The following is a 70,045-nucleotide window of genomic DNA, read 5'->3' as shown; positions in this document are numbered from 1 at the left end:
CGACTTACGACGGGGACCTCAGGGACACGCTCTTGTGGCCTCAGGAAAGGCCAGTCCCCATGCGAGTTCCTCGGGGGCCTCTCGGGATTCCTCTCCCGTCGATGCCGGGGCCTAAGACCTTGTGTGGAGTCGGGGCAGGAACCTGAGGTTTCCTCTCCAGTGCTGACATGGATCTTAGGTTACTTCTGGAGTCTCCCCAGGGGAGTCAGTCCTCGTCTCGAATGCGGGAATGCACTTGCGCTTTCCTCCAGAGCGGTAGCAGCAGTGTCACGCAGTCCGCCGCGTGGATCAAAGGATCTATGGTTTTCCCTCGAGTCTTTCCCACGAGGCTTTCCCACGAGGCTTTCCCACAGGGCTGTCCCACGTGCACACGTGGTGGGAGTCGATCCTCGGCTTGAACGTCAAGGCAGTGCAGGGAAAACAGGTTCCTCTGGAATGGACTGACACATCTGGGGGACTCTTGGAATGGTGGCACGACCCTGGAGTTCCTCTCGCCTTTCCTGTGGAGAGCGCCTCCTCTTGAGATGCGACGGGAACGCCGGGAATTCTTTCCCTACGAAACAGGGAAAGGATCCCTCATCTCGAGCTAGGAGGCGGAAACGGGGCTCCCCTGGATGTGTGCGGGATCCACGTGCTTCCTCTCGAGTGGAGACGGGTATGTCGATGAACTTCTTGAGTTGCAGCAAGGGTGTGAAGGACCCTTTGGAAGTTCCAGTGGTTAGATGTGATTGGCCTCGAGAAGTCTCAGCGGAAATGGGCCTCATCTCGCCTGGAGGGCAAAACCTCCTGGATTGTCTCGAGTTGCGGCAGGTGCTCTCGACTTACGACGGGGACCTCAGGGACCCGCTCTGGTGGCCTCAGGAAAGGTCAGTCCCCATGCGAGTTCCTCGGGGGCCTCTCGGGATTCCTCTCCCGTCGATGCCGGGGCCTCAGACTTTGTGTGGAGTCGGGGCCGGAAACTGAGGATTCCTCTCCAGTGCTGACATGGATCTTGGGGTACTTCTGGAGTCTCCCCAGGGGAGTCAGTCCTCGTCTCGAATGCGGGCATGCACTTGCGCTTTCCTCCAGAGCGGTAGCAGCAGTGTCACGCAGTCCGCCGCGTGGATCAAAGGATCTATGGTTTTCCCTCGAGTCTTTCCCACGAGGCTTTCCCACGAGGCTTTCCCACAGGGCTGTCCCACGTGCACACGTGGTGGGAGTCGATCCTCGGCTTGAACGTCAAGGCAGTGCAGGGAAAACAGGTTCCTCTGGAATGGACTGACACATCTGGGGGACTCTTGGAATGGTGGCACGACCCTGGAGTTCCTCTCACCTTTCCTGTGGAGAGCGCCTCCTCTTGAGATGCGACGGGAACGCCGGGAATTCTTTCCCTACGAAACAGGGAAAGGATCCCTCATCTCGAGCTAGGAGGCGGAAACGGGGCTCCCCTGGATGTGTGCGGGACCCCACGTGCTTCCTCTCGAGTGGAGACGGGTATGTCGGGGAACTTCTTCAGTTGCAGCAAGGGTGTGAAGGACCCTTTGGAAGTTCCAGTGGTTAGACGTATTGGCCTCGAGAAGCCTCAGCGGAAATGGGCCTCGTCTCGCCTGAAGGGCAAAACCTCCTGGATTTTCTCGAGTTGCGGCAGGTGCTCTCGACTTACGACGGGGACCTCAGGGACCCGCTCTGGTGGCCTCAGGAACGGCCAGTCCCCATGCGAGTTCCTCGGGGGCCTCTCGGGATTCCTCTCCCGTCGATGCCGGGGCCTAAGACCTTGTGTGGAGTCGGGGCCTGAACCTGAGGATTCCTCTCCAGTGCTGACATGGATCTTGGGGTACTTCTGGAGTCTCCCCAGGGGAGTCAGTCCTCGTCTCGAATGCAGGCATGCACTTGCGCTTTCCTCCAGAGCGGTAGCAGCAGTGTCACGCAGTCCGCCGCGTGGATCAAAGGTTCTATGGTTTTCCCTCGAGTCTTTCCCACGAGGCTTTCCCACGAGGCTTTCCCACAGGGCTGTCCCACGTGCACACGTGGTGGGAGTCGATCCTCGGCTTGAACGTCAAGGCAGTGCAGGGAAAACAGGTTCCTCTGGAATGGACTGACACAACTGGGGGACTCTGGGAATGGTGGCACGACCCTGGAGTTCCTCTCACCTTTCCTGTGGAGAGCGCCTCCTCTTGAGATGCGACGGGAACGCCGGGAATTCTTTCCCTACGAAAGAGGGAAAGGATCCCTCATCTCGAGCTAGGAGGCGGAAACGGGGCTCCCCTGGATGTGTGCGGGACACCACGTTCTTCCTCTCGAGTGGAGACGGGTATGTCGGGGAACTTCTTGATTTGCAGCAAGGGTGTGAAGGACCCTTTGGAAGTTCCAGTGGTTAGATGTGATTGGCCTCGAAAAGCCTCAGCGGAAATGGGCCTCATCTCGCCTGGAGGGCAAAACCTCCTGGATTTTCTCGAGTTGCGGCAGGTGCTCTCGACTTACGACGGGGACCTCAGGGACCCGCTCTGGTGGCCTCAGGAAAGGCCAGTCCCCATGCGAGTTCCTCGGGGGCCTCTCGGGATTCCTCTCCCGTCGATGCCGGGGCCTAAGACCTTGTGTGGAGTCGGGGCCGGAAACTGAGGTTTCCTCTCCAGTGCTGACATGGATATTGGGGTACTTCTGGAGTCTCCCCAGGGGAGTCAGTCCTCGTCTCGAATGCGGGAATGCACTTGCGCTTTCCTCCATAGCGGTAGCAGCAGTGTCACGCAGTCCGCCGCGTGGATCAAAGGATCTATGGTTTTCCCTCGAGTCTTTCCCACGAGGCTTTCCCACGAGGCTTTCCCACAGGGCTGTCCCACGTGCACACGTGGTGGGAGTTGATCTTCGGCTTGAACGTCAAGGCAGTGCAGGGAAAACAGGTTCCTCTGGAATGGACTGACACATCTGGGGGACTCTTGGAATGGTAGCACTATACTGGAGTTCCTCTCGCCTTTCCTGTGGAGAGCGCCTCCTCTTGAGATGCGACGGGAACGCCGGGAATTCTTTCCCTACGAAACAGGGAAAGGATCCCTCATCTCGAGCTAGGAGGCGGAAACGGGGCTCCCCTGGATGTGTGCGGGACCCCACGTGCTTCCTCTCGAGTGGAGACGGGTATGTCGGGGAACTTCTTGAGTTGCAGCAAGGGTGTGAAGGACCCTTTGGAAGTTCCAGTGGTTAGATGTGATTGGCCTCGAGAAGCCTCAGCGGAAATGGGCCTCATCTCGCCTGGAGGGCAAAACCTCCTGGATTTTCTCGAGTTGCGGCAGGTGCTCTCGACTTACGACGGGGAGGTCAGGGACCCGCTCTGGTGGCCTGAGGAAAGGCCAGTCTCCATGCGAGTTCCTCGGGGGCCTCTCGGGATTCCTCTCCCGTCGATGCCGGGGCCTAAGACCTTGTGTGGAGTCGGGGCCGGAACCTGAGGATTCCTCTCCAGTGCTGACATGGATCTTGGGGTACTTCTGGAGTCTCCCCAGGGGAGTCAGTCCTCGTCTCGAATGCGGGCATGCACTTGCGCTTTCCTCCAGAGCGGTAGCAGCAGTGTCACGCAGTCCGCCGCGTGGATCAAAGGATCTAAGGTTTTCCCTCGAGTCTTTCCCACGAGGATTTCCCACGAGGCTTTCCCACAGGGCTGTCCCACGTGCACACGTGGTGGGAGTCGATCCTCGGCTTGAACGTCAAGACAGTGCAGGGAAAACAGGTTCCTCTGGAATGGACTGACACATCTGGGGGACTCTTGGAATGGTGGCACGACCCTGGAGTTCCTCTCGCCTTTCCTGTGGAGAGCGCCTCCTCTTGAGATGCGACGGGAACGCCGGGAATACTTTCCCTAAGAAACAGGGAAAGGATCCCTCATCTCGAGATAGGAGGCGGAAACGGGGCTCCCCTGGATGTGTGCGGGACAGCACGTGCTTCCTCTCGAGTGGAGACGGGCATGTCGGGGAACTTCTTGAGTTGCAGCAAGGGTGTGAAGGACCCTTTGGAAGTTCCACTGGTTAGATGTGATTGGCCTCGAGAAGCCTCAGCGGAAATGGGCCTCATCTCGCCTGGAGGGCAAAACCTCCTGGATTTTCTCGAGTTGCGGCAGGTGCTCTCGACTTACGATGGGGACCTCAGGGACCCGCTATGGTGGCCTCAGGAAAGGCCAGTCCCCATGCGAGTTCCTCGGGGTCCTCTCGGGATTCCTCTCCCGTCGATGCCGGGGCCTAAGACCTTGTGTGGAGTCGGGGCCGGAACCTGAGGATTCCTCTCCAGTGCTGACATGGATCTTGGGGTACTTCTGGAGTCTCCCCAGGGGAGTCAGTCCTCGTCTCGAATGCGGGCATGCACTTGCGCTTTCCTCCAGAGCGGTAGCAGCAGTGTCACGCAGTCCGCCGCGTGGATCAAAGGATCTATGGTTTTCCCTCGAGTCTTTCCCACGAGGCTTTCCCACGAGGCTTTCCCACAGGGCTGTCCCACGTGCACACGTGGTGGGAGTCGATCCTCGGCTTGAACGTCAAGGCAGTGCAGGGAAAACAGGTTCCTCTGGAATGGACTGACACATCTGGGGGACTCTTGGAATGGAGGCATGACCCTGGAGTTCACCTCGCCTTTCCTGTGGAGAGCGCCTCCTCTTGAGATGCGACGGGAATGCCGGGAAAACTTTCCCTACGAAACAGGGAAAGGATCCCTCATCTCGAGCTAGGAGGCGGAAACGGGGCTCCCCTGGATGTGTGCGGGACACCACGTGCTTCCTCTCGAGTGGAGACGGGTATGTCGGGGAACTTCTTGAGTTGCAGCAAGGGTGTGAAGGACCCTTTGTAAGTTCCAGTGGTTAGACGTGATTGGCCTCGAGAAGCCTCAGCGGAAATGGGCCTCATCTCGCATGGAGGGCAAAACCTCCTGGATTTTCTCGAGTTGCGGCAGGTGCTCTCGACTTACGACGGGGACCTCAGGGACCCGCTCTGGTGGCCTCAGGAAAGGCCAGTCCCCATGCGAGTTCCTCGGGGGCCTCTCGGGATTCCTCTCCCGTCGATGCCGGGGCCTAAGACCTTGTGTGGAGTCGGGGCCGGAACCTGAGGTTTCCTCTCCAGTGCTGACATGGATCTTGGGGTATTCTGGAGTCTCCCCAGGGGAGTCAGTCCTCGTCTCGAATGCGGGCATGCACTTGCGCTTTCCTCCAGAGCGGTAGCAGCAGTGTCACGCAGTCCGCCGCGTGGATCAAAGGATCTATGGTTTTCCCTCGAGTCTTTCCCACGAGGCTTTCCCACGAGGCTTTCCCACAGGGCTGTCCCACGTGCACACGTGGTGGGAGTCGATCCTCGGCTTGAACGTCAAGGCAGTGCAGGGAAAACAGGTTCCTCTGGAATGGACTGACACATCTGGGGGACTCTTGGAACGGTGGCACGACCCTGGAGTTCCTCTCGCCTTTCCTGTGGAGAGCGCCTCCTCTTGAGATGCGACGGGAACGCCGGGAATTCTTTCCCTACGAAACAGGGAAAGGATCCCTCATCTCGAGCTAGGAGGCGGAAACGGGGCTCCCCTGGATGTGTGCGGGACCCCACGTGCTTCCTCTCGAGTGGAGACGGGTATGTCGATGAACTTCTTGAGTTGCAGCAAGGGTGTGAAGGACCCTTTGGAAGTTCCAGTGGTTAGATGTGATTGGCCTCGAGAAGCCTCAGCGGAAATGGGCCTCATCTCGCCTGGAGGGCAAAACCTCCTGGATTTTCTCGAGTTGCGGCAGGTGCTCTCGACTTACGACGGGGACCTCAGGGACCCGCTCTGGTGGCCTGAGGAAAGGCCAGTCCCCATGCGAGTTCCTCGGGGGCCTCTCGGGATTCCTCTCCCGTCGATGCCGGGGCCTAAGACCTTGTGTGGAGTCGGGGCCGGAACCTGAGGATTCCTCTCCAGTGCTGACATGGATCTTGGGGTACTTCTGGAGTCTCCCCAGGGGAGTCAGTCCTCGTCTCGAATGCGGGCATGCACTTGCGCTTTCCTCCAGAGCGGTAGCAGCAGTGTCACGCAGTCCGCCGCGTGGATCAAAGGATCTATGGTTTTCCCTCGAGTCTTTCCCACGAGGCTTTCCCACGAGGCTTTCCCACAGGGCTGTCCCACGTGCACACGTGGTGGGAGTCGATCCTCGGCTTGAACGTCAAGGCAGTGCATTGAAAACAGGTTCCTCTGGAATGGACTGACACATCTGGGGGACTCTTGGGATGGTGTCATGACCCTGGAGTTCCTCTCGCCTTTCCTGAGGAGAGCGCCTCCTCTTGAGATGCGACGGGAACGCCGGGTATTCTTTCCCTACGAAACAGGGAAAGGATCCCTCATCTCGAGCTAGGAGGCGGAAACGGGGCTCCCCTGGATGTGTGCGCGACCCCACGTGCTTCCTCTGGAGTGGAGACGGGTATGTCGGGGAACTTCTTGAGTTGCAGCAATGGTGTGAAGGACCCTTTGGAAGTTTCAGTGGTTAGATGTGATTGGCCTCGAGAAGCCTCAGCGGAAATGGGCCTCATCTCGCCTGGAGGGCAAAACCTCCTGGATTTTCTCGAGTTGCGGCAGGTGCTCTCGACTTACGACGGGGACCTCAGGGACCCGCTCTGGTGGCCTCAGGAAAGGCCAGTCCCCATGCGAGTTCCTCGGGGGCCTCTCGGGATTCCTCTCCCGTCGATGGCGGGGCCTAAGACCTTGTGTGGAGTCGGGGCAGGAACCTGAGGATTCCTCTCCAGTGCTGACATGGATCTTGGGGTACTTCTGGAGTCTCCCCAGGGGAGTCAGTCCTCGTCTCGAATGCGGGCATGCACTTGCGCTTTCCTCCAGAGCGGTAGCAGCAGTGTCACGCAGTCCGCCGCGTGGATCAAAGGATCTATGGTTTTCCCTCGAGTCTTTCCCACGAGGCTTTCCCACGAGGCTTTCCCACAGGGCTGTCCCACGTGCACACGTGGTGGGAGTCGATCCTCGGCTTGAACGTCAAGGCAGTGCAGGGAAAACAGGTTCCTCTGGAATGGACTGACACATCTGGGGGACTCTTGGAATGGTGGCACGACCCTGGAGTTCCTCTCGCCTTTCCTGTGGAGAGCGCCTCCTCTTGAGATGCGACGGGAACGCCGGGAATTCTTTCCCTACGAAACAGGGAAAGGATCCCTCATCTCGAGCTAGGAGGCGGAAACGGGGCTCCCCTGGATGTGTGCGGGACACCACGTGCTTCCTCTCGAGTGGAGACGGGTATGTCGGGGAACTACTTGAGTTGCAGCAAGGGTGTGAAGGACCCTTTGGAAGTTCCAGTGGTTAGATGTGATTGGCCTCGAGAAGCCTCAGGGGAAATGGGCCTCATCTCGCCTGGAGGGCAAAACCTCCTGGATTTTCTCGAGTTGCGGCAGGTGCTCTCGACTTACGACGGGGACCTCAGGGACCCGCTCTGGTGGCCTGAGGAAAGGCCAGTCCCCATGCGAGTTCCTCGGGGGCCTCTCGGGATTCCTCTCCCGTCGATGCCGGGGCCTAAGACCTTGTGTGGAGTCGGGGCCGGAACCTGAGGATTCCTCTCCAGTGCTGACATGGATCTTGGGGTACTTCTGGAGTCTCCCCAGGGGAGTCAGTCCTCGTCTCGAATGCGGGCATGCACTTGCGCTTTCCTCCAGAGCGGTAGCAGCAGTGTCACGCAGTCCGCCGCGTGGATCAAAGGATCTATGGTTTTCCCTCGAGTCTTTCCCACGAGGCTTTCCCACGAGGCTTTCCCACAGGGCTGTCCCACGTGCACACGTGGTGGGAGTCGATCCTCGGCTTGAACGTCAAGGCAGTGCAGGGAAAACAGGTTCCTCTGGAATGGACTGACACATCTGGGGGACTCTTGGAATGGTGGCACGACCCTGGAGTTCCTCTCGCCTTTCCTGTGGAGAGCGCCTCCTCTTGAGATGCGACGGGAACGCCGGGAATTCTTTCCCTACGAAACCGGGAAAGGATCCCTCATCTCGAGATAGGAGGCGGAAACGGGGCTCCCCTGGATGTGTGCGGGACACCACGTGCCTCCTCTCGAGTGGAGACGGGCATTTCGGGGAACTTCTTGAGTTGCAGCAAGGGTGTGAAGGACCCTTTGGAAGTTCCAGTGGTTAGATGTGATTGACCTCGAGAAGGCTCAGCGGAAATGGGCCTCATCTCGCCTGGAGGGCAAAACCTCCTGGATTTTCTCGAGTTGCGGCAGGTGCTCTTGACTTACGACGGGGACCTCAGGGACCCGCTCTGGTGGCCTCAGGAAAGGCCAGTCCCCATGCGAGTTCCTCGGGGGCCTCTCGGGATTCCTCTCCCGTCGATGCCGGGGCCTAAGACCTTGTGTGGAGTCGGGGCCGGAACCTGAGGATTCCTCTCCAGTGCTGACATGGATCTTGGGGTACTTCTGGAGTCTCCCCAGGGGAGTCAGTCCTCGTCTCGGATGCGGGCATGCACTTGCGCTTTTCTCCAGAGCGGTAGAAGCAGTGTCACGCACTCCGCTGCGTAGAGCAAAGGATCTATGATTTTCCCTCGAGTCTTTCCCACGAGGCTTTCCCAGGAGGCTTTCCCACAGGGCTGTTCCACGTGCACAGGTGGTGGGATTCGATCCTCGGCTTGATCGCCAAGGCAGTGCAGGGAAAACAGGTTCCTCTGGAATGGACTGAGACATCTGGGGGACTCTTGCAATGGTGGCACTACCCTGGAGTTCCTCTCTCCTTTCCTGTGGAGAGCGCCTCCTCTTGAGATGCGACGGGAACGCCGGGAATTCTTTCCCTACGAAACAGGGAAATGATCCCTCATCTCGCGCTAGGAGGCGGAAACGGGTCTCCCCTGGATGTGTGCGGGACCCTCGTGCTTCCTCTCGAGTGGAGACGGGTATGTCGAGGAACTTCTTGAGTTGCAGCAAGGGTGTGAAGGACCCTTTGGAAGTTCCAGTGGTTAGATGTGATTAGCCTCGAGAAGCCTCAGCCAAAAAGGGCCTCATCTCGCCTGGAGGGCAAAACCTCCTGGATTTACTCGAGTTGTCGCAGGTGCTCACGACTTACGACGGGGACCTCAGGGACCCGCTCTGGTGGCCTCAGGAAAGGCCAGTCCCCATGCGAGTTCCTCGGGGGCCTCTCGGGATTCCTCTCCCGTCGATGCCGGGGCCTAAGACCTTGTGTGGAGTCGGGGCCGGAAACTGAGGATTCCTCTCCAGTGCTGACATGGATCTTGGGGTACTTCTGGAGTCTCCCCAGGGGAGTCAGTCCTCGTCTCGGATGCGGGCATGCACTTGCGCTTTCCTCCAGAGCGGTAGAAGCAGTGTCACGCAGTCCGCCGCGTGGAGCAAAGGATCTTTGGTTTTCCCTCGAGTCTTTCCCACCAGGCTTTCCCACGAGGGTTTCCCACAGGGCTGTCCCACGTGCACAGGTGGTGGGAGTCGATCCTCGGTTTGAACGTCAACGCAGTGCAGGGAAAACAGGTTCCTCTGGAATGGACTGACACATTTGGGGGACTCTTAGAATGGTGACACGACCCTGGAGTTCCTCTCGCCTTTCCTGTGGATAGCGCCTTCTCTTGAGATGGGTCGGGAACGCCGGGAATTCTTGCCCTAAGAAACAGAGAAAGGATCCCTCATCTCGAGCTAGGAGGCGGAAACGGGGCTCCCCTGGATGTGTGCGGGACCCTCGTGCTTTCGCTCGAGTGGAGACGGGTATGTCGGGGAACTTCTTGAGTTGCAGCAAGGGTGTGAAGGACCCTTTGGAAGTTCCAGTGGTTAGATCTGTTTAGCCTAGAGAAGCCTCAGCGGAAATGGGCCTCATCTCGCCTGGAGGGCAAAACCTCCTGGATTTTCTCGAGTTGCGGCAGGTGCTCTCGACTTACGACGGGGACCTCAGGGACCCGCTCTGGTGGCCTCAGGAAAGGCCAGTCCCCATGCGAGTTCCTCGGGGGCCTCTCGGGATTCCTCTCCCGTCGATGCCGGGGCCTAAGACCTTGTGTGGAGTCGGGGCCGGAACCTGAGGATTCCTCTCCAGTGCTGACATGGATCTTGGGGTACTTCTGGAGTCTCCCCAGGGGAGTCAGTCCTCGTCTCGAATGCGGGCATGCACTTGCGCTTTCCTCCAGAGCGGTAGCAGCAGTGTCACGCAGTCCGCCGCGTGGAGCAAAGGATCTATGGTTTTCCCTCTAGTCTTTCCCACGAGGCTTTCCCACGAGGCTTTCCCACAGGGCTGTCCCATGTGCACACGTGGTGGGAGTCGATCCTCGGCTTGAACGTCAAGGCAGTGCAGGGAAAACAGGTTCCTCTGGAATGGACTGACACATCTGGGGGTCTCTTGGAATGGTGGCATGACCCTGGAGTTCCTCTCGCCTTTCCTGTGGAGAGCGCCTCCTCTTGAGATGCGACGGCAACGCCGGGAATTCTTTCCCTACGAAACAGGGAAAGGATCCCTCATCTCGAGCTAGGAGGCGGAAATGGGGCTCACCTGGATGTGTGCGGGACCCCACGTGCTTCCTCTCGAGTGGAGACGGGTATGTCGCGGAACTGCTTGAGTTGCAGCAAGGGTGTGAAGGACCCTTTGGAAGTTCCAGTGGTTATATGTGATTGGCCTCGAGAAGCCTCAGCGGAAATGGGCCTCATCTCGCCTGGAGGGCAAAACCTCCTGGATTTTCTAGAGTTGCGGCAGATGCCATCGACTTACGACGGGGACCTCAGGGACCCGCTCTGGTGGCCTCAGGAAAGGCCAGTCCCCATGCGAGTTCCTCGGGGGCGTCTCGGGATTCCTCTCCCGTCGATGCCGGGGCCTAAGACCTTGTGTGGAGTCGGGGCCGGAACCTGAGGATTCCTCTCCAGTGCTGACATGGATCTTGGGGTACTTCTGGAGTCTCCCCAGGGGAGTCAGTCCTCGTCTCGAATGCGGGCATGCACTTGCGCTTTCCTCCAGAGCGGTAGCAGCAGTGTCACGCAGTCCGCCGCGTGGATCAAAGGATCTATGGTTTTCCCTCGAGTCTTTCCCACGAGGCTTTCCCACGAGGCTTTCCCACAGGGCTGTCCCACGTGCACACGTGGTGGGAGTCGATCCTCGGCTTGAACGTCAAGGCAGTGCAGGGAAAACAGGTTCCTCTGGAATGGACTGACACATCTGGGGGACTCTTGGAATGGTGGCACGACCCTGGAGTTCCTCTCGCCTTTCCTGTGGAGAGCGCCTCCTCTTGAGATGCGACGGGAACGCCGGGAATTCTTTCCCTACGAAACAGGGAAAGGATCCCTCATCTCGAGATAGGAGGCGGAAACGGGGCTACCCTGGATGTGTGCGGGACACCACGTGCCTCCTCTCGAGTGGAGACGGGCATGTCGGGGAACTTCTTGAGTTGCAGCAAGGGTGTGAAGGACCCTTTGGAAGTTCCAGTGGTTAGATGTGATTGACCTCGAGAAGGCTCAGCGGAAATGGGCCTCATCTCGCCTGGAGGGCAAAACCTCCTGGATTTTCTCGAGTTGCGGCAGGTGCTCTTGACTTACGACGGGGACCTCAGGGACCCGCTCTGGTGGCCTCAGGAAAGGCCAGTCCCCAGGCGAGTTCCTCGGGGGCCTCTCGGGATTCCTCTCCCGTCGATGCCGGGGCCTAAGACCTTGTGTGGAGTCGGGGCCGGAACCTGAGGATTCCTCTCCAGTGCTGACATGGATCTTGGGGTACTTCTGGAGTCTCCCCAGGGGAGTCAGTCCTCGTCTCGGATGCGGGCATGCACTTGCGCTTTTCTCCAGAGCGGTAGAAGCAGTGTCACGCACTCCGCTGCGTAGAGCAAAGGATCTATGATTTTCCCTCGAGTCTTTCCCACGAGGCTTTCCCACGAGGCTTTCCCACAGGGCTGTTCCACGTGCACAGGTGGTGGGATTCGATCCTCGGCTTGATCGCCAAGGCAGTGCAGGGAAAACAGGTTCCTCTGGAATGGACTGAGACATCTGGGGGACTCTTGCAATGGTGGCACTACCCTGGAGTTCCTCTCTCCTTTCCTGTGGAGAGCGCCTCCTCTTGAGATGCGACGGGAACGCCGGGAATTCTTTCCCTACGAAACAGGGAAATGATCCCTCATCTCGCGCTAGGAGGCGGAAACGGGTCTCCCCTGGATGTGTGCGGGACCCTCGTGCTTCCTCTCGAGTGGAGACGGGTATGTCGAGGAACTTCTTGAGTTGCAGCAAGGGTGTGAAGGACCCTTTGGAAGTTCCAGTGGTTAGATGTGATTAGCCTCGAGAAGCCTCAGCCAAAAAGGGCCTCATCTCGCCTGGAGGGCAAAACCTCCTGGATTTACTCGAGTTGTCGCAGGTGCTCACGACTTACGACGGGGACCTCAGGGACCCGCTCTGGTGGCCTCAGGAAAGGCCAGTCCCCATGCGAGTTCCTCGGGGGCCTCTCGGGATTCCTCTCCCGTCGATGCCGGGGCCTAAGACCTTGTGTGGAGTCGGGGCCGGAAACTGAGGATTCCTCTCCAGTGCTGACATGGATCTTGGGGTACTTCTGGAGTCTCCCCAGGGGAGTCAGTCCTCGTCTCGGATGCGGGCATGCACTTGCGCTTTCCTCCAGAGCGGTAGCAGCAGTGTCACGCAGTCCGCCGCGTGGAGCAAAGGATCTTTGGTTTTCCCTCGAGTCTTTCCCACCAGGCTTTCCCACGAGGGTTTCCCACAGGGCTGTCCCACGTGCACAGGTGGTGGGAGTCGATCCTCGGTTTGAACGTCAACGCAGTGCAGGGAAAACAGGTTCCTCTGGAATGGACTGACACATTTGGGGGACTCTTAGAATGGTGACACGACCCTGGAGTTCCTCTCGCCTTTCCTGTGGATAGCGCCTTCTCTTGAGATGGGTCGGGAACGCCGGGAATTCTTGCCCTAAGAAACAGAGAAAGGATCCCTCATCTCGAGCTAGGAGGCGGAAACGGGGCTCCCCTGGATGTGTGCGGGACCCTCGTGCTTTCGCTCGAGTGGAGACGGGTATGTCGGGGAACTTCTTGAGTTGCAGCAAGGGTGTGAAGGACCCTTTGGAAGTTCCAGTGGTTAGATCTGTTTAGCCTAGAGAAGCCTCAGCGGAAATGGGCCTCATCTCGCCTGGAGGGCAAAACCTCCTGGATTTTCTCGAGTTGCGGCAGGTGCTCTCGACTTACGACGGGGACCTCAGGGACCCGCTCTGGTGGCCTCAGGAAAGGCCAGTCCCCATGCGAGTTCCTCGGGGGCCTCTCGGGATTCCTCTCCCGTCGATGCCGGGGCCTAAGACCTTGTGTGGAGTCGGGGCCGGAACCTGAGGATTCCTCTCCAGTGCTGACATGGATCTTGGGGTACTTCTGGAGTCTCCCCAGGGGAGTCAGTCCTCGTCTCGAATGCGGGCATGCACTTGCGCTTTCCTCCAGAGCGGTAGCAGCAGTGTCACGCAGTCCGCCGCGTGGAGCAAAGGATCTATGGTTTTCCCTCTAGTCTTTCCCACGAGGCTTTCCCACGAGGCTTTCCCACAGGGCTGTCCCATGTGCACACGTGGTGGGAGTCGATCCTCGGCTTGAACGTCAAGGCAGTGCAGGGAAAACAGGTTCCTCTGGAATGGACTGACACATCTGGGGGTCTCTTGGAATGGTGGCATGACCCTGGAGTTCCTCTCGCCTTTCCTGTGGAGAGCGCCTCCTCTTGAGATGCGACGGCAACGCCGGGAATTCTTTCCCTACGAAACAGGGAAAGGATCCCTCATCTCGAGCTAGGAGGCGGAAATGGGGCTCAGCTGGATGTGTGCGGGACCCCACGTGCTTCCTCTCGAGTGGAGACGGGTATGTCGCGGAACTGCTTGAGTTGCAGCAAGGGTGTGAAGGACCCTTTGGAAGTTCCAGTGGTTAGATGTGATTAGCCTCGAGAAGCCTCAGCGGAAATGGGCCTCATCTCGCCTGGAGGGCAAAACCTCCTGGATTTTCTAGAGTTGCGGCAGGTGCCATCGACTTACGACGGGGACCTCAGGGACCCGCTCTGGTGGCCTCAGGAAAGGCCAGTCCCCATGCGAGTTCCTCGGGGGCCTCTCGGGATTCCTCTCCCGTCGATGCTGGGGCCTAAGACCTTGTGTGGAGTCGGGGCCGGAACCTGAGGATTCCTCTCCAGTGCTGACATGGATCTTGGGGTACTTCTGGAGTCTCCCCAGGGGAGTCAGTCCTCGACTCAAAAGCGGGCATGCACTTGCGCTTTCCTCCAGAGCGGTAGCAGCCGTGTCACGCAGTCGGCCGGGTGGATCAAAGGATCTATGGTTTTCCCTTCAGTCTTTCCCACGAGGCTTTCCCACGAGGCTTTCCCACAGGGCTGTCCCACGAGCACACGTGATGGGAGTCGATCCTCGGCTTGAACGTCAAGGCAGTGCAGGGAAAACAGGTTCCTCTGGAATGGACTGACACATCTGGGGTCTCTTGGAATGGTGGCACGACCCTTGAGTTCCTCTCGCCTTTCCTGTGGGAGCGCCTCCTCTTGAGATGCGACGGGAACGCCGGGAATTCTTTCCCTACGAAACAGGGAATGGATCCCTCATCTCGAGCTAAGAGGCGGAAACGGGTCTCCCCTGGATGTGTGCGGGACCCTCGTGCTTTTCCTCGAGTGGAGACGGGTATGTCGGGGAACTTCTTGAGTTGCAGCAAGGGTGTGAAGGACCCTTTGGAAGTTCCAGTGGTTAGATGTGTTTAGCGTAGAGAAGCCTCAGCGGAAATGGGCCTCATCTCGCCTGGAGGGCAAAACCTCCTGGATTTTCTCGAGTTGCGGCAGGTGCTCTCGACTTACGACGGGGACCTCAGGGACCCGCTCTGGTGGCCTCAGGAAAGGCCAGTCCCCATGCGAGTTCCTCGGGGGCCTCTCGGGATTCCTCTCCCGTCGATGCCGGGGCCTAAGACCTTGTGTGGAGTCGGGGCCGGAACCTGAGGATTCCTCTCCAGTGCTGACATGGATCTTGGGGTACTTCTGGAGTCTCCCCAGGGGAGTCAGTCCTCGTCTCGAATGCGGGCAAGCACTTGCGCTTTCCTCCAGAGCGGTAGCAGCAGTGTCACGCAGTCCGCCGCGTGGATCAAAGGATCTATGGTTTTCCCTCGAGTCTTTCCCACGAGGATTTCCCACGAGGCTTTCCCACAGGGCTGTCCCACGAGCACACGTGATGGGAGTCGATCCTTGGCTTGAACGTTAAGGCAGTGCAGGGAAAACAGGTTCCTCTGGAATGGACTGACACATCTGGGGGACTCTTGGAATGGTGGCACGACCCTGGAGTTCCTCTCGCCTTTCCTGTGGAGAGCGCCTCCTCTTGAGATGCGACGGGAACGCCGGGAATTCTTTCCCTACGAAACAGGGAAAGGATCCCTCATCTCGAGATAGGAGGCGGAAACGGGGCTCCCCTGGATGTGTGCGGGACCCACGTGCTTCCTCTCGAGTGGAGACGGGCATGTCGATGAACTTCTTGAGTTGCAGCAAGGGTGTGAAGGACCCTTTGGAAGTTCCAGTGGTTAGATGTGATTGGCCTCGAGAAGCCTCAGCGGAAATGGGCCTCATCTCGCCTGGAGGGCAAAACCTCCTGGATTTTCTCGAGTTGCGGCAGGTGCACTCGACTTACGACGGGGACCTCAGGGACCCGCTCTGGTGGCCTCAGGAAAGGCCAGTCCCCATGCGAGTTCCTCGGGGGCCTCTCGGAATTCCTCTCCCGTCGATGCCGGGGCCTAAGAACTTGTGTAGAGTCGGGGCCGGAACCTGAGGATTCCTCTCCAGTGCTGACATGGATCTTGGGGTACTTCTGGAGTCTCCCCAGGGGAGTCAGTCCTCGTCTCGAATGCGGGCATGCACTTGCGCTTTCCTCCAGAGCTGTAGCAGCAGTTTCACGCAGTCCGCCGCGTGGATCAAAGGATCTATGGTTTTCCCTCGAGTCTTTCCCACGAGGCTTTCCCACGAGGCTTTCCCACAGGGCTGTCCCACGTGCACACGTGGTGGGAGTCGATCCTCGGCTTGAACGTCAAGGCAGTGCAGGGAATACAGGTTCCTCTGGAATGGACTGACACATCTGGGGGACTCTTGGAATGGTGGCACGACCCTGGAGTTCCTCTCGCCTTTCCTGTGGAGAGCGCCTCCTCTTGAGATGCGACGGGAACGCCGGGAATTCTTTCCCTACGAAACAGGGAAAGGATCCCTCATCTCGAGCTAGGAGGCGGAAACGGGGCTCCCCTGGATGTGTGCGGGACCCCACGTGCTTCCTCTCGAGTGGAGACGGGTATGTCGGGGAACTTCTTGAGTTGCAGCAAGGGTGTGAAGGACCCTTTGGAAGTTCCAGTGGTTAGACGTATTGGCCTCGAGAAGCCTCAGCGGAAATGGGCCTCGTCTCGCCTGGAGGGCAAAACCTCCTGGATTTTCTCGAGTTGCGGCAGGTGCTCTCCACTTACGACGGGGACCTCAGGGACCCGCTCTGGTGGCCTCAGGAAAGGCCAGTCCCCATGCGAGTTCCTCGGGGGCCTCTCGGGATTCCTCTCCCGTCGATGGCGGGGCCTAAGACCTTGTGTGGAGTCGGGGCCGGAACCTGAGGTTTCCTCTCCAGTGCTGACATGGATCTTGGGGTACTTCTGGAGTCTCCCCAGGGGAGTCAGTCCTCGTCTCGAATGCGGGCATGCACTTGCGCTTTCCTCCAGAGCGGTAGCAGCAGTGTCACGCAGTCCGCTGCGTGGATCAAAGGATCTATGGTTTTCCCTCGAGTCTTTCCCACGAGGCTTTCCCACGAGGCTTTCCCACAGGGCTGTCCCACGTGCACACGTGGTGGGAGTCGATCCTCGGCTTGAACGTCAAGGCTGTGCGGGGAAAACAGGTTCCTCTGGAATGGACTGACACATCTGGGGGACTCTTGGAATGGTGGCACGACCCTGGAGTTCCTCTCACCTTTCCTGTGGAGAGCGCCTCCTCTTGAGATGCGACGGGAACGCCGGGAATTCTTTCCCTACGAAACAGGGAAAGGATCCCTCATCTCGAGCTAGGAGGCGGAAACGGGGCTCCTCTGGATGTGTGCGGGACACCACGTGCTTCCTCTCGAGTGGAGACGGGTATGTCGGGGAACTTCTTGAGTTGCAGCAAGGGTGTGAAGGACCCTTTGGAAATTCCAATGGTTAGATGTGATTGGCCTCGAGAAGCCTCAGCGGAAATGGGCCTCATCTCGCCTGGAGGGCAAAACCTCCTGGATTGTCTCGAGTTGCGGCAGGTGCTCTCGACTTACGACGGGGACCTCAGGGACACGCTCTTGTGGCCTCAGGAAAGGCCAGTCCCCATGCGAGTTCCTCGGGGGCCTCTCGGGATTCCTCTCCCGTCGATGCCGGGGCCTAAGACCTTGTGTGGAGTCGGGGCAGGAACCTGAGGTTTCCTCTCCAGTGCTGACATGGATCTTAGGGTACTTCTGGAGTCTCCCCAGGGGAGTCAGTCCTCGTCTCGAATGCGGGAATGCACTTGCACTTTCCTCCAGAGCGGTAGCAGCAGTGTCACGCAGTCCGCCGCGTGGATCAAAGGATCTATGGTTTTCCCTCGAGTCTTTCCCACGAGGCTTTCCCACGAGGCTTTCCCACAGGGCTGTCCCACGTGCACACGTGGTGGGAGTCGATCCTCGGCTTGAACGTCAAGGCAGTGCAGGGAAAACAGGTTCCTCTGGAATGGACTGACACATCTGGGGGACTCTTGGAATGGTGGCACGACCCTGGAGTTCCTCTCGCCTTTCCTGTGGAGAGCGCCTCCTCTTGAGATGCGACGGGAACGCCGGGAATTCTTTCCCTACGAAACAGGGAAAGGATCCCTCATCTCGAGCTAGGAGGCGGAAACGGGGCTCCCCTGGATGTGTGCGGGATCCACGTGCTTCCTCTCGAGTGGAGACGGGTATGTCGATGAACTTCTTGAGTTGCAGCAAGGGTGTGAAGGACCCTTTGGAAGTTCCAGTGGTTAGATGTGATTGGCCTCGAGAAGTCTCAGCGGAAATGGGCCTCATCTCGCCTGGAGGGCAAAACCTCCTGGATTGTCTCGAGTTGCGGCAGGTGCTCTCGACTTACGACGGGGACCTCAGGGACCCGGTCTGGTGGCCTCAGGAAAGGTCAGTCCCCATGCGAGTTCCTCGGGGGCCTCTTGGGATTCCTCTCCCGTCGATGCCGGGGCCTCAGACCTTGTGTGGAGTCGGGGCCGGAAACTGAGGATTCCTCTCCAGTGCTGACATGGATCTTGGGGTACTTCTGGAGTCTCCCCAGGGGAGTCAGTCCTCGTCTCGAATGCGGGCATGCACTTGCGCTTTCCTGCAGAGCGGTAGCAGCAGTGTCACGCAGTCCGCCGCGTGAATCAAAGGATCTATGGTTTTCCCTCGAGTCTTTCCCACGAGGCTTTCCCACGAGGCTTTCCCACAGGGCTGTCCCACGTGCACACGTGGTGGGAGTCGATCCTCGGCTTGAACGTCAAGGCAGTGCAGGGAAAACAGGTTCCTCTGGAATGGACTGACACATCTGGGGGACTCTTGGAATGGTGGCACGACCCTGGAGTTCCTCTCACCTTTCCTGTGGAGAGCGCCTCCTCTTGAGATGCGACGGGAACGCCGGGAATTCTTTCCCTACGAAACAGGGAAAGGATCCCTCATCTCGAGCTAGGAGGCGGAAACGGGGCTCCCCTGGATGTGTGCGGGACCCCACGTGCTTCCTCTCGAGTGGAGACGGGTATGTCGGGGAACTTCTTGAGTTGCAGCAAGGGTGTGAAGGACCCTTTGGAAGTTCCAGTGGTTAGACGTATTGGCCTCGAGAAGCCTCAGCGGAAATGGGCCTCGTCTCGCCTGGAGGGCAAAACCTCCTGGATTTTCTCGAGTTGCGGCAGGTGCTCTCGACTTACGACGGGGACCTCAGGGACCCGCTCTGGTGGCCTCAGGAACGGCCAGTCCCCATGCGAGTTCCTCGGGGGCCTCTCGGGATTCCTCTCCCGTCGATGCCGGGGCCTAAGACCTTGTGTGGAGTCGGGGCCGGAACCTGAGGATTCCTCTCCAGTGCTGACATGGATCTTGGGGTACTTCTGGAGTCTCCCCAGGGGAGTCAGTCCTCGTCTCGAATGCAGGCATGCACTTGCGCTTTCCTCCAGAGCGGTAGCAGCAGTGTCACGCAGTCCGCCGCGTGGATCAAAGGATCTATGGTTTTCCCTCGAGTCTTTCCCACGAGGCTTTCCCACGAGGCTTTCCCACAGGGCTGTCCCACGTGCACACGTGGTGGGAGTCGATCCTCGGCTTGAACGTCAAGGCAGTGCAGGGAAAACAGGTTCCTCTGGAATGGACTGACACAACTGGGGGACTCTGGGAATGGTGGCACGACCCTGGAGTTCCTCTCACCTTTCCTGTGGAGAGCGCCTCCTCTTGAGATGCGACGGGAACGCCGGGAATTCTTTCCCTACGAAAGAGGGAAAGGATCCCTCATCTCGAGCTAGGAGGCGGAAACGGGGCTCCCCTGGATGTGTGCGGGACACCACGTTCTTCCTCTCGAGTGGAGACGGGTATGTCGGGGAACTTCTTGATTTGCAGCAAGGGTGTGAAGGACCCTTTGGAAGTTCCAGTGGTTAGATGTGATTGGCCTCGAAAAGCCTCAGCGGAAATGGGCCTCATCTCGCCTGGAGGGCAAAACCTCCTGGATTTTCTCGAGTTGCGGCAGGTGCTCTCGACTTACGACGGGGACCTCAGGGACCCGCTCTGGTGGCCTCAGGAAAGGCCAGTCCCCATGCGAGTTCCTCGGGGGCCTCTCGGGATTCCTCTCCCGTCGATGCCGGGGCCTAAGACCTTGTGTGGAGTCGGGGCCGGAAACTGAGGTTTCCTCTCCAGTGCTGACATGGATATTGGGGTACTTCTGGAGTCTCCCCAGGGGAGTCAGTCCTCGTCTCGAATGCGGGAATGCACTTGCGCTTTCCTCCATAGCGGTAGCAGCAGTGTCACGCAGTCCGCCGCGTGGATCAAAGGATCTATGGTTTTCCCTCGAGTCTTTCCCACGAGGCTTTCCCAGGAGGCTTTCCCACAGGGCTGTCCCACGTGCACACGTGGTGGGAGTTGATCTTCGGCTTGAACGTCAAGGCAGTGCAGGGAAAACAGGTTCCTCTGGAATGGACTGACACATCTGGGGGACTCTTGGAATGGTAGCACTATACTGGAGTTCCTCTCGCCTTTCCTGTGGAGAGCGCCTCCTCTTGAGATGCGACGGGAACGCCGGGAATTCTTTCCCTACGAAACAGGGAAAGGATCCCTCATCTCGAGCTAGGAGGCGGAAACGGGGCTCCCCTGGATGTGTGCGGGACACCACGTGCTTCCTCTCGAGTGGAGACGGGTATGTCGGGGAACTTCTTGAGTTGCAGCAAGGGTGTGAAGGACCCTTTGGAAGTTCCAGTGGTTAGATGTGATTGGCCTCGAGAAGCCTCAGCGGAAATGGGCCTCATCTCGCCTGGAGGGCAAAACCTCCTGGATTTTCTCGAGTTGCGGCAGGTGCTCTCGACTTACGACGGGGAGGTCAGGGACCCGCTCTGGTGGCCTGAGGAAAGGCCAGTCTCCATGCGAGTTCCTCGGGGGCCTCTCGGGATTCCTCTCCCGTCGATGCCGGGGCCTAAGACCTTGTGTGGAGTCGGGGCCGGAACCTGAGGATTCCTCTCCAGTGCTGACATGGATCTTGGGGTACTTCTGGAGTCTCCCCAGGGGAGTCAGTCCTCGTCTCGAATGCGGGCATGCACTTGCGCTTTCCTCCAGAGCGGTAGCAGCAGTGTCACGCAGTCCGCCGCGTGGATCAAAGGATCTAAGGTTTTCCCTCGAGTCTTTCCCACGAGGATTTCCCACGAGGCTTTCCCACAGGGCTGTCCCACGTGCACACGTGGTGGGAGTCGATCCTCGGCTTGAACGTCAAGACAGTGCAGGGAAAACAGGTTCCTCTGGAATGGACTGACACATCTGGGGGACTCTTGGAATGGTGGCACGACCCTGGAGTTCCTCTCGCCTTTCCTGTGGAGAGCGCCTCCTCTTGAGATGCGACGGGAACGCCGGGAATACTTTCCCTAAGAAACAGGGAAAGGATCCCTCATCTCGAGATAGGAGGCGGAAACGGGGCTCCCCTGGATGTGTGCGGGACAGCACGTGCTTCCTCTCGAGTGGAGACGGGCATGTCGGGGAACTTCTTGAGTTGCAGCAAGGGTGTGAAGGGCCCTTTGGAAGTTCCACTGGTTAGATGTGATTGGCCTCGAGAAGCCTCAGCGGAAATGGGCCTCATCTCGCCTGGAGGGCAAAACCTCCTGGATTTTCTCGAGTTGCGGCAGGTGCTCTCGACTTACGATGGGGACCTCAGGGACCCGCTCTGGTGGCCTCAGGAAAGGCCAGTCCCCATGCGAGTTCCTCGGGGTCCTCTCGGGATTCCTCTCCCGTCGATGCCGGGGCCTAAGACCTTGTGTGGAGTCGGGGCCGGAACCTGAGGATTCCTCTCCAGTGCTGACATGGATCTTGGGGTACTTCTGGAGTCTCCCCAGGGGAGTCAGTCCTCGTCTCGAATGCGGGCATGCACTTGCGCTTTCCTCCAGAGCGGTAGCAGCAGTGTCACGCAGTCCGCCGCGTGGATCAAAGGATCTATGGTTTTCCCTCGAGTCTTTCCCACGAGGCTTTCCCACGAGGCTTTCCCACAGGGCTGTCCCACGTGCACACGTGGTGGGAGTCGATCCTCGGCTTGAACGTCAAGGCAGTGCAGGGAAAACAGGTTCCTCTGGAATGGACTGACACATCTGGGGGACTCTTGGAATGGAGGCATGACCCTGGAGTTCCTCTCGCCTTTCCTGTGGAGAGCGCCTCCTCTTGAGATGCGACGGGAATGCCGGGAATACTTTCCCTACGAAACAGGGAAAGGATCCCTCATCTCGAGCTAGGAGGCGGAAACGGGGCTCCCCTGGATGTGTGCGGGACACCACGTGCTTCCTCTCGAGTGGAGACGGGTATGTCGGGGAACTTCTTGAGTTGCAGCAAGGGTGTGAAGGACCCTTTGGAAGTTCCAGTGGTTAGACGTGATTGGCCTCGAGAAGCCTCAGCGGAAATGGGCCTCATCTCGCCTGGAGGGCAAAACCTCCTGGATTTTCTCGAGTTGCGGCAGGTGCTCTCGACTTACGACGGGGACCTCAGGGACCCGCTCTGGTGGCCTCAGGAAAGGCCAGTCCCCATGCGAGTTCCTCGGGGGCCTCTCGGGATTCCTCTCCCGTCGATGCCGGGGCCTAAGACCTTGTGTGGAGTCGGGGCCGGAACCTGAGGTTTCCTCTCCAGTGCTGACATGGATCTTGGGGTATTCTGGAGTCTCCCCAGGGGAGTCAGTCCTCGTCTCGAATGCGGGCATGCACTTGCGCTTTGCTCCAGAGCGGTAGCAGCAGTGTCACGCAGTCCGCCGCGTGGATCAAAGGATCTATGGTTTTCCCTCGAGTCTTTCCCACGAGGCTTTCCCACGAGGCTTTCCCACAGGGCTGTCCCACGTGCACACGTGGTGGGAGTCGATCCTCGGCTTGAACGTCAAGGCAGTGCAGGGAAAACAGGTTCCTCTGGAATGGACTGACACATCTGGGGGACTCTTGGAACGGTGGCACGACCCTGGAGTTCCTCTCGCCTTTCCTGTGGAGAGCGCCTCCTCTTGAGATGCAACGGGAACGCCGGGAATTCTTTCCCTACGAAACAGGGAAAGGATCCCTCATCTCGAGCTAGGAGGCGGAAACGGGGCTCCCCTGGATGTGTGCGGGACCCCACGTGCTTCCTCTCGAGTGGAGACGGGTATGTCGATGAACTTCTTGAGTTGCAGCAAGGGTGTGAAGGACCCTTTGGAAGTTCCAGTGGTTAGATGTGATTGGCCTCGAGAAGCCTCAGCGGAAATGGGCCTCATCTCGCCTGGAGGGCAAAACCTCCTGGATTTTCTCGAGTTGCGGCAGGTGCTCTCGACTTACGACGGGGACCTCAGGGACCCGCTCTGGTGGCCTGAGGAAAGGCCAGTCCCCATTCGAGTTCCTCGGGGGCCTCTCGGGATTCCTCTCCCGTCGATGCCGGGGCCTAAGACCTTGTGTGGAGTCGGGGCCGGAACCTGAGGATTCCTCTCCAGTGCTGACATGGATCTTGGGGTACTTCTGGAGTCTCCCCAGGGGAGTCAGTCCTCGTCTCGAATGCGGGCATGCACTTGCGCTTTCCTCCAGAGCGGTAGCAGCAGTGTCACGCAGTCCGCCGCGTGGATCAAAGGATCTATGGTTTTCCCTCGAGTCTTTCCCACGAGGCTTTCCCACGAGGCTTTCCCACAGGGCTGTCCCACGTGCACACGTGGTGGGAGTCGATCCTCGGCTTGAACGTCAAGGCAGTGCATTGAAAACAGGTTCCTCTGGAATGGACTGACACATCTGGGGGACTCTTGGGATGGTGTCATGACCCTGGAGTTCCTCTCGCCTTTCCTGAGGAGAGCGCCTCCTCTTGAGATGCGACGGGAACGCCGGGAATTCTTTCCCTACGAAACAGGGAAAGGATCCCTCATCTCGAGCTAGGAGGCGGAAACGGGGCTCCCCTGGATGTGTGCGCGACCCCACGTGCTTCCTCTCGAGTGGAGACGGGTATGTCGTGGAACTTCTTGAGTTGCAGCAATGGTGTGAAGGACCCTTTGGAAGTTTCAGTGGTTAGATGTGATTGGCCTCGAGAAGCCTCAGCGGAAATGGGCCTCATCTCGCCTGGAGGGCAAAACCTCCTGTATTTTCTCGAGTTGCGGCAGGTGCTCTCGACTTACGACGGGGACCTCAGGGACCCGCTCTGGTGGCCTCAGGAAAGGCCAGTCCCCATGCGAGTTCCTCGGGGGCCTCTCGGGATTCCTCTCCCGTCGATGGCGGGGCCTAAGACCTTGTGTGGAGTCGGGGCAGGAACCTGAGGATTCCTCTCCAGTGCTGACATGGATCTTGGGGTACTTCTGGAGTCTCCCCAGGGGAGTCAGTCCTCGTCTCGAATGCGGGCATGCACTTGCGCTTTCCTCCAGAGCGGTAGCAGCAGTGTCACGCAGTCCGCCGCGTGGATCAAAGGATCTATGGTTTTCCCTCGAGTCTTTCCCACGAGGCTTTCCCACGAGGCTTTCCCACAGGGCTGTCAAACGTGCACACGTGGTGGGAGTCGATCCTCGGCTTGAACGTCAAGGCAGTGCAGGGAAAACAGGTTCCTCTGGAATGGACTGACACATCTGGGGGACTCTTGGAATGGTGGCACGACCCTGGAGTTCCTCTCGCCTTTCCTGTGGAGAGCGCCTCCTCTTGAGATGCGACGGGAACGCCGGGAATTCTTTCCCTACGAAACAGGGAAAGGATCCCTCATCTCGAGCTAGGAGGCGGAAACGGGGCTCCCCTGGATGTGTGCGGGACACCACGTGCTTCCTCTCGAGTGGAGACGGGTATGTCGGGGAACTTCTTGAGTTGCAGCAAGGGTGTGAAGGACCCTTTGGAAGTTCCAGTGGTTAGATGTGATTGGCCTCGAGAAGCCTCAGCGGAAATGGGCCTCATCTCGCCTGGAGGGCAAAACCTCCTGGATTTTCTCGAGTTGCGGCAGGTGCTCTCGACTTACGACGGGGAGGTCAGGGACCCGCTCTGGTGGCCTGAGGAAAGGCCAGTCTCCATGCGAGTTCCTCGGGGGCCTCTCGGGATTCCTCTCCCGTCGATGCCGGGGCCTAAGACCTTGTGTGGAGTCGGGGCCGGAACCTGAGGATTCCTCTCCAGTGCTGACATGGATCTTGGGGTACTTCTGGAGTCTCCCCAGGGGAGTCAGTCCTCGTCTCGAATGCGGGCATGCACTTGCGCTTTCCTCCAGAGCGGTAGCAGCAGTGTCACGCAGTCCGCCGCGTGGATCAAAGAATCTAAGGTTTTCCCTCGAGTCTTTCCCACGAGGATTTCCCACGAGGCTTTCCCACAGGGCTGTCCCACGTGCACACGTGGTGGGAGTCGATCCTCGGCTTGAACGTCAAGACAGTGCAGGGAAAACAGGTTCCTCTGGAATGGACTGACACATCTGGGGGACTCTTGGAATGGTGGCACGACCCTGGAGTTCCTCTCGCCTTTCCTGTGGAGAGCGCCTCCTCTTGAGATGCGACGGGAACGCCGGGAATACTTTCCCTAAGAAACAGGGAAAGGATCCCTCATCTCGAGATAGGAGGCGGAAACGGGGCTCCCCTGGATGTGTGCGGGACAGCACGTGCTTCCTCTCGAGTGGAGACGGGCATGTCGGGGAACTTCTTGAGTTGCAGCAAGGGTGTGAAGGGCCCTTTGGAAGTTCCACTGGTTAGATGTGATTGGCCTCGAGAAGCCTCAGCGGAAATGGGCCTCATCTCGCCTGGAGGGCAAAACCTCCTGGATTTTCTCGAGTTGCGGCAGGTGCTCTCGACTTACGATGGGGACCTCAGGGACCCGCTCTGGTGGCCTCAGGAAAGGCCAGTCCCCATGCGAGTTCCTCGGGGTCCTCTCGGGATTCCTCTCCCGTCGATGCCGGGGCCTAAGACCTTGTGTGGAGTCGGGGCCGGAACCTGAGGATTCCTCTCCAGTGCTGACATGGATCTTGGGGTACTTCTGGAGTCTCCCCAGGGGAGTCAGTCCTCGTCTCGAATGCGGGCATGCACTTGCGCTTTCCTCCAGAGCGGTAGCAGCAGTGTCACGCAGTCCGCCGCGTGGATCAAAGGATCTATGGTTTTCCCTCGAGTCTTTCCCACGAGGCTTTCCCACGAGGCTTTCCCACAGGGCTGTCCCACGTGCACACGTGGTGGGAGTCGATCCTCGGCTTGAACGTCAAGGCAGTGCAGGGAAAACAGGTTCCTCTGGAATGGACTGACACATCTGGGGGACTCTTGGAATGGAGGCATGACCCTGGAGTTCCTCTCGCCTTTCCTGTGGAGAGCGCCTCCTCTTGAGATGCGACGGGAATGCCGGGAATACTTTCCCTACGAAACAGGGAAAGGATCCCTCATCTCGAGCTAGGAGGCGGAAACGGGGCTCCCCTGGATGTGTGCGGGACCCCACGTGCTTCCTCTCGAGTGGAGACGGGTATGTCGGGGAACTTCTTGAGTTGCAGCAAGGGTGTGAAGGACCCTTTGGAAGTTCCAGTGGTTAGACGTGATTGGCCTCGAGAAGCCTCAGCGGAAATGGGCCTCATCTCGCATGGAGGGCAAAACCTCCTGGATTTTCTCGAGTTGCGGCAGGTGCTCTCGACTTACGACGGGGACCTCAGGGACCCGCTCTGGTGGCCTCAGGAAAGGCCAGTCCCCATGCGAGTTCCTCGGGGGCCTCTCGGGATTCCTCTCCCGTCGATGCCGGGGCCTAAGACCTTGTGTGGAGTCGGGGCCGGAACCTGAGGATTCCTCTCCAGTGCTGACATGGATCTTGGGGTACTTCTGGAGTCTCCCCAGGGGAGTCAGTCCTCGTCTCGAATGCGGGCAAGCACTTGCGCTTTCCTCCAGAGCGGTAGCAGCAGTGTCACTCAGTCCGCCGCGTGGATCAAAGGATCTATGGTTTTCCCTCGAGTCTTTCCCACGAGGCTTTCCCACGAGGCTTTCCCACAGGGCTGTCCCACGAGCACACGTGATGGGAGTCGATCCTTGGCTTGAACGTTAAGGCAGTGCAGGGAAAACAGGTTCCTCTGGAATGGACTGACACATCTGGGGGACTCTTGGAATGGTGGCAGGACCCTGGAGTTCCTCTCGCCTTTCCTGTGGAGAGCGCCTCCTCTTGAGATGCGACGGGAACGCCGGGAATTCTTTCCCTACGAAACAGGGAAAGGATCCCGCATCTCGAGCTAGGAGGCGGAAACGGGTCTCCGCTGGATGTGTGCGGGACCCTCGTGCTTCCTCTCGAGTGGAGACGGCTGTGTCGGGGAACTTCTTGTGTTGCAGCAAGGGTGTGAAGGACCCTTTGGAAGTTCCAGTGGTTAGATGTGATTAGCCTCTAGAAGACTCAGCGAAAATGGGCCTCATCTCGCCTGAAGGGCAAAACCTCCTGGATTTTCTCGAGTTGCGGCAGGTGGTCTCGACTTACGACGGGGACCTCAGGGACCCACTGTGGTGGTCTCAGGAAAGGCCAGTCCCCATGCGAGTTCCTCGGGGGCCTCTGGGGTTTCGTCTCCCGTCGATGCCGGGGCCTAAGACCTTGTGTGGAGTCGGGGCCGGAACCTGAGGATTCCTCTCCAGTGCTAACATGGATCTTGGGGTACTTCTGGAGTCTCCCCAGGGGAGTCAGTCCTCGTCTCGAATGCGGGTATGCACTTGCGCTTTTCTCCAGAGGGGTAGAAGCAGTGTCACGCACTCCGCTGCGTAGAGCAAAGGATCTATGATTTTCCCTCGTGTCTTTCCCACGAGGCTTTCCCACGAGGCTTTCCCACAGGGCTGTTCCACGTGCACAGGTGGTGGGATTCGATCCTCGGCTTGATCGTCAAGGCAGTGCAGGGAAAACAGGTTCCTCTGGAATGGACTGAGACATCTGGGGGACTCTTGCAATGGTGGCACTACCCTGGACTTCCTCTCGCTTTTCCTGTGGAGAGCGCCTCCTCTTGCGATGCGAAGGGAACGCCGGGAATTCTTTCTCTACGAAACAGGGAAAGGATCCCTCATCTCGAGCTCGGAGGCAGAAACGGGGTTCCCCTGGATGTGTGCGGGACCCTCGTGCATCCTCTCCAGTGGAGACGGCTATGTCGGGGAACTTTTTGAGTTGCAACAAGGGTGTGAAGGACCCTTTGGAAGTTCCAGTGGTTAGATGTGATTAGCCTCGAGAAGCCTCAGGGGAAATGGGCCTCATCTCGCCTGGAGGGCAAAACCTCCTGGAGTTTCTCGAGTTGCGGCAGGTGCTCTCGACTAACGACGGGGACATCAGGGACCCGCTCTGGTGGCCTCAGGAAAGGCCAGTCCCCATGCCAGTTCCTCGGGGGCCTCTCGGGATTCCTCTCCCGTCGGTGCCGGGGCCTAAGACCTTGTGTGGAGTCGGGGCCGGAAACTGAGTATTCCTCTCCAGTGCTGACATGGATCTTGGGGTACTTCTGGAGGCTCCCCAGGGGAGTCAGTCCTCGTCTCGAATGGGGGCATACACTTGCGCTTTCCTCCAGAGCGGTAGCAGTAGTGTCACGCAGTCCGCCGCGTGGAACAAAGGATCTATGGTTTTTCCTCGAGTCTTTCCCACGAGGCTTTCCCACGAGGCTTTCCCACAGGGCTGTCAACGTGCACACATGGCGGGAGTCGATCCTCGGCTTGAACGTACAGGCAGTGCAGGGAAAACAGGTTCCTCTGGAATGTACTGACACATCTGGGGGACTCTTGGATTGGTGGCACGACCCTGGAGTTCCTCTCGCTTTTCCTGTGGAGAGCGCCTCCTCTTGAGATTCGACGGGAACGCCGGGAATTCTTTCCCTACGAAACAGGGAAAGGATCCCTCATCTCGAGCTAGGAGGCGGAAACGGGGTTCCCCTGGATGTGTGCGGGACGCTCCTGCTTCCTCTTCAGTAGAGACGGCTATGTCGGGGAAATTCTGGACTTGCAGCAAGGGTGTGAAGGACCCTTTGGAAGTTCCAGTGGTTAGATGTGAATAGGCTCGAGAAGCCTCAGCGGTAATGGGCCTCATCTCGCCTGGAGGGCAAAACCTCCTGGAGTTTCTCGAGTTGCGGCAGGTGCTCTCGACTTACGACGGGGACCTCAGGGACCCGCTCTGGTGGCCTCAGGAAAGGCCAGTCGCCATGCGAGTTCCTCAGAGGCCTCTCGGGATTCTTCTCCCGTCGATGCCGGGGCCTAAGACCTTGTGTGGAGTCGGGGCCGGAACCTGAGGATTCCTCTCCAGTGCTGACATGGATCTTGGGGTACTTCTGGAGTCTCCCCAGGGGAGTCAGTCCTCGTCTCGAATGCGGGCATGCTCTTACGCTTTAGTCAAGAGCGGTGGCAGCAGTGTCACGCAGTCCGCGGCGTGGATCAAAGGATCTAACGTTTTCCCTCGAGTCTTTCCCACGAGGCTTTCCCACGAGGCTGTCCCACAGGGCTGTCCCACGTGCACACGTGGTGGGAGCCGATCCTCGGCTTGAACGTCAAGGCAGTGCAGGGAAAACAGGTTCTTCTGGAATGGACTGACACATCTGGGGGACTCTTGGAATGGTGGCACGACCCTGGACTTCCTCTCGCCTTTCCTGTGGAGAGTGCCTCCTCTTGAGATGCGACGGGAACGCCGGGAATTCTTTCCCTACGAAACAGGGAAAGGATCCCTCATCTCGAGCTAGGAGGCGGAAACTGGGCTCCCCTGGATGTGTGCGGGACCCTCGTGCTTCCTCTCGAGTGGAAACGGCTATGTCGGGGAACTTCTTGAGTTGCAGCAAGGGTGTGAAGGACCCTTTGGAAGTTCCAGTGGTTAGATATGATTAGCCTCGAGAAGCCTCAGCGGAAATGGGCCTCATCTCGCCTGGAGGGCAAAACCTCCTGGATTTTCTCGAGTTGCGGCAGGTGCTCTCGACTTACGACGGGGACCACAGGGACCCGCTCTGGTGGCCTCAGAAAAGGCCAGTCCCCATGCGAGTTCCACGGGGGCCTCTCGGGATTGCTCTCCCGTCGATGCCGGGGCCTAAGACCTTGTGTGGATTCGGGGACGGAACCTGAGGAATCCTCTCCAGTGCTGACATGGATCTTGGGGTACTTCTGGAGTCTCCCCAGTGGAGTCAGTCCTCGTCTCGAATGGGGCATGCACTTGCGCTTTAGTCAAGAGCGGTATAGAGGCAGTGTCACACAGTCCGCCGCGTGGATCAAAGGATCTATGGTTTTCCCTCGAGTCTTTCCCACGAGGCTTTCCCACGAGGCTTTCCCACAGGGCTGTCCCACGTGCACACGTGTTGGGAGTCGATCCTCGGCTTGAACGTCAAGGCAGTGAAGGGAAAACAGGTTCCTCTGGAATGGACTGACACATCTGGGGGACTCTTGGATTGGTGGCACGACCCTGGAGTTCCTCTCGCTTTTCCTGTGGAGAGCGTCTCCTCTTGAGATGCGTCGGGAACCCCGGGAATTCTTTCCTTACGAAACAGGGAAAGGATCCCTCATCTCGAGCTAGGAGGCGGAAACGGGGCTCCCCTGGATGTGTGCGGGACCCTCGTGCTTCCTCTCGAGTGGAGACGGCTATGTCGGGGAACTTTTTGAGTTGCAACAAGGGTGTGAAGGACCCTTTGGAAGTTCCAGTGGTTAGATGTGAATAGCCTCGAGAAGCCTCAGCGGAAATGGGCCTCATCTCGCCTGGAGGGCAAAACCTCCAGGATTTTCTCGAGTTGCGGCAGGTGCTCTCGACTTATGACGGGGACCTCAGGGACCCGCTCTGGTGGCCTCAGGAAAGGCCAGTCCCCATGCGAGTTCCTCGGGGGCCTCTCGGGATTCTTCTCCCGTCGATGCCGGGGCCTAAGACCTTGTGTGGAGTCGGGGGCGGAACCTGAGGATTCCTCTCCAGTGCTGACATGGATCTTGGGGTATTTCTGGAGTCTACCCAGGGGAGTCAGTCCTCGTCTCGAATGCGGGCATGCACTTGCGCTTTAGTCAAGAGCTGTAGCAGCAGTGTCACGCAGTCCGCCGCGTGGATCAAAGGATCTATGGTTTTCCCTCGAGTCTTTCCCACGAGGCTTTCCCACGAGGCTTTCCCAGAGGGGTGTCCCACGTGCACACGTGTTGGGAGTCGATCCTCGGCTTGAACGTCAACTCAGTGAAGGGAAAACTGGTTCCTCTGGAATGGACTGACACATCTGGGGGACTCTTGGATTGGTGGCATGACCCTGGAGTTCCTCTCGCTTTTCCTGTGGAGAGCGCCTCCTCTTGAGATGCGAAGGGAACGCCGGGAATTCTTTCTCTACGAAACAGGGAAAGGATCCCTCATCTCGAGCTCGGAGGCGGAAACGGGGTTCCCCTGGATGTGTGCGGGACCCTCGTGCTTCCTCTCCAGTGGAGACGGCTATGTCGGGGAACTTTTTGAGTTGCAACAAGGGTGTGAAGGACCCTTTGGAAGTTCCAGTGGTTAGATGTGATTAGCCTCGAGAAGCCTCAGGGGAAATGGGCCTCATCTCGCCTGGAGGGCAAAACCTCCTGGAGTTTCTCGAGTTGCGGCAGGTGCTCTCGACTAACGACGGGGACATCAGGGACCCGCTCTGGTGGCCTCAGGAAAGGCCAGTCCCCATGCCAGTTCCTCGGGGGCCTCTCGGGATTCCTCTCCCGTCGATGCCGGGGCCTAAGACCTTGTGTGGAGTCGGGGCCGGAAACTGAGTATTCCTCTCCAGTGCTGACATGGATCTTGGGGTACTTCTGGAGGCTCCCCACGGGAGTCAGTCCTCGTCTCGAATGGGGGCATGCACTTGCGCTTTCCTCCAGAGCGGTAGCAGCAGTGTCACGCAGTCCGCCGCGTGGATCAAAGGATCTATGGTTTTTCCTCGAGTCTTTCCCACGAGGCTTTCCCACGAGGCTTTCCCACAGGGCTGTCAACGTGCACACATGGCGGGAGTCGATCCTCGGCTTGAACGTACAGGCAGTGCAGGGAAAACAGGTTCCTCTGGAATGTACTGACACATCTGGGGGACTCTTGGATTGGTGGCACGACCCTGGAGTTCCTCTCGCTTTTCCTGTTGAGAGCGCCTCCTCTTGAGATGCGACGGGAACGCCGGGAATTCTTTCCCTACGAAACAGGGAAAGGATCCCTCATCTCGAGCTAGGAGGCGGAAACGGGTTTCCCCTGGATGTGTGCGGGACGCTCCTGCTTCCTCTTCAGTAGAGACGGCTATGTCGGGGAAATTCTGGACTTGCAGCAAGGGTGTGAAGGACCCTTTGGAAGTTCCAGTGGTTAGATGTGAATAGGCTCGAGAAGCCTCAGCGGTAATGGGCCTCATCTCGCCTGGAGGGCAAAACCTCCTGGAGTTTCTCGAGTTGCGGCAGGTGCTCTAGACTTACGACGGGGACCTCAGGGACCCGCTCTGGTGGCCTCAGGAAAGGCCAGTCCCCATGCGAGTTCCTCGGGGGCCTCTCGGGATTCCTCTCCCGTCGATGCCGGGGCCTAAGACCTTGTGTGGATTCGGGGACGGAACCTGAGGAATCCTCTCCAGTGCTGACATGGATCTTGGGGTACTTCTGGAGTCTCCCCAGTGGAGTCAGTCCTCGTCTCGAATGGGGCATGCACTTGCGCTTTAGTCAAGAGCGGTATAGAGGCAGTGTCACACAGTCCGCCGCGTGGATCAAAGGATCTATGGTTTTCCCTCGAGTCTTTCCCACGAGGCTTTCCCACGAGGCTTTCCCACAGGGCTGTCCCACGTGCACACGTGTTGGGAGTCGATCCTCGGCTTGAACGTCAAGGCAGTGAAGGGAAAACAGGTTCCTCTGGAATGGACTGACACATCTGGGGGACTCTTGGATTGGTGGCACGACCCTGGAGTTCCTCTCGCTTTTCCTGTGGAGAGCGTCTCCTCTTGAGATGCGTCGGGAACCCCGGGAATTCTTTCCTTACGAAACAGGGAAAGGATCCCTCATCTCGAGCTAGGAGGCGGAAACGGGGCTCCCCTGGATGTGTGCGGGACCCTCGTGCTTCCTCTCGAGTGGAGACGGCTATGTCGGGGAACTTTTTGAGTTGCAACAAGGGTGTGAAGGACCCTTTGGAAGTTCCAGTGGTTAGATGTGAATAGCCTCGAGAAGCCTCAGCGGAAATGGGCCTCATCTCGCCTGGAGGGCAAAACCTCCAGGATTTTCTCGAGTTGCGGCAGGTGCTCTCGACTTATGACGGGGACCTCAGGGACCCGCTCTGGTGGCCTCAGGAAAGGCCAGTCCCCATGCGAGTTCCTCGGGGGCCTCTCGGGATTCTTCTCCCGTCGATGCCGGGGCCTAAGACCTTGTGTGGAGTCGGGGGCGGAACCTGAGGATTCCTCTCCAGTGCTGACATGGATCTTGGGGTATTTCTGGAGTCTACCCAGGGGAGTCAGTCCTCGTCTCGAATGCGGGCATGCACTTGCGCTTTAGTCAAGAGCTGTAGCAGCAGTGTCACGCAGTCCGCCGCGTGGATCAAAGGATCTATGGTTTTCCCTCGAGTCTTTCCCACGAGGCTTTCCCACGAGGCTTTCCCAGAGGGGTGTCCCACGTGCACACGTGTTGGGAGTCGATCCTCGGCTTGAACGTCAACTCAGTGAAGGGAAAACAGGTTCCTCTGGAATGGACTGACACATCTGGGGGACTCTTGGATTGGTGGCATGACCCTGGAGTTCCTCTCGCTTTTCCTGTGGAGAGCGCCTCCTCTTGAGATGCGAAGGGAACGCCGGGAATTCTTTCTCTACGAAACAGGGAAAGGATCCCTCATCTCGAGCTCGGAGGCGGAAACGGGGTTCCCCTGGATGTGTGCGGGACCCTCGTGCTTCCTCTCCAGTGGAGACGGCTATGTCGGGGAACTTTTTGAGTTGCAACAAGGGTGTGAAGGACCCTTTGGAAGTTCCAGTGGTTAGATGTGATTAGCCTCGAGAAGCCTCAGGGGAAATGGGCCTCATCTCGCCTGGAGGGCAAAACCTCCTGGAGTTTCTCGAGTTGCGGCAGGTGCTCTCGACTAACGACGGGGACATCAGGGACCCGCTCTGGTGGCCTCAGGAAAGGCCAGTCCCCATGCCAGTTCCTCGGGGGCCTCTCGGGATTCCTCTCCCGTCGATGCCGGGGCCTAAGACCTTGTGTGGAGTCGGGGCCGGAAACTGAGTATTCCTCTCCAGTGCTGACATGGATCTTGGGGTACTTCTGGAGGCTCCCCAGGGGAGTCAGTCCTCGTCTCGAATGGGGGCATGCACTTGCGCTTTCCTCCAGAGCGGTAGCAGCAGTGTCACGCAGTCCGCCGCGTGGATCAAAGGATCTATGGTTTTTCCTCGAGTCTTTCCCACGAGGCTTTCCCACGAGGCTTTCCCACAGGGCTGTCAACGTGCACACATGGCGGGAGTCGATCCTCGGCTTGAACGTACAGGCAGTGCAGGGAAAACAGGTTCCTCTGGAATGTACTGACACATCTGGGGGACTCTTGGATTGGTGGCACGACCCTGGAGTTCCTCTCGCTTTTCCTGTTGAGAGCGCCTCCTCTTGAGATGCGACGGGAACGCCGGGAATTCTTTCCCTACGAAACAGGGAAAGGATCCCTCATCTCGAGCTAGGAGGCGGAAACGGGTTTCCCCTGGATGTGTGCGGGACGCTCCTGCTTCCTCTTCAGTAGAGACGGCTATGTCGGGGAAATTCTGGACTTGCAGCAAGGGTGTGAAGGACCCTTTGGAAGTTCCAGTGGTTAGATGTGAATAGGCTCGAGAAGCCTCAGCGGTAATGGGCCTCATCTCGCCTGGAGGGCAAAACCTCCTGGAGTTTCTCGAGTTGCGGCAGGTGCTCTCGACTTACGACGGGGACCTCAGGGACACGCTCTGGTGGCCTCAGGAAAGGCCAGACCCCATGCAAGTTCCTCGGGGGCCTCTCGGGATTCCTCTCCCGTCGATGCTGGGGCCTAAGACCTTGTGTGGAGTCGGGGCCGGAACCTGAGGATTCCTCTCCAGTGCTGACATGGATCTTGGGGTCCTTCTGGAGTCTCCCCAGGGGAGTTAGTCCTCGTCTCAAATGCGGGCATGCACTTGCGCTTTCCTCTAGAGCGGTAGCAGCAGTGTCACGCATTCCGCCGCGTGGATCAAGGGATCTATGGCTTTTCCTTGAGGCTTTCCCACGAGGCTTTCCCACAGGGCTGTCCCACGTGCACACGTGGTGGGAGTCGATCCTCGGCTTGAACGTCAAGGCAGTGCAGGGAAAACAGGTTCCTCTGGAATGGACTGACACATCTGGGGGAGTCTTGGAACGGTGGCACGACCCTGGAGTTCCTCTCGCCTTTCCTGTCGAGAGCGCCTCCTCTTGAGATGCGACGGGAACGCCGGGAATTCTTTCCCTACGAAACAGGGAAAGGATCCCTCATCTCGAGCTAGGAGGCGGAAACGGGGCTCCCCTGGATGTGTGCGGGACCCTCGTGCTTCCTCTCGAGTGGAGAGGGGTATGTCGGGGAACTTCTTGAGTTGCAGCAAGGGTGTGAAGGACCCTTTGGAAGTTCCAGTGGTTAGATGTGATTAGCCTCGAGAAGCCTCAGCGGAAATAGGCCTCATCTCGCCTGGAGGGCAAAACCTACTGGATTTTCTCGAGTTGCTGCATGTGCTCTCGACTTACGACGGGGACCTCAGGGACCCACTCTGGTGGCCTCAGGAAAGGCCAGTTCCCATGCGAGTTCCTCGGTTGCCTCTCGGGATTCCTCTACCGTCGATGCCGGGGCCGAAGACCTTGTGTGGAGTCGGGCCGGAACCTGAGGATTCCTCTCCAGTGCTGACATGGATCTTGGGGTACTTCTGGAGTCTCCCCAGGGGAGTCAGTCCTCGTCTCGAATGCGGGCATGCACTTGCGCTTTCCTCCAGAGCGGTAGCAGCAGTTTCACGCAGTCCGCCGCGTGGATCAAAGGATCTATGGTTTTCCCTCGATTCTTTCCCACAAGGCTTTCCCACGAGGCTTTCCCACAGGGCTGTCCCACGTGCACACGTGGTGGGAGTCGATCCTCGGCTTGAACGTCATGGCAGTGCAGGGAAAACTGGTTCCTCTGGAATGGCCTGACACATCTGGGGGACTCTGGGAATGGTGGCACTATCCTGGAGTTCCTCTCGCCTTTCCTGTGGAGAGAGCCTTCTCTTGAGATGCGACGGGAACGCCCAGAATTTTTCCCGACCAAACCGGGAAAGGATCCCTCATATGTAGCTACGAGGCGGAAATGGCGCTCCACTGGATGTGTGCGGGACCCTCGTGCTTCCTTTAGAGTGGAGAGGGGTATTTCGGGGAACTTCTTGAGTTGCAGCAAGGATGTGAAGGACCTTTTGGAAGTTCCAGATGTTAGGTGTGATTAGCCTCGAGAAGCCGCAGCGCACATGTGCCTCATCTAGCCTGGAGGGGAGATCCTCCTGGATTTTCCCGAGTTGCGGCAGGTGCTCTAGTGTTACGACGGAGACCTAAGGGACCCGCTCTGGTGGCCTCAGGCCTGGCCAGACCCCATTCGAGCTTCTCGGGGACCTCTTGGGATTCCTCTCCCGTCGATGCCGGGGCCTAAGACCCCGTGTGGCGTTTTCCACGGAAACTGAGGATTCCTCTCCAGTGCTGACATGGTTCTTGGGGTACTTCTGGACTCTCCCCAGTGGAGTCAGTCCTTGTCTCGAATGGGGGCATGCACGTGCGCTTTCCTCCAGAGCAGTAGCAGCAGTTTCACGCTTCCCGTCACGTCGTTCATGGGATCTGTGGGTTTCCCTCGAGGTTTTCCCACAAGGCTTTCCCATGAGGCTTTCCCACAGGGCTGTCCCATGTGCCACCGTGGTGTGAGTCGATCTGCAGCGTTAAAGTCGAGGCAGTAGAGGGAAAACACCTTCCTCTGGAATGGACTGGGACATCTGGGGGACTCTGAGAATGGTGGCACGACCCTGGAGTTCCTCTCGCCTTTCCTGTGGAGAGCGCCTCCTCTTGAGATGCGACAGGAACGCCCAGAATTCTTTCCCGACCAAGCAGGGAAAGGATCCCTCATCTGGAACTACAATGCGGAAACGGGGCTCCTCTTGATGTGGGCGGGACCATTGTGCTTCCTCTAGAGTGGACAGGGGTAGTCGGGGAACTTCTTGAGTTGCAGCAAGGTTGTGAAGGACCTTTTGGAAGTTCCAGAGGTTAGTTGTGATTAGTGTCGAGAAGCATCGGCGGAAATGGGCCTCATTTCCCCTGGAGGGGAGTACCTCCTTGATTTTCTCGAGTTGCGGCAGGTGCTCTCGTCTTACGACGGTGACTTAAGGCACCCTCTCTGGTGGCCTCAGGACTGGCCAGTCCCCATTCGAGTTGCTCGGGGGCCGCTCGGGATTCCTCTCCCTTCGATCCGGGGCCTAAGACCTTGTGTGGGGTCGGAGGCGGAACCTGAGGATTCCTCTCCAGTGCTGACATGGATCTTGGGGTACTTCTGGAGTCTGCCCAGGAGAGTCAGTCCTCGTCTCGAGAGGGGGCATGCACGTGCGCTTTCCTCCCGAGCTGTAGTAGCAGTGTCACGCTTCCCGTCGTGTCGATCATGGGATCTGTGGCTTTCCCTCGAGGCTTTCCCAGGAGGCTTTCCTACGAGGCTTTCCCACAGGGCTGTCTCACGTGCCACCGTGGTGTGAGTCGATCCTCGGCGTGAAAGTCGAGGCAGTGCAGGGAAAAGAGGTTCCTCTGGAATGGACTGGGACATCTGGGGGACTCTTGGAATGGTGGCACGACCCTGGAGTTCCTCTCGCCTTTCCTGTGGAGAGCGCCTGCTCTTGAGATGCGACGGGAACGCCGGGAATTCTTTCCCGACCAAGCAGGGAAAGGATCCCTCATCTCGAGCTACGAGGTGGAAACGGGGCTCCTCTGGATGTGGACCGAACCTCGTGCTTTCTTTCGACTGGAGATGGGTATGTCAGGGATCTTCTTGAGTTGCAGTAAGGGTGTCAAGGACCCTTTGGAAGTTCCAGAGGTTAGATATGATTAGCCTCGAGACGCCTCAGCCAAAATGGGCCACATCTCGCCTGGAGGGTTGAACCTCCTTGTTTTCTCGAGTTGCGGCTTGTGCTCTCGACTTACGACGGGGACCTCATGGACCCACTCTGTTGGCCTCAGGATAGGTCATTCCCCATGCGAGTTGCTCGGTGGCCTCTGAGGATTCCTCGCCCGTCAATGCAGGCGCCTAAGACCTTGTATGGAGTCGGACCAGAACCTGAGGATTCCTCTCCCGGGCTGACATGGATCTTGGCGTACTTCTGGAGTCTCCCAAGGGGCGTCAGACCTCGTCTCGAGTGGGGTCATGCACGTGTGCTTTCCTCCTGAGCAGTAGCAGCAGTTTCTCGCTTCCCGTCTCGTGGATCAAGGGATCTGTGTCTTTCCCTCGAGGCTTTTCCATGGGGCTTTCCCACAGGGCTATTCCACGTGCCACCATGCAGTGCTGGGAAAACAGGAACCTCCTTCCCACATAGGGGGTACACTGTCCCCTTGGGCGTGTATCTCCAGGGCATTCGCGCTTGGGGGTTGCCCACGGATGTTGGCCTCAGGCTCCACATGAGAAAAGCTCCTAATGGCATTAGCTGCCGGTCCAGATGCTGGCCCCTCAGGTCTCTGGCCGCAGCCTTGGGCTCCAGGCAACTCAAAGCCCTCGGGGCTGGCGCTCTGGGACTGCTGTAGGGAAAGGGCGCCAGGAGCCCACGGAGGAGTTGGGGAGGCGCAGGGGGCATATGGAGGCGAGGACAGCGTGGGATCTAGGTGGAGGCGCTGGAGAGAGCGTTCGTTGTCCCGGAATGCCTCGGAGGAGCCAGCGGGGGACAGTCCAGGCCCAGGGACCTGTGGTATGTGAAAAGGTGGGAAACCCCAGAACAAGGCAGGCTGGGAAAGGGGGCGTGGGCGGCCAATTCAAAGGGACCTAGGGGGCGTTTCCTGGGCGGTGAGCTCCCTTGGCACTGCTGAGGGCCCCTGATTGATCCACCCGGGGTTGATCCCACCATCCGCTGCGAGGGATGGCCACAAACCAAAGCCCCCGAACTGCCCACCCACCCCGACGGGGATCTTGGCGGTCCGGGGCACAGCTGTGCCTGGGAAAAGCCCACTCACTCCACGGGACTCCGGCCAGGGTCTCTGCTTGGAAAGAGGCCAGGGGCGGCCCCCTCCATCTACGCACCCAAACCCTATTGACGTCAATGGGGGCGGAGACGCCTCCCGCTCTCCAGAGTCCTGGGCTGCTGGGTCCCCGCCCACTGGGCCAGCAGTCTGCAGTGCTCCCGTGTGCCTCTCCCACCATGTCTCCGTCCGGCTCCTCCAGCACCTCAAGCGGTACGTTTGCCCTCGGTCCCTGGGGTCGGATCACGTCTCAGGGGATTTGTGGGTGGCCTGGGCAAGGGCTCTCGGCCCACGTGTCGACCCCCCTTCCCGCCCGAGAACGGCGGGGACCCATCGGCCGGGCCTGGGGTTCCCAGGCGTCAGGTGTGCCCAAAGTTGGAGGGCGTGGCATCGTTCGTTCATCTTGCTCCTTTGGCACACACATGGCTTCTCCGTTCTCTTTTCTGGGAAGACAGTGTTGTTTTAGGGGGTGCGCTGCGGGGGTCGGGGGCCGGTGGGAGCGGGTGCTGTGCTGGGATGAGGCCCTTTATCCTCACATCTTCCTGTGGGAACGGGAGTCGGGGAGCTCTGTGGCCTTGCCGCCTTCAGTGGCTTCCTCTGCACAGGGGCCTAGTGCCTTCTGCCTTCTGTCAGGCGTTACGGGGTTTGGGCTTCACTTTGGCGGCCTTGGCCTTGGCCCTGGCCTGAGCCTTGGCCTTACCCTTGGCGTTGCCCTTGCCCTTGCCCTTGGCCTTGGGCTTGGCCTTCCCTAGGCCTTGTCCTTGGCCTTACCTTGTCCTTGGCCTTACCTTGTCCTTGCCCTTAAACTTAAACTTGACCTTGACTTTGACCTTGAACTTGAACTTGACCTTGAACTTGAACTTGACCTTGACCTTGACCTTAACCTTGAACTTGAACTTGACCTTGACTTTGACCTTGAACTTGAACTTGACCTTGAACTTGAACTTGAACTTGACCAACAACGGCAGTCCAGATTTGCTCAGAGCACCGGAGGTCCAGAGGCAGGGCTGTGTATCTCCCCTTCCCTTTGTGATCATTGCAAAGACATTCCTAGCTGATAGCGGGAGTGCCCATGAAGAAGCAAGCAGTGGGAGTGTGTTTGACACGACTGTGTGCCTCAACTCCACAAGGGGCCTTTCCTCTCGAAGTAGGCCCCATGTCCCCTTGGGGAGGGTGTCATGCCTCTTTTCTCCACACTGCCAAAGGGTGGAGCAAAGCTCGCTCTGTCAGAGGTACAAAAACAGCAATTGAATGGATTTTCAAGCTCTTGCTAGGCTGCACCCTTTCAGGGCCCACTTTACTGAAACAGGTGCTCTGTGGCCCCCGGTTGGGTATGCAGGTTCACAAACAGGGTGAGATCCTGTCCAAGCCAACAATTTTCCTGAAAGACCTAGGCTCACTAAAGCTCTCCTCCAGAGCAAAGGGGATAGAGGAGATGTATGGAGGAGTCTTTGCCTTTCCCTGTGAGTGTGGGGCTACTCCCTACGGCCCCAAGCTCAGGGATAACTGCCTCTAAGAAAGGAATGGCAAGAAGCGCTAATCTTGGAGGTTGGGACAGGGAGTTCGCAGCATGTGGGGAAAGAAAGACTTCTTCGGGGAAGAAGAGGCAACCACCGGGGGTGTGTTCGCAAGCCTCTATTTGGAAGGAACACGTTTGCTTATACAACTCAAGACCTCCAGATCTGCTCAGAGGACTGAAGTTCCAGAGACAGGGCCATGTATCTCCCCTTCCCTTTGAGATCCTTGCCAAGACATTCCTAGCAGATTGTCGGAGTGCCCATGAAGAAGCAAGCAGCGGGAGTGTGCTTGACATCACTGGCTGCCTACCTGGGCTCAGCTCCTCAAGGGGCCTTTCTCTCCTGGTAGGCCCTATGTCCCCTTTGGGAGAGGGTTGTGCCCTCTTCCCTCCACACTGCCAAAGGGTGGAGGTGGAGCAAACTCGTTCTCTCCGAGGTAAAAGAAAGACAAATTGGATGGATCTTTAAGCTCTTGCTATGCTGCACCCCTCCAGGACCCACTCGAGCAAAACAGGTGCCCTGTGGCCCCTAGGTCGGGTATGCAGGTTCACACACCGGGTGTGATCCCGTCAAAGCCAAGAATTTTCCTGACAGACCTAGGCTCACTAGAGCTCTCCTCCAGAGGAAAGGGGACAGAAAAGATGTGTGTGTGGAGGTGGCTCTGCCTTTCCAGGTCCCAATCTCAGGGATAACTGCCCCTAAGAAAGGAACTGCTGCTGCTGCTGCTGCTGCTGCTGCTGCTGCTGCTAAGTTGGTTCAGTCGTGTTCGACTCTGTGCGACGCCATAGACGGTAGCCCACTAGGCTCCCCCGTCCCTGGGATTCTCCAGGCAAGAACAGTAAGTGGGTTGCCATTGCCTTCTCCAATGCATGAAAGTGAAAATGAAAGTGCAGTCGCTCAGTCGTGTCCGACCCTCAGCGACCCCATGGACTGCAGCCTACCAGGCTTCTCTGTCCATAGGATTTTCTGAAAGGAACTGCAAGAAGCACTTTTCCAGGAGGCTGGGAAAGGGAGTTTGCAGGATGTGGGGAAAGAGAGCCTCCTTCGGGGAAGAATAGGCGGCCACTTGTTTTGTGTTGCAAACCTCTATTTGGAAGGAACAGGTTAGCTTATACAAAGGGAGACCTCCAGATCTGCTCAGAGGACCGAAGTTGCAGAGGCAGGTCGGTGTATCTTCCCTTCACTTTGCGATCCTTGCAAAGACATTCCTTGCTGCTAGATGACTCAGCAAGGGCCTTTGAGACTGTTGTTTTCTTTCCTAGGTTCAAAGATTCCTTCAGTTCCTAATATAGATATCCTAGAAATGATATGACATCCGTGAAAATCTGATATGTCCTGGTCAAATGCTGTCAGTTATCATTCTAGTTATCATATTAAAGCATTTCAAGTCGCAGCAGTGACCAGATGACATTGTCAATTTCTATTTCATCAGGTTTTAACCATGTCCTCTGTGGTTTCACACTGATGCCTTTGCAGAAATACTGCTACTTCAAGATACATGGAAAATACTTTTTTTAAGCTTACTGATAATTTGTTTGTTTGTTTGCTTGTCTTCTGGTAAGCTGCTACCAGATGGAATTTAGTCTCCTCTCTAGGTTAAGAGAACTAAGTTTTCTTAGAATGCAATTTTTGATCACAGACTATGAGTTTCTCTACCTTTCATTGATTTATAATTGTTTTCATCATCTGTTTTTTTACTTCGGTAAAGTAAATAAGCCTTATTTAAGATTTTGGTACATGTAGGATGGACTAAGCTTTCCCCACCCTTGCAAGTTCCCTTAACCCTTCAGATTCTTCTCGTGGGACCAAGATCTCACTTTCCTCCAGAGGGACAATCCAAGCTTTTTATCAGTTGATCTGCCCCTGACATCAGAGTCAAGTTGAGCACGAGTTGGCCTATAATTTAGGCATGAAACTATGACTACATAAAGAAAAGGTGACTTTATGATTCAGGGATGGCCATGATATGCCTTGCACTTCAGAGAAAATGGGTTAAAATGATTTTTTTTTCCTTCAAAACTGCACACCCAGTTCTTTCAGCATATGCAATTGAAAACATCTAGTCATTAGGTCAGTTTTCATTCCAATCCCAAAGAAAGGCAATGACAAAGACTATTCAAGCTGCTGCACAATTGCACTCATCTCACACACTAGTAAAGTAATGCTCAAAATTCTCCAAGTTCACATGAACTGTGAACTTCCAGATGTTCAAGAGGGATTTAAAAAATGCAGAGAAACCAGAGATCAAATTGCCAACATCCACTGGATCATTGAAAAAGCAAGAGAGTTCCGGAAAAAAAAAACCATCTATTTCTGCTTTATTGACAATGCCAAAGCCTTTGACTGTGTGGATCACAAGAAACTGGGAAAAATTCTGAAAGAGATGGGAATACCAGACCACCTGACCTGTCTCTTGAGAAACCTGTATGCAGGTCAGGAAGAAACAGTTCGAACTGGACATGGAACAACAGACTGGTTCTACATAGGAAAAGGAACATGTCAAGGCTGTATATTGTCACCCTGCTTATTTAACTTATATGCAGAGTACAGCATGAGAAACACTGGGCTGGAGGAAGCACACGCTGGAATCAAGGTTGCTGGGAGAAATATCAATAATCTCAGATATTCAGATGACACCACCCTTATGGCAGAAAGTGAAGAAGAGCTAAAGAGTCTCCTGATGAAAGTGAAAGAGGAGAGTGAAAAAGTTAGCTTAAAGCTCAGCATTCAGAAAACTACAATCATTGCATCCAGTCTCATCACTTCATGGCAAATAGATGGGAAAACATTGGAAACAGCAGCAGACTATTTTGGGGGGCTTGGAAATCACTGCAGGTGATGGCTGCCTCCATGAACTTAAAACATATTTATGACTTGGAAGAAAAGTGATGACCAAACTAGACAGCATATTAAAAAGCCGAGACGTTGCTTTGCCAACAAAGACCCATCCGGTCAAGGCTATGGTTTTTCCATATGTCATGGATGGATATGAAAGATGTACTATAAAGAAAGTGACAGCTGAAAATTTGATGCTTTTGTACAGTGGTGTTGGAGAAGATGCTTGTAGGTCGCTTAGACTACAAGGAGACGCAACCACTCCATCCTAAAGGAAATCAGGTCTGAATATCCATTGGAAGGACTAATACTGAACCTGAAACTCCAATACTTTGGCCACTTGATGTGAAGAGCTGACTCACTTGGAAGTTGCTTTGATTTGCCTATGAGTGTGGGAGCCCTCCCTGGGCAAAGGGCCTCAGGGGTCATTGCCACTGAATCATGACATCCAAGCAAGCGCATTCCAGCTGTGTGACATGCAGGAAGCAGGAGACTGGGAAAACTGTCTTCCTTAGAGGAAGGAAAGTCATCCACAGAGAGTGTGTTTTCAGGCCTCTCTTTGCAGCAAGTGTTTTGCTTCTCAGACATCAGAGCTGCAGGCTTGCTCTGAGGGCCTCAATTCCAGAGTCAGGGCTGTGTGTCTCACTGCACTTTCCAAGCATTGCAGACACATTCCTAGGTTGGAGCAGTGCTTCCCATGAGAAAGAAGCCTCGGGAGTGTGTCTGAGCGGGCTGAGTGCCATGCTAGGGTCACCTAGTCGAGGGCACCTTGCACATCCAATGGGCCCCAGGCGAGTAGCTATGGACCGGCCCCTCGGTTGAGATATCCCAAAGCAGGGAACAAAGCTAGCTCTGTCAGGAGGAGGAAAACAGCAATGGGATGGATTTTCAAGCAGTTGCTAAGTCACACCACGTGAGGGCTCCGCGGGAAAGAAATGCGAATTTTGGCCTCTAGGCCCAGTATCCAGATGTGTGCACAGGATATTTTCCCCACAGGATCCAAGAATGTTCCAGACAGACCTAAGCTCACTAGATCTCTCCTGCAGAGGAAATGAAATATTGTTGCTGAACCACGAAAAGATGCTGGGATTCTTGGCTTATGGAGGAGAAGAATTCAATCCAGGGCCCAAGATGAGGCTTGATTGCTCAGAGCTTTTGTGCAATCGAGTTTTATTCAAGTAGAAAGGAGATAGAGAAAGCTTCTGACAGAGACATCACAAGGGGCAGAAAGCGTACCCCCTTGCTAGTGTTAGTAATGGAGTTATATACTCTCCAATAAGTTATTACAACGAACAAAAGAATGTCTGGAGGTTGTAAAGACTCACTAGACCTACTCCCATCATTTACATTTTAAGATAACAGGATTAGCCAGAAGGTTTTTCCAGAGACCGTCCTCAAGAAGGATGCATGATTGTTATATAATCCTAAGGAATGTAGAGGGAAAAAAAGTGTGCCCTTTCTTCCTCCTTGAGAATTCTAGACCCCTCTCTCCTTGGGGACCCTTGAACTTCTTATAAACCTGCCTTGGCAATGACTCTCTCCGAAACATGATTGAACAGCCGTTTGGAGCTTCCTTTGACTTTCCCTGGGAGGGAGGGAGCCCTCCCTGAGCACAGGGCCTCAGGGGCCATGGCCAATGAAAACTAATCTCCCAGTAAGTGCTTTTCAGCCCTGTGTGACTCTCAGCCCACAGGAGGCTGAGAAAACTCTCTTCCTTGGAGGAAGGAAAGGCAGCCCAAGAGTGTGTTTTCAGGCCTGTATCTTGCAGCAAGTGTTTGGCTTGTTAGACATAAGACCTGCAGGCCTGCTCCAACAGACTCCATTCCAGAATCAGGGCCTTGTGTCTCCCTGCAGTTTCCTGGCCTCGCAAACACATTCCTAGGGGAGAGCAGTCCTGCCCATGGGGAAGCAGGCTGCGGGAGTGTGTCTGAGGGGGCCAGGTGCCATGCTGGGGTCACCTGGTCGAGGGCACCTTGCACCTCCAATGGACCCCAGGCAAGGAGTTGCAGGCCACCACCTTGCTTCTGAAATCCCAAAGTGGGGAGCAAAGCTCGCTCTGTCAGAGGGAAGAAAACAGCAACAGGATGGATTTTCAAGCAGTTGCTAGGCTGTACTGCGTTAGGGCTCCAAGGAAGAAAAATGCAGATGTTAGCCCCTACGACTGGTATCCAGGTGGGCTCCCAGGATGATTTCCCCGCAGGATCCAAGAACGTTCCAGACAGACCTGGGCTCACTAGCTCCCTCCTGCAGAGGAAACATGATAGAACAGCTGTTTGGAGGTTGCTTTGACTTCCCCTGGGAGGGTAGGACCCCTCCCTGGGTGCAGGGCCTCAGGGGCCATTGCCGCTGAGAAATGCCCTCTAAGCCAGACCTTTCCAGCCTTGTATGACTCAGCACGGAGGAGACTGGAAAAGCTATCTTCCTTGGAGGAAGGAAAGGCAGCCCCAGAGAGTGTGTTTTCACACCTGTATCTCGCAGCAAGCGTTTGCCGTCTCAGACGTCAGACCTCCAGGCCTGCTCCAACGGCCTCAGTTCCAGAGTCAGGGCCGTGTGTCTCCCTGCATTTTCTGAGCCTTGGGAACACATTCCTAGGTCAGAACAGTCCTGCCCATGGGGAAGGAGGCTGCGGGAGTGTGTCTGAGGGGGTCGGGTGCCATGCTGGGGTCCAATAGACCTGGTACCTCCAATAGACCCCAGGACAACAGCGGTGGGGCTCCCCCTGGCTTCCGAAATGCCAAAGCGAGAAGCAAAGCTAGCTCTATCAGAAGGAAGAAAAGAGCAATTAGATGGATGTTCAGGCTGTTGCTGGGCCGCACCACTTCAGGTTTCCCCCCGAGAGGAGCAGGCGCCCTGTGGCCCCTAGGTCCCATATGCAGGTTAACACACAGGATGTGTCCCCATAGGAGCCAAGAATTTTCCTGACAGACCTAGGCTCACTAGAGCTCTCCTACAGGGCAAAAGGGATAGAACAGACTGTGGATGTGACTCTGCCTTTCCCAGCGAGCATGGGGCCCTCCCTACGGCCCCGGGCTCCAGGGAAAATTGTCCCTGAAAAATGACCTCCAAGAAGCGCTTTTCCAGCAGGCTGGGATGCAGAGTTCACAGGATGTGGGGAAAGTGATCGTCCTTCAGGGAAGAAGAGGCAGCCACCCAGTGTGTGTTTGCAAGCCTGTATTTGGAAGAAACTGGTTTGCTTCTTCAAGGGGAGACCTCCAGGTCTGCTCAGAGGACCGAAATTCCAGAGGCAGCACCATGCATCTCCCCTGTCCTTTCTGAGCCTTGGAAAGACATTCCTAGCTTATAGCGGTATTGCTCATGAAGAAGCAGGATGCAGGAATGTGTCAGACATGACTGGGTGCCTTCCTGGGTTCAGCTCCGTGAGGGGCCTTTCCACTCAAAGTAGGTCCCATGCCTCCTTGGGGAGGAAGTGGGGCCCGCTTGCCTCCAAATTGCCAAAGGCTGGAACAAAGCTAGTTCTATCAGAGGTAAGAAAAGAGCAATTGGATGGATGTGGAAGCTGTTGCTGGGCCGCACTGCTTCAGGCCCCCCACCCCTCTGGCCCCGAGAGAAACAGGCGCCCTGTGGCCCCTCGGTCCTGTATGCAGTTTCACACATAGAATGTGTCCCCATAGGAGCCAAGAATTTTCCTGACAGACCTAGGCTCACTAGAGCTCTCCTACAGAGCAAAGGGGATGGGACAGATGTGTGGCTGTGGCTCTGCCTTTCCCTGGGAGTGTGGAGCCGCTCCCTATGGCCCCGGGCTCCAGGGGAAATTGCCCCTGAATAATGACCTCCAAGAAGCGCTTTTCCAACTGGCTGAGACGTGGAGTTCTCAGGATGCAGGGAAAGCGAGTGTCCCTTCGGGGAAGCAAAGGCAGTCACCTGTTATCATTACTTACTAGAATAGTAGGTACCTTCTCTGGTTGGGCAGAGGCCTTCCCTACCTGATCTGAAAAAGAAAATGAAGTAGCTCGCTGATTTGAGAAATAATTCCCAGACTTGGGTTTCCAACCAGTATAGAATCCGACAATGGCCCTGTCTTTGTAGCCGCGTTAATTAACAGGTATGTGAAGCTCTAAATATCAGTGGAAATTACATACAGCATATAGGCCCCAGTGTTCTGGAATGGTGGAAAGAAACAACCAAACTCTTGAAGAGACTCTTTCAAAATGGATCATAGAGACTGACTGTACATGGATGGGCTTGCTTCTGGCAGACTTACTCATATTACGGGTAACTGCACGTTCCCATAGTTGTTGTCCTTATGAAATTTTCTATGGGAGAACCCCCCACCCCAAATGAGGCAGGTGTTAGCAGATTTGCCACAAGTAAGGAGGTGGGATTTCACAGCAGCTGGAACAATTAGGTAAGGTAATAAATCAGGTAACTAAGTTTGTGTAAAAAAAAATATCATTCCCCCTTGAGGAACAGATTCATGAATTTGTGCTCAGTGATCAGGTGTGGCTCAATGACTGGAAACACAATTCCTTGGCCTGACATCGGAAAGGTCCTTATACTGTTGTTTTAGCCACAATTCTGAAAGAGAAGGGAATACTAGACCACCTAACCTGCCTCTTGAGAAATCTGTATGAAGGTCAGGAAGCAACAGTTAGAGCAGGACATGGAACAACATACTGGTTCCAAAAAGGAAAAGGAGTATGTCAAGGCTGTATATTGTCACCCTGTTTATTTAACTTATATGCAGACTACATCATGAAAAATGCTGGGATGGAAGATACGTGAGCTGGAATCAAGATTGCCGGAAGAAATATCAATACACTTAGATATGCAGATGTCACCACCATTATGGCAGAATGGGAAGAGGAAAGCGTATGTCGGGGAACTTCTTGAGTTGCAGCAAAGGTGTGAAGGACCCTTTCGAAGTTCCAGAGGTTAGGTGTGGTTAGTCTCGAGATGCCTCAGCAGAAATGGGCCTCATGTCGCCTGGAATGGAGAGGCTTCTGGATATTCCCCAGTTTCAGCAGGTGCTCTCGAGTTACCACGGGGACTTCAGGGACCCTCTCTGGCGGCCTCAGGAAAGGCCAGTCATCATGCGTGTTGCTAGGGGGCCTCTCGTGATTCCTCTCCCGTCGGTGCCGGGGCCTAAGACGTTGTGTGGAGTCGGGGCCGGAACCTGAGGATTCCTCACCAATGCGGACATAGATCTTGGGGTAATTATGGAGTCTCCCCAGGGGAGTCAGTCCTCGTCTCGAGAGGGGGCATGCAGGTGCGCTTTCCTCCTGATCTGTAGCAGCAGTGTCACGCTTCCCATCTCGTGAGTCATGGGATCTGTGGCTTTCCCTCCAGGATTTTCCACGAGTCTTTCCCACGAGGCTTTCCCACAGGGCTGTCCCACGAGGCTTTCGCACAGGGCTGTCCCACGTGCCACCTTGGTGGCAGTCGATCCTCGGCGTGAAAGTCGAGGCAGTGCAGGGAAACCAGGTTCCTCTGGAATGCACTGAGACATCTGGGGGACTCTTGGAATGGTGGAACGACGCTGGAGATCCTCTCCCTTTCCTGTGGAGAGCGCCTCCTCTTGAAATGTGAAGGGAAGGCCGGGAATTTTTTTCCGACCAAGCAGGGAAAAATTCCCTCATCTTGAGGTACGAGACGGAAACGGGGCCCCTCTAGATGTGGGTGGGACATTCGTGCTTCCTCCTGAGTGGAGACGGGTAAGTCGGGGAACTTCTTCAGTGGCAACAAGGGAGTGAAGGAACTTTTGGAAGTTCCAGAGGTTAGGTGTGATTAGCCTCGAGAAGCATCAGCGGAAATGGGACTCATCTCGCCTGGAGGGCAAAACCTCCTGGATTTTTTCGAGTTGGGGCTGGTGCTTTCGACTTACCACGGGGACCTCAGGGAAACGATCTGGTGGCCTCAAGAAAGGCCAGTCCCCATGCAGGTTTCTCGCGGGCATCTTGGGATTCCTCTGCCTTTGATGCCGGGGCCTAAGACCTCGTGTGGAGTCGGGGCCGGAACCTGAGGATTCCTCTCCAGTGCTGACATGGATCTTGGGGTACTTCTGGAGTCTCCCCAGGGGATTCAGTCCTCGTCTCGAATGCGGGCATGCACCTGCGCTTTCCTCCAGAGCGGTAGCAGCAGTGTCACGCAGTCCGCCGCGTGGATCAAGGGATCTATGGTTTCCCTCGAGTCTTTCCCACGAGCCATTCCAACGAGGCTTTCCCACGAGGCTTTCCCACGAGGCTTTCCACAGGGCTGTCCCACGTGCACACGTGGTGGGAGTCGATCCTCGGCTTGAACGTCAAGGCAGTGCAAGGAAAACAGGTTCCTCTGCAATGAACTGACACATCTGGGGGACTCTTGGAATGGTGGCATGACCCTGGAGTTCCTCTCGCCTTTCCTGTGGAGAGCGCCTCCTCTTGAGATGCGACGGGAACGCCCGGAATTCTTTCCCTACGAAACAGGGAAAGGATCCCTCATCTCGAGCTAGGAGGCGGAAACGGGGCTCCCCTGGATGTGTGCGGGACCCTCGTGCTTCCTCTCGAGTGGAGACGGGTATGTCGGGGACCTTCTTGACTTGCAGCAAGGTGTGAAGGACCCTTTGGAAGTTCCAGTCGTTAGATGTGATTAGCCTCGAGAAGCCTCAGCGGAAATGGGCCTCATCTCGCCTGGAGGGCAAAACCTCCTGGATTTTCTCGAGTTGCGGCAGGTGCTCTCAACTTACATTGGGGACCTCGGGGACCCGCTCTGGTGGCCTCAGGAAAGGCCAGTCCCCATGCGAGTTCCTCGGGGGCCTCTCGGGATTCCTCTCCCGTCGATGCCGGGGCCTAAGTCCTTCTGTGGAGTTGGGGCCGGAACCTGAGGATTCCTCTCTAGTGCTGACATGGATCTTGGGGTAGTTCTGGAGTCTCCCCAGTGGAGTCAGTCCTCGTCTCTTATGCGGGCATGCACTTGCGCTTTCCTCCAGAGCGGTAGCAGCAGTGTCACGCATTCCGCCGCGTGGATCAAAGATCTATGGTTTTCCCTCGAGTCTTTCCCAAGAGGCTTTCCCACGAGGCTTTCCCACAGGGCTGTCACACAGGGCTCACTCACGTGCACACGAGTTGGGAGTCGATCCTAAGCTAGAACGTCAAGGCAGTGCAGGGAAAACAGGTTCCTCTGGAAAGAACTGACACATCTGGGGGACTCTTGAATCGTGGCACGACCCTGGAGTTCCTCTCGCCTTTCCTGTGGAGAGCGCCTCCTCTTGAGATGCGTCGGGAACGGCGGGAATTCTTTCCCTACGAAACAGGGAAAGGATCCCTCATCTCGAGCTAGGAGTCGGAAACGGGGCTCCCCTGGATGTGTGCGTGACCCTCGTGCTTCCTCTTGAGTGGAGGCGGCTATGTCGGGGAACTTCTTGACTTGCAATAAGGGTGTGAAGGACCCTTTGGAACTTCCATTGGTTAGATGTGATTAGCCTCGAGAAGCCTCAGCGGAAATGGGCCTCATCTCGCCTGGAGGGCAAAACCTCCTGGATTTTCTCGAGTTGCGGCAGGTGCTCTCGACTTACCACGGGGACCTCAGGGACCTGCTCTGGTGGCCTCAGGAAAGGCCAGTGCCCATGCGAGTTCCTCGGGGGCCTCTCGGGATTCCTCTCCCGTCGATACCGGGGCCTAAGACCTTGTGTGGAGAAGGGGTCAGAACCTGAGGATTCCTCTCCAGTGCTGATATGGATCTTGGGGTAGTTCTGGAGTCTCCCCAGGGGAGTCAGTCCTCGTCTCAAATGCGGGCATGCACTTGCGCTTTCCTCCAGAGTGGTAGCAGCAGTGTCACGCATTCCGCCGCGGGATCAAGGGATCTATAACTTTCCCTCGAGGCTTTCCGACGAGGCTTTCCCACAGGGCTGTCCCAATTGCCACCGTGGTGGGAGTCGACCTCAGCATGATTGTCGAGGCAGTGCAGGGAAAATACATTCCTCTGGAATGGACTGACACATCAGGGGGACTCTTGGAATGGTGGCACGACCCTGGAGTTAATCTCGCCTTTCCTGTGGAGAGCGCCTCCTCTTGAGATGCGACGGGAACGCCGGGAATTCTTTCCCTACGAAACAGGGAAAGGATCACTCATCTCGAGCTAGGAGGCGGAAACAGGGCTCCCCTGGATGTGTGCGGGACCCTCGTGCTTCCTCTCGAGTGGAGACGGGTATGTCGGGGAACTTCTTGAGTTGCAGCAAGGGTGTGAAGGACCCTTTGGAAGTTCCAGTGGTTAGATGTGATTAGCCTCGAGAAGCCTCAGCGGAAATGGGCCTCATCTCGCCTGGAGGGCAAAACCTCCTGGATTTTCTCGAGTTGCGGCAGGTGCTCTCGACTTACGACGGGGACCTCGGGGACCCGCTCTGGTGGCCTCAGGAAAGGCCAGTCCCCATGCGAGTTCCTCGGGGGCCTCTCGGGATTCCTCTCCCGGCGATGCCAGGGCCTAAGACCTTGTGTGGAGTCGGGGCCGGAACCTGAGGATTCCTCTCCAGTGCTGACATGGATCTTGGGGTACTTCTGGAGTCCCCTAGGGGAGGCAGTCCTCGTCTCGAATGCCGGGATGCACTTGCGCTTTCCTCCAGAGCGAGAGCAGCAGTGTCACGCAGGCCGCCACGTGGATCAAAGGATCTATGGTTTTCCCTCGAGTCTTTCCTACGAGGCTTTCCCACGAGGCTTTCCCACAGGGCTTTCCCACGTGCACACGTGGTGGTAGTCGATCCTCGGCTTGAACGTCAAGGCAGTGCAGGGAAAACAGGTTCCTCTGGAATGGACTGACATATCTGGGGGACTCATGGAATGGTGGCACGACCCTGGAGTTCCTCTCGCCTTTCCTGTGGAGAGCGCCTCCTGTTGAGATGCGACGCGAACGCCGGTAATTCTTTCCCTACGAAACAGGGAAAGGATCCCTCATCTCGAGCTAGGAGGCGGAAACGGGGCTCCCCTTGATTTGTGCGGTACACTCGTGCTTCCTCTCGAGTGGAGACGGGTACGTCGGGGAACTTCTTGAGTTGCAGCAAGGGTGTGAAGGACCCTTTGGAAGTTCCAGTGGTTAGATGTGTTTAGCCTAGAGAAGCCTCAGCGGAAATGGGCCTCATCTCGCCTGGAGGGCAAAACCTCCTGGATTATCTCGAGTTGCGGCAGGTGCTCTCGACTTACGACGGGGACCTCAGGGACCCGCTCTGGTGGCCTCAGGAAAGGCCAGTCCCCATGCGAGGTCCTCGGGGGCCTCTCGGGGTCCTCTCCCGTCGATGCCGGGGCCTAAGACCTTGTGTGGAGTCGGGGCCGGAACCTGAGGATTCCTCTCCAGTGCTGAAATGGATCTTGGGTTACTTCTGGAGTCTCCCCAGGGGAGTCAGTCCTCGTCTCGAATGCGGGCATGCACTTGCGCTTTCCTCCAGAGCGGTAGCAGCAGTGTCACGCAGTCCGCGGCGTGGATCAAAAGATCTATGTTTTTCCCTCGAGTCTTTACCATGAGGCTTTCCCACCAGGCTTTCCCACAGGGCTGTCCCACGTGCACACGTGGTGGGATTCGATCCTCGGCTTGAACGTGAAGGCAGTGCAGGGAAAACAGGTTCCTCTGGAATGGACTGACACATCTCGGGGACTCTTGGATTGGTGGCACGACCCTGGAGTTCCTCTCGCCTTTCCTGTGGAGAACGCCTCCTCTTTAAATGCGACGGAAACACCGGGAATTCTTTCCCTATGAAACAGGGAAAGGATCCCTCATCTCGAGCTAGGAGGCGGAAACGGGGCTCCCCTGGATGTGTGCGGGACCCTCGAGCTTCCTCTCGAGTGGAGACGGGTATGTCGGGGAACTTCTTGAGTTGCAGCAAGGGTGTGAAGGACCCTTTGGAAGTTCCAGTGGTTAGATGTGATTAGCCTCGTGAAGCCTCAGCGGAAATGGGCCTCATCTCGCCTGGAGACCAAAACCTCCTGGATTTTCTCGAGTTGCGGCAGGTGCTCTCGACTTACGACGGGGAGCTCAGGGACCCGCTCTGGTGGCCTCAGGAAAGGCCAGTCCCCATGCGAGTTCCTCGGGGCCCTCTCGGGATTCTTCTCCCGTTGATGCCGGGGCCTAAGACCTTGTGTGGAGTCGGGGCCGGAACCTGAGGATTCCTCTCCAGTGCTGACATGGATCTTGGGGTACTTCTGGAGTTTCCCCAGGGGAGTCAGTCCTCGTCTCGAATGCGGGCATGCACTTGCGCTTTCCTCGAGAGCGGTACAAGCAGTGTCACACAGTCCGCCGCGTGGATCAAAGTTTCTATGGTTTTCCCTCGAGTCGTTCCCATGAGGCTTTCCCCCGAGGCTATCTCACAGGGCTGTCCCACGTGCACACGTGGTGGGAGTCGATCCTCGTCTTGAACGTCAAGGCAGTGCAGGGAAAACAGGTTCCTCTGGAATGGACTGACACATCTGGGGTACTCTTGGAATGGTGGCACGACCCTGGAGTTCCTCTCGCCATTCCTGTGGAGAGCGCCTCCTCTTGAGATGTGACGGGAACGCCTTGAATTCTTTCCCTATGAAACAGGGAAAGGATCACTCATCTCGAGCTAGGAGGCGGAAAGGGGATCCCCTTGATGTGTGCGGTAACTTCGTGCTTCCTGTCGAGTTGAGACGGGTACGTCGGGGAACTTCTTGAGTTGCAGCAAGGGTGTGAAGGACCCTTTGGAAGTTCCAGTGGTTAGATGTGATTAGCCTCGAGAAGCCTCAGTGGAAATGGGCCTCATTTCGCCTGGAGGCCAAAACCTCCTTGATTTTCTCGAGTTGCGGCAGGTGCTCTCGACTTACGACGGGGACCTCGGGGCCCGCTCAGGTGGCCTCAGGAAAGGCCAGTCCCCATGCGAGTTCCTCGGGGGCCTCTCGGGATTCCTCTCCCGTCGATGCCGGGGCCTAAGTCCTTGTGTGAAGTCGGGGCCGGAACCTGAGGATTCCTCTCCAGTGCTGACATGGATCATGGGGTACTTCTGGAGTGTCCCAGGGGAGTCAGTCCTCGTCTCGAATGCGGGCATGCACGTGCGCTTTCCTCCAGAGAGGTAGCAGCAGTGTCACGCAGTCTGCCGCGTGGATCAAAGGATCTATGGTTTTCCCTCAAGTCTTTCCCACGAGGCTTTCCCACGAGGCTTTCCCACAGGGCTGTCCCATGTGCACACGTGGTGGGAGTCGATCCTCGGCTTGAACGTCAAGGCAGTGCAGGGAAAACAGGTTCCTCTGGAATGGACTGACACATCTGGGGGACTCTTGGAATGGTGGCACGACCCTGGAGTTCCTCTCGCCTTTCCTGTGAAGAGCGCCTCCTCTTGAGATGCGACGGGAGCGCCGGGAATTCTTTCCCTACGAAACAGGGAAAGGATCCCTCATCTCGAGCTAGGAGGCGGAAACGGGGCTCCCCTGGATGTGTGCGGGACCCTCGTGCTTCCTCTCGAGTGGAGACGGTTATGTCGGGGACCTTCTTGACTTGCAGCAAGGTGCGAAGGACCCTTTGGAAGTTCCAGTCGTTAGATGTGATTAGCCTCGAGAAGCCTCAGCGGAAATGGGCCTCATCTCGCCTGGAGGGCAAAACCTCCTGGATTTTCTCTAGTTGCGGCAGGTGCTCTCGACTTACGACGGGGACCTCAGGGACCCGCTCTGGTGGCCTCAGGAAAGGCCAGTCCCCATGCGAGTTCCTCGGGGGCCTCTCGGGGTTCCTCTCCCGTCGATGCCGGGGCCTAAGACCTTGTGTGGAGTCGGGGCCGGAACCTGAGGATTCCTTTCAAGTGCGGACATGGATCTTGGGGTACTTCTGGAGTCTCCCCAGGGGAGTCAGTCCTCGTCTCGAATGCGGGCATGCACGTGCGCTTTCCTCCAGAGAGGTAGCAGCAGTGTCAGGCATTCCGCCGCGTGGATCAAGGAATCTATGGCTTTCCCTCGAGGCTTTCCCACGAGGCTTTCCCACAGGGCTGTCCCACGTGCCACCGTGGTGGGAGTCGATCCTCGGAATGAACGTCGAGGCAGTGCAGGGAAAATACGTTCCTCTGGAATGGACTGACACATCTGAGTGACTCTTGGAATGGTGGCACGACCCTGGAGTTCCTCTCGCCTTTCCTGTGGAGAGCGCCTCCTCTTGAGATGCGACGGGAACGCCGGGAATTCTTTCCCTACGAAACAGGGAAAGGATCCCTCATCTCGAGCTAGGAGGCGGAAACGGGTCTCCCCTGGATGTGTGCGGGACCCTCGTGCTTCCTCTCGAGTGGAGACGGGTATTTCGGGGAACTTCTTGAGTTGCAGCAAGGGAGTGAAGGACCCTTTAGAAGTTCCAGTGGTTAGATATGATTAGCCTCGAGAAGCCTCAGCGGAAATGGGCCTCATCTCGCCTGGAGGGCAAAACCTGCTGGATTTTCTCGAGTTGCCGCAGGTGCTTTCGACTTACGACGGGGACCTCAGGGACCCGCTCTGGTGGCCTCAGGAAAGGCCAGTCCCCATGCGAGTTCCTCGAGGTCCACTCGGGATTCATCTCCCATCGATGCCAGGGCCTAAGACCTTGTGTGGAGTCGGGCTCGGAACCTGAGGATTCCTCTCCAGTGCTCACATGGATCTTGGGGTACTTCTGGAGGCTCCCGAGGGGAGTCAGTCCTCGTCTCGAATGCGGGCATGCACTTGCGCTTTCCTCCAGAGCGGTAGCAGCAGTGTCACGCAGTCCGCCGCGTGGATCAAAGGTTCTATGGCTTTCCCTCGAGGCTTTCCCACGAGGTTTTCCCACAGGGCTGTCCCACGAGCACACGTGGTGGGAGTCGATCCTCGGCTTGAACGTCAAGGCAGTGCAGGGAAAACAGGTTCCTCTGGAATGGACTGACACATCTGGGGGACTCTTGGAATGGTGGCACGACCCTGGAGTTCCTCTCGCCTTTCCTGTGGAGAGCGCCTCGTCTTGAGATGCGACGGGAACGCCGGGAATTCTTTCCCTACGAAACAGGGAAAGGATCCCTCATCTCGAGCTAGGAGGCGGAATCTGGGCTCCCCTGGATGTGTGCGCGACCCTCGTGCTTCCTCCCGAGTGGAGACGGGTATGTCGGGGAACTTCTTGAGTTGCAGCAAGGGTGTGAAGGACCCTTTGGAAGTTCCAGTGGTTAGATGTGATTAGCCTCGAGAAGCCTCAGCGGAAATGGGCCTCATCTCGCCTGGAGGGCAAAACCTCATGGATTTTCTCGAGTTGAGGCAGGTGCTCTAGACTTACGACGGGGACCTCAGGGACCAGCTCTGGTGGCCTCAGGAAAGGCCAGTCCCCATGCGAGTTCCTCGGGAGCCTTTCGGGATTCCTCTCCCGTCGATGCCAGGGCCTAAGACCTTGTGTGGAGTCGGGGCCGGAACCTGAGGATTCCTCTCCAGTGCTGACATGGATCTTGCGGTACTTCTGGAGTCTCCCAGGGGAGTCAGTCCTCGTCTCGAATGCCGGGATGCACTTGCGCTTTCCTCCAGAGCGGTAGCAGCAGTGTCACGCAGGCCGCCACGTGGATCAAAGGATCTATGGTTTTCCCTCAAGTCTTTCCTACGAGGCTTTCCCACGAGGCTTTCCCACAGGGCTTTCCCACGTGCACACGTGGTGGTAGTCGATCCTCGGCTTGAACGTCAAGGCAGTGCAGGGAAAACAGGTTCCTCTGGAATGGACTGACATATCTGGGGGACTCTTGGAATGGTGGCACGACCCTGGAGTTCCTCTCGCCTTTCCTGTGGAGAGCGCCTCCTCTTGAGATGCGACGCGAACGCCGGTAATTCTTTCCCTACGAAACAGGGAAAGGATCCCTCATCTCGAGCTAGGATGCGGAAACGGGGCTCCCCTGGATGTGTGCGGGACACTCGTGCTTCCTCTCAGTGGAGAGGATACTCGAGGCTAATCACATGTCGGGGAACTTCTTGAGTTGCAGCAAGGTTGTGAAGGACCCTTTGGAAGTTCCAGTGGTTAGATGTGATTAGCCTCGAGAAGCCTCAGCGGGAATGGGCCTCATCTCGCCTGGAGGGCAAAACCTCCTGGATTTTCTCGAGTTGCGTCAGGTGCTCTCGACTTACGACGGGGAGCTCAGGGACCCGCTCTGGTGGCCTCAGGAAAGGCCAGTCCCCATGCGAGTTCCTCGGGGGCTTCTCGAGATTCTTCTCCCGTCGATGCCGGGGCCTAAGACCTTGTGTGGAGTCGGGGCCGGAACCTGAGGATTCCTTTCCAGTGCTGACATGGATCTTGGGGTAATTCTGGAGTTTCCCCAGGGGATTCAGTCCTCGTCTCGAATGCGGGCATGCACTTGCGCTTTCCTCCAGAGCGGTAGCAGCAGTGTCACGCAGTCCGCCGCGTGGATCTAAGGATCTATGGTTTTCCCTCGAATCTTTCCCACGAGGCTTTCCCCCGAGGCTTTCCCACAGGGCTGTCCCACGTGCACACGTGGTGGGAGTCGATCCTCGTCTTGAACGTCAAGGCAGTTCATTGAAAACAGGTTCCTCTGGAATGGACTGACACATCTGGGGGACTCTTGGAATGGTGGCACGACCCTGGAGTTCCTCTCGCCTTTCCTGTGGAGAGCGCCTCCTCTTGAGATGTGACAGGAACGCCTTGAATTCTTTCCCTATGAAACAGGGACAGGATCCCTCATCTCGAGCTAGGAGGCGGAAACGGGGCTCCCCTTGATTTGTGCGGTACACTCGTGCTTCCTCTCGAGTGGAGACGGGTACGTCGGGGAACTTCTTGAGTTGCACCAAGGGTGTGAAGGACCCTTTGGAAGTTCCAGTGGTTAGATGTGTTTAGCCTAGAGAAGCCTCAGCGGAAATGGGCCTCATCTCGCCTGGAGGGCAAAACCTCCTGGATTTTCTCGAGTTGCGGCAGGTGCTCTCGACTTACGACGGGGACCTCAGGGACCCGCTCTGGTGGCCTCAGGAAAGGCCAGTCCCCATGCGAGTTCCTCGGGGGCCTCTCGGGATTCCTCTCCCGTCGATGCCGGGGCCTAAGACCTTTTGTGGAGTCGGGGCCGGAACCTGAGGATTCCTCTCCAGTGCTGACATGGATCTTGGGGTACTTCTGGAGTCTCCCCAGGGGAGTCAGTCCTCGTCTCGAATGCGGGCATGCACTTGCGCTTCCTCCAGAGCGGTAGCAGCAGTGTCACGCAGTCCGCGGCGTGGATCAAAGGATCTATGTTTTTCCCTCGAGTCTTTACCATGAGGCTTTCCCACCAGGCTTTCCCACAGGGCTGTCCCACGTGCACACGTGGTGGGATTTGATCCTCGGCTTGAACGTCAAGGCAGTGCAGGGAAAACAGGTTCCTCTGGAATGGACTGACACATCTCGGGGACTCTTGGATTGGTGGCACGACCCTGGAGTTCCGCTCGCCTTTCCTGTGGAGAACGCCTCCTCTTTAAATGCGACGGAAACACCGGGAATTCTTTCCCTATGAATCAGGGAAAGGATCCCTCATCTCGAGCTAGGAGGCGGAAACGGGGCTCCCCTGGATGTGTGCGGGACCCTCGAGCTTCCTCTCGAGTGGAGACGGGTATGTCGGGGAACTTCTTGAGTTGCAGCAAGGGTGGGAAGGACCCTTTGGAAGTTCCAGTGGTTAGATGTGATTAGCCTCGAGAAGCCTCAGCGGAAATGGCCCTCATCTCGCCTGGAGGCCAAAGCCTCCTGGATTTTCTGGAGTTGCGACAGGTGCTCTCAACTTACGACGGGGAACTTGGCGCCCGCTCTGGTATCCTCAGGAAAGGCCAGTCGCCATGCGAGTTCCTCGGGGGCCTCTCGGGATTCCTCTCTCGTCGATGCCGGGGCCTAGGACCTTGTGTGGAGTCGGGGCCGGAACCTGAGGATTCCTCTCCAGTGCTCACATGGATCTTGGGGTACTTCTGGAGTCTCCCCAGGGGAGTCAGTCCTCGACTCGAATGCGGGCATGCACTTGCGCTTTCCTCCAGAGCGGTAGCAGCAGTGTCACGCAGTCCGCCGCGTCGATCATAGGATCTATGGTTTTCCCTCGAGTCTTTCCAACAAGGCTTTCCCACCAGGCTTTCCCACAGGGCTGTCCCACGTGCACACGTGGTGGGAGTGGATCCTCGGCTTGAACGTCAAGGCAGTGCAGGGAAATCAGGTTCCTCTGGAATGGACTGACACATCTGGGGGACTCTTGGAATGGTGGCACGACCCTGGAGTTCCTCTCGCCTTTCCTGTGGAGAGCGCCTCCTCTTGAGATGCGACGGGAACGCCGGGAATTCTTTCCCTACGAAACAGGGAAAGGATCCCTCATCTCGAGCTAGGAGGCGGAAACGGGGCTCCCCTGGATGTGTGCGGGACCCTCGTGCTTCCTCTCGAGTGGAGAGGGGTATGTCGGGGAATTTCTTGAGTTGCAGCAAGGGTGTGAAGGACCCTTTTGAAGTTCCAGTGGTTAGATGTGATTAGCCTCGAGAAGCCTCAGCGGAAATGGGCCTCATCTCGCCTGGAGGCCAAAACCTCCTGGATTTTCTCGAGTTGCAGCAGGTGCTCTCGACTTACGACGGGGACCTCAGGGACCCGCTCTGGTGGCCTCAGGAAAGGCCAGTCCCCATGCGAGTTCCTCGGGGCCCTCTCGGGATTCTTCTCCCGTTGATGCCGGGGCCTAAGACCTTGTGTGGAGTCGGGGCCGGAACCTGAGGATTCCTCTCCAGTGCTTACATGAATCTTGGGGTACTTCTGGAGTTTCCCCAGGGGAGTCAGTCCTCGTCTCGAATGCGGGCATGCACTTGCGCTTTCCTCGAGAGCGGTAGCAGCAGTGTCACACAGTTCGCCGCGTGGATCAAAGTTTCTATGGTTTTCCCTCGAGTCTTTCCCATGAGGCTTTCCCCCGAAGCTTTCCCACAGGGCTGTCCCACGTGCACACGTGGTGGGAGTCGATCCTCGTCTTGAACGTCAAGGCAGTGCAGGGAAAACAGGTTCCTCTGGAATGGACTGACACATCTGGGGTACTCTTGGAATGGTGGCACGACCCTGGAGTTCCTCTCGCCTTTCCTGTGGAGAGCGCCTCCTCTTGAGATGTGACGGGAACGCCTTGAATTCTTTCCCTATGAAACAGGGAAAGGATCACTCATCTCGAGCTAGGAGGCGGAAAGGGGATCCCCTTGATGTGTGCGGTACCTTCGTGCTTCCTCTCGAGTGGAGACGGGTACGTCGGGGAACTTCTTGAGTTGCAGCAAGGGTGTGAAGGACCCTTTGGAAGTTCCAGTGGTTAGATGTGATTAGCCTCGAGAAGCCTCATTGGAAATGGGCCTCATCTCGCCTGGAGGCCAAAACCTCCTGGATTTTCTCGAGTTGCGGCAGGTGCTCTCGAATTACGACGGGGACCTCGGGGCCCGCTCTGGTGGCCTCAGGAAAGGACAGTCCCCATGCGAGTTCCTCGGGGGCCTCTCGGGATTCCTCTCCCGTCGATGCCGGGGCCTAAGTCCTTGTGTGGAGTCGGGGCCGGAACCTGAGGATTCCTCTCCAGTGCTGACATCGATCATGGGGTACTTCTGGAGTGTCCCAGGGGAGTCAGTCCTCGTCTCGAATGCGGGCATGCACTTGCGCTTTCCTCCAGAGCGTTAGCAGCAGTGTCACGCAGTCTGCCGCGTGGATCAAAGGATCTATGGTTTTCCCTCAAGTCTTTCCCACGAGGCTTTCCCACGAGGCTTTCCCACAGGGCTGTCCCACGTGCACACGTGGTGGGAGTGGATCCTCGGCTTGAACGTCAAGGCAGTGCAGGGAAAACTGGTTCGTCTGGAATGGACTGACACATCTGGGGGACTCTTGGAGTGGTGGCACGACCCTGGAGTTCCTCTCGCCTTTCCTGTGGAGAGCGCCTCCTCTTGAGATTCGACGGGAACGCCGGGAATTCTTTGCCTACGAAACAGGGAAAGGATCCCTCATCTCGAGCTAGGAGGCGGAAACGGGGCTCCCCTGGATGTGTGCGGGACCCTCGTGCTTCCTCTCGAGTTGAGACGGGTATGTCGGGGAACTTCTGGACTTGCAGCAAGGGTGTGAAGGACCCTTTGGAGGTTCCAGTGGTTAGATGTGATTAGCCTCGAGAAGCCTCAGCGGAAAAGGGCCTCATCTCGCCTGGAGGACAAAACCTCCTGGATTTTCTCGAGTTGCGGCAGGTGCTCTCGACTTACGACGGGGACCTCAGGGACCCGCTCTGGTGGCCTCAGGAAAGGCCAGTCGCCATGCGAGTTCCTCGGGGGCCTCTCGGGATTCCTCTCCCGTCGATGCCGGGGCCTACGACCTTGTGTGGAGTCGGGGCCAGAACCTGAGGATTCCTCTCCTGTGCTGACATGGATCTTGGGGTACTTCTGTAGTCTGCACAGGGGTTCAGTCCTCGCCTCTAATGCGGGCATGCACTTGCGCTTTCCTCCAGAGCAGTAGCAGCAGTGTGACGCAGTCCGCCGCGTGGATCAAAGGATCTATGGTTTTCCCTCGAGTCTTTCACACGAGGCTTTCCCCCGAGGCTTTCCCACAGGGCTGTCCCACGTGCACACGTGGTGGGAGTCGATCCTCGGCTTAAACGTCAAGGCAGTACAGGGAAAACAGGTTCGTCTGGAATGGACTGACACATCTGGGGGACTCTTGGAATGGTGGCACGACCATGAAGTTCCTCTCGCCTTTCCTGTGGAGAGCGCCTCCTCTTGAGATGCGACGGGAACGCCGGGAATTCTTTCTCTAGGAAACAGGGAAAGGATCCCTCATCTCGAGCTAGGAGGCGGAAACGGGGCTCCCCTGGATGTGTGCGGGACCCTCGTGCTTCCACTCGAGTGGAGACGGGTATGTAGGGGAACTTCTTGAGTTGCAGCAAGGGTTTGAAGGACCCTTTGGAAGTTCCAGTTGTTAGATGTGATTAGCCTCGAGAAGCCTCAGCGGAAATGGGCCTCATCTCGCCTGGAGGCCAAAACCTCCTGGATTTTCTCGAGTTGCGGCAGGTGCTCTCGAGTTACGACGGGGACCTCGGGGCCCGCTCTGGTGGCCTCAGGAAAGGCCAGTCCCAATGCGAGTTCCTCGGGGGCCTCTCGGGATTCCTCTCCCGTCGATGTCGGGGCCTAAGACCTTGTGTGGATTCGGGGCCGGAACCTGAGGATTCCTCTCCAGTGCTGACATGGATCTTGGGGTACTTCTGGAGTCTCCCCAGGGGAGTCAGTCCTCGTCTCGATTGCGGGCATGCACTTGCGCTTTCCTCCAGAGCGGTAGCAGCAGTGTCAGGCAGTCCGCCGCGTGGATCAAAGGATCTATGGTTTTCCCTCGAGTCTTTCCCACGAGGCTTTCTCACGAGGCTTTCCCACAGGGCTGTCCCACGTGCACACGTGGTGGGAGTCGATCCTCGGCTTGAACGTCAAGGCAGTGCAGGGAAAACAGGTTCCTCTGGAATGTACTGACACATCTGGCGGACTCTTGGAATGGTGGCACGACCCTGGAGTTCCTCTCGCCTTTCCTGTGGAGAGCGCCTCCTCTTGAGATGCGACGGGAATGCCGGGAAATCTTTCCCTACGAAACAGGGAAAGGATCCCTCATCTCGAGCTAGGAGGCGGAATCGGGGCTCCCCTGGATGTGTGCGTGACCCTCGTGCTTCCTCCCAAGTGGAGACGGGTATGTCGGGGAACTTCTTGAGTTGCAGCAAGGGTGTGAAGGACCCTTTGGAAGTTCCAGTGGTTAGATGTGATTAGCCTCGAGAAGCCTCAGCGGAAATGGGCCTCATCTCGCCTGGAGGGCAAAACCTCCTGGATTTTCTCGAGTTGCGCCAAGTGCTCTCGACTTACGACGGGGACCTCAGGGACCCGCTCTGGTGGCCTCAGGAAAGGCCAGTCCCCATGTGAGTTCCTCGGGGGCCTCTCGGGATTCCTCTCCCGGAAATGCCGGGGCCTAAGACCTTGTGCGGAGTCGGGGCGGGACCCTGAGGATTCCTCTCCAGTGCTGACATGGATCTTGGGGTACTTCTGGAGTCTCCCCAGGGGAGACAGTCCTCGTCTCGAATGCGGGCATGCACTTGCGCTTTCCTCCAGAGCGGTAGCAGCAGTGTTATGCATTCCGTCGCGTGGATCAAAGGTTCTATGGTTTTCCCTCGAATCTTTCCCACGAGGCTCTCTCACGAGGCTTTCCCACAGGGCTGTCCCACGTGCACACGTGGTGGGAGTCGATCCTCGGCTTGAACGTCAAGGCAGTGCAGGGAAAACAGGTTCCTCTGGAATGGACTGACACATCTGGGGGACTCTTGGAATGGTGGCACGACCCTGGAGTTCCTCTCCACTTTCCTGTCGAGAGCGCCTCCTCTTGAGATGCGACGGGAACGACGGGAATTCTTTCCCTACGAAACAGGGAAAGGATCCCTCATCTCGAGCTAGGAGGCGGAATCGGGGCTCCCCTGGATGTGTGCGCGACCCTCGTGCTTCCTCCCGAGTGTAGATGGGTATGTCGGGGAACTTCTTGAGTTGCAGCAAGGGTGTGAAGGACCCTTTGGAAGTTCCAGTGGTTAGATGTGATTAGCCTCGAGAAGCCTCAGCGGAAATGGGCCTCATCTCGCCTGGAGGGCAAAACCTCCTGGATTTTCTCGAGTGGCGGCAGGTGCTCTCGACTTACGACGGGGACCTCGGGGACCCGCTCTGGTGGCCTCAGGAAAGGCCAGTCCCCATGCGAGTTCCTCGGGGGCCTCTCGAGATTCTTCTCCCGTCGATGCCCGGGCCTAAGACCTTGTGTGGAGTCGGGGCCGGAACCTGAGGATTCCTCTCCAGTGCTGACATGGATCTTGGGGTACTTCTGGAGTTTCCCCAGGGGACTCAGTCCTCGTCTCGAATGCGGGCATGCACTTGCGCTTTCCTCCAGAGCGGTAGCAGCAGTGTCTCGCAGTCCGCCGCGTGGATCAAAGGATATATGGTTTTCCCTCGAATCTTTCCCACGAGGCTTTCCCCCGAGGCTTTCCCACAGGGCTGTCCCACGTGCACACGTGGTGGGAGTCGATCCTCGGCTTGAACGTCAAGGCAGTGCAGGGAAATCAGGTTCCTCTGGAATGGACTGACACATCTGGGGTACTCTTGGAATGGTGGCACAACCCTGGAGTTCCTCTCGCCTTTCCTGTGGAGAGCGCCTCCTCTTGAAATGCGACGGGAACACCGGGAAATCTTTCCCTATGAAACAGGGAAAGGATCCCTCATCTCGAGCTAGGAGGCGGAAACGGGGCTCCCCTGGATGTGTGCGGGACCCTCGTGCTTCCTGTCGAGTGGAGACGGGTATGTCGGGGAACTTCTTGAGTTGCAGCAAGGGTGTGAAGGACCCTTTGGAAGTTCCAGTGGTTAGTTGTGATTAGCCACGAGAAGCTTCAGCGGAAATGGGCCTCATCTCGCCTGGAGGCCAAAACCTCCTGGATTTTCTCGAGTTGCCCCAGGTGCTCTCGACTTACGACGGGGACCTCGGGGCCCGCTCTGGTGACCTCAGGAAAGGCCAGTCCCCATGCGAGTTCCTCGGGGGCCTCTCGGGATTCCTCTCCCGGCGATGCCGGGGCCTAAGACCTTGTGTGGAGTCGGGGCCGGAACCTGAGGATTCCTCTCCAGTGCTGACATGGATCTTGGGGTACTTCTGGAGTCTCCCCAGGGGAGTCAGTCCTCGCCTCTAATGCGGGCATGCACTTGCGCTTTCCTCCAGAGCGGTAGCAGCAGTGTCAGGCATTCCGCCGCGTGGATCAAGGGATCTATGGCTTTCCCTCGAGGCTTTCCCACGAGGCTTTCCCACAGGGCTGTCCCACGTGCACACGTAGTGGGAGTCGATCCTCGGCTTGAACGTCAAGGCAGTGCAGGGAAAAAAGTTTCCTCTGGAATGGACTGACACATCTGGGGGACTCTTGGAATGGTGGCACGACCCTGGAGTTCCTCTCGCCTTTCCTGTGGAGAGCGCCTCCTCTTAAGATACGACGGGAATGCCGGGAATTCTTTCCCTACGAAACAGGGAAAGGATCCCTCATCTCGAGCAAGGAGGCGGAAACGGGGCACTCCTGGATGTGTGCGGGACCCTCGTGCTTCCTCTCGAGTGGAGACGGCTATGTCGGGGACCTTCTTGAGTTGCAGCAATGGTGTGAAGGACCCTTTGGAAGTTCCAGTGGTTAGATGTGATTAGCCTCCAGAAGCCTCAGCGGAAATGGGCCTCATCTCGCCTGGAGGGCAAAACCTACTGGATTTTCTCGAGTTGCGGCAGGTGCTCTCGACTTACGACGGGGACCTCAGGGACCCGCTCTGGTGGCCTCAGGAAAGGCCAGTCCCCATGCTAGTTCCTCAGGGGCGTCTCGGGATTCCTCTCCCGTCGATGCCGGGGCCTAAGACCTTGTGTGGAGTCGGGGCCGGAACCTGAGGATTCCTCTCCAGTGCTGACATGGATCTTGGGGTACTTCTGGAGTCTCCCCAGGGGAGTCAGTCCTCGCCTCTAATGCGGGCATGCACTTGCGCTTTCCTCCAGAGCGGTAGCAGCAGTGTCACGCATTCCGCCGCGTGGATCAAGGGATCTATGGCTTTCCCTCGAGGCTTTCCCACGAGGCTTTCCCACGAGGCTTTCCCAAGAGGCTTTCCCACAGGGCTGTCCCACGTGCACACGTGGTGGGAGTCGATCCTCGGCTTGAACGTCAAGGCAGTGCAGGGAAAACAGGTTCCTCTGGAATGGACTGACACATCTGGGGGACTCTTGGAATGGTGGCACGACCCTGGAGTTCCTCTCGCCTATCCTGTGAAGAGCGCCTCTTCTTGAGATCCGACGGGAACGCCGGGAATTCTTTCCCTACGAAACAGGGAAAGGATCCCTCATCTCGAGCTAGGAGTCGGAAACGGGGCTCCCCTGGATGTGTGCGTGACCCTCGTGCTTCCTCTTGAGTGGAGGCGGCTATGTCGGGGAACTTCTTGACTTGCAATAAGGGTGTGAAGGACCCTTTGGAACTTCCATTGGTTAGATGTGATTAGCCTCGAGAAGCCTCAGCGGAAATGGGCCTCATCTCGCCTGGAGGGCAAAACCTCCTGGATTTTCTCGAGTTGCGGCAGGTGCTCTCGACTTACCCCGGGGACCTCAGGGACCTGCTCTGGTGGCCTCAGGAAAGGCCAGTGGCCATGCGAGTTCCTCGGGGGCCTCTCGGGATTCCTCTCCCGTCGATACCGGGGCCTAAGACCTTGTGTGGAGTCGGGTTCGGAACCTGAGGATTCCTCTCCAGTGCTGATATGGATCTTGGGGTAGTTCTGGAGTCTCCCCAGGGGAGTCAGTCCTCGTCTCAAATGCGGGCATGCACTTGCGCTTTCCTCCAGAGTGGTAGCATCAGTGTCACGCATTCCGCCGCGGGATCAAGGTATCTATAACTTTCCCTCGAGGCTTTCCCACGAGGCTTTCCCACAGGGCTGTCCCAATTGCCACCGTGGTGGGAGTCGATCCTCGGCATGAATGTCGAGGCAGTGCAGGGAAAATACATTCCTCTGGAATGGACTGACACATCTGGGGGACTCTTGGAATGGTGGCACGACCCTGGAGTTAATCTCGCCTTTCCTGTGGAGAGCGCCTCCTCTTGAGATGCGACGGGAACGCCGGGAATTCTTTCCCTACGAAACAGGGAAAGGATCACTCATCTCGAGCTAGGAGGCGGAAACAGGGCTCCCCTGGATGTGTGCGGGACCCTCGTGCTTCCTCTCGAGTGGAGACGGGTATGTCGGGGAACTTCTTGAGTTGCAGCAAGGGTGTGAAGGACCCTTTGGAAGTTCCAGTGGTTAGATGTGATTAGCCTCGAGAAGCCTCAGCGGAAATGGGCCTCATCTCGCCTGGAGGGCAAAACCTCCTGGATTTTCTCGAGTTGTGGCAGGTGCTCTCGACTTACGACGGGGACCTCGGGGACCCGCTCTGGTGGCCTCAGGAAAGGCCAGTCCCCATGCGAGTTCCTCGGGGGCCTCTCGGGATTCCTCTCCCGGCGATGCCAGGGCCTAAGACCTTGTGTGGAGTCGGGGCCGGAACCTGAGGATTCCTCTCAAGTGCTGACATGGATCTTGGGGTGCTTCTGGAGTCTCCCCAGGGGAGGCAGTCCTCGTCTCGAATGCGGGCATGCTCTTGCGCTTTCCTCCAGAGAGAGAGCAGCAGTGTCACGCAGGCCGCCGCGTGGATCAAAGGATCTATGGTTTTCCCTCGAGTCTTTCCCACGAGGCTTTCTCACGAGGCTTTCCCACAGGGCTGTCCCACGAGCACACGTGGTGGGAGTCGATCCTCGGCTTGAACGTCAAGGCAGTGCAGGGAAAACAGGTTCCTCTGGAATGGACTGACACATCTCGGGGACTCTTGGAATGGTGGCACGACCCTGGAGTTCCTCTCGCCTTTCCTGTGGAGAGCGCCTCGTCTTGAGATGCGACGGGAACGCCGGGAATTCTTTCCCTACGAAACAGGGAAAGGATCCCTCATCTCGAGCTAGGAGGCGGAATCTGGGCTCCCCTGGATGTGTGCGCGACCCTCGTGCTTCCTCCCGAGTGGAGACGGGTATGTCGGGGAACTTCTTGAGTTGCAACAAGGGTGTGAAGGACCCTTTGGAAGTTCCAGTGGTTAGAAGTGACTAGCCTCGAGAAGCCTCAGCGGAAATGGGCCTCATCTCGCCTGGAGGGCAAAACCTCATGGATTTTCTCGAGTTGCGGCAGGTGCTCTCGACTTACGACGGGGACCTCAGGGACCAGCTCTGGTGGCCTCAGGAAAGGCCAGTCCCCATGCGAATTCCACGGGAGCCTTTCGGGATTCCTCTCCCGTCGATGCCAGGGCCTAAGACCTTGTGTGGAGTCGGGGCCGGAACCTGAGGATTCCTCTCCAGTGCTGACATGGATCTTGGGGTACTTCTGGAGTCTCCCCAGGGAAGTCAGTCCTCGTCTCGAATGCGGGCATGCACGTGCGCTTTCCTCCAGAGAGGTAGCAGCAGTGTCAGGCATTCCGCCGCGTGGATCAAGGAATCTATGGCTTTCCCTCGAGGCTTTCCCACGAGGCTTTCCCACAGGGCTGTCCCACGTGCCACCGTGGTGGGAGTCGATCCTCGGAATGAACGTCGAGGCAGTGCAGGGAAAATACGTTCCTCTGGAATGGACTGACACATCTGAGTGACTCTTGGAATGGTGGCACGACCCTGGAGTTCCTCTCGCCTTTCCTGTGGAGAGCGCCTCCTCTTGAGATGCGACGGGAACGCCGGGAATTCTTTCCCTACGAAACAGGGATAGGATCCCTCATCTCGAGCTAGGAGGCGGAAACGGGTCTCCCCTGGATGTGTGCGGGACCCTCGTGCTTCCTCTCGAGTGGAGACGGGTATGTCGGGGAACTTCTTGAGTTGCAGCAAGGGAGTGAAGGACCCTTTAGAAGTTCCAGTGGTTAGATATGATTAGCCTCGAGAAGCCTCAGCGGAAATGGGCCTCATCTCGCCTGGAGGGCAAAACCTGCTGGATTTTCTCGAGTTGCCGCAGATGCTTTCGACTTACGACGGGGACCTCAGGGACCCGCTCTGGTGGCCTCAGGAAAGGCCAGTCCCCATGCGAGTTCCTCGGGGGCCTCTCGGGATTCATCTCCCATCGATGCCGGGGCCTAAGACCTTGTGTGGAGTCGGGCTCGGAACCTGAGGATTCCTCTCCAGTGCTGACATGGATCTTGGGGTACTTCTGGAGGCTCCCGAGGGGAGTCAGTCCTCGTCTCGAATGCGGGCATGCACTTGCGCTTTCCTCCAGAGCGGTAGCAGCAGTGTCACGCAGTCCGCCGCGTGGATCAAAGGATCTATGGCTTTCCCTCGAGGCTTTCCCACGAGGCTTTCCCACAGGGCTGTCCCACGTGCACATGTGGTGGGAGTCGTTCCTCGGCTTGAACGTCAAGGCAGTGCAGGGAAAACAGGTTCCTCTGGAATGGACGGACACATCTGCGGGACTCTTGGAATGGTGGCACGACCCTGGAGTTCCTCTCGCCTTTCCTGTGGAGAGCGCCTCCTCTTGAGATGCGACGGGAACGCCGGGAATTCCTTCCCTACGAAACAGGGAAAGGATCCCTCATCTCGGGCTAGGAGGCGGAAACGGGGCTCCCCTGGATGTGTGCGGGACCCTCCTGCTTCCTTTCGAGTGGAGACGGGTATGTCGGGGAACTTCTTGAGTTGCAGCAAGGGTGTGAAGGACCCTTTGGAAGTTCCAGTGGTTAGATGTGATTAGCCTCGAGAAGCCTCAGCGGAAATGGGCCTCATCTCGCCTGGAGGGCAAAACCTCCTGGATTTTCTCGAGTTGCGGCAGGTGCTCTCGACTTACGACGGGGACCTCAGGGACCAGCTCTGGTGGCCTCAGGAAAGGCCAGTCCCCATGCGAGTTCCTCGGGGGCCTCTCGGGATTCCTCTCCCGTCGATGCCGGGGCCTAAGACCTTGTGTGGATACGGGGCCGGAACCTGAGGATTCCTCTCCAGTGCTGACATGGATCTTGGGGTATTTCTGGAGTCTCCCCAGGGGAGTCAGTCCTCGTCTCGAATGCGGGCATGCACTTGCGCTTTCCTCCAGAGCGGTAGCAGCAGTGTCACGCAGTCCGCCGCGTGGATTAAAGGATCTATGGTTTTCCCTCGAGTCTTTCCCACGAGGCATTCCAACGAGGCTTTCCCACGAGGCTTTCCCACGAGGCTTTCCACAGGGCTGTCCCACGTGCACACGTGGTGGGAGTCGATCCTCGGCTTGAACGTCAAGGCAGTGCAAGGAAAACAGGTTCCTCGGCAATGAACTGACACATCTGGGGGACTCTTGGAATGGTGGCATGACCCTGGAGTTCCTCTCGCCTTTCCTGTGGAGAGCGCCTCCTCTTGAGATGCGACGGGAACGCCCGGAATTCTTTCCCTACGAAACAGGGAAAGGATCCCTCATCTCGAGCTAGGAGGCGGAAACGGGGCTCCCCTGGATGTGTGCGGGACCCTCGTGCTTCCTCTCGAGTGGAGACGGGTATGTCGGGGACCTTCTTGACTTGACAGCAAGGTGTGAAGGACCCTTTGGAAGTTCCAGTCGTTAGATGTGATTAGCCTCGAGAAGCCTCAGCGGAAATGGGCCTCATCTCGCCTGGAGGGCAAAACCTCCTGGATTTTCTCAAGTTGCGGCAGGTGCTCTCAACTTACATTGGGGACCTCAGGGACCCGC

Source organism: Ovis canadensis, chromosome 8 (assembly GCF_042477335.2).
Source record: "Ovis canadensis isolate MfBH-ARS-UI-01 breed Bighorn chromosome 8, ARS-UI_OviCan_v2, whole genome shotgun sequence".
Lineage (NCBI taxonomy): Eukaryota > Metazoa > Chordata > Mammalia > Artiodactyla > Bovidae > Ovis > Ovis canadensis.
This window is presented reverse-complemented; position numbering follows the sequence as displayed.